General features: G+C 39.0%; 1 protein-coding gene across 1 annotated transcript; it reads right to left on the reverse strand.

Annotated features, from left to right (window-relative positions):
• Positions 1 to 15727: 15727 nt before the first annotated feature.
• Positions 15728 to 59732, reverse strand: cdc5l (CDC5 cell division cycle 5-like (S. pombe)). The gene is made up of 14 exons (XM_059981358.1): positions 59545 to 59732; positions 57799 to 57926; positions 54042 to 54141; positions 51236 to 51454; positions 49481 to 49625; positions 49046 to 49234; positions 43713 to 43861; positions 42944 to 43103; positions 40767 to 40931; positions 40434 to 40514; positions 37517 to 37759; positions 33933 to 34130; positions 19593 to 19805; positions 15728 to 16204 (listed from the first exon to the last, which is right to left on the reverse strand). The coding sequence occupies exons 1-14, from the start codon at positions 59730 to 59732 to the stop codon at positions 16097 to 16099; spliced, it is 2286 nt and encodes a 761-aa protein (XP_059837341.1). The 3' UTR covers positions 15728 to 16096.
• Between the last annotated feature and the right edge of the window lie 2166 nt (positions 59733 to 61898).

Consider the following 61898-nt stretch of genomic DNA (forward strand, 5'->3'; position numbering starts at 1 on the left):
TCCTAGGTAATTCAGGAGTCTTATAGTATCGTCTCGCACTACCTCCTCTGCTGGTCCCGATAGTAGTAGGTCATCGACATACTGTAATAGTTGGTTCTTTTCGGTACAATGGAATCCAGCCAATACTTGCTCCAGTACCTGTTCGAATAGGTTTGGGGACTCCGTGAACCCTTGGGGCAAGACGGTCCACCGGAGTTGCTTCTTCCGCCCAGTGAAGGGATTTTCCCATTCAAATGCGAACATATCTCGGCTACCTTCCTCCAACGGGCAACTCCAAAAGGCATCTTTTAGATCTATCACACTGAACCATTCATGTTCAGGAGGTATTTTGCTCATTAATGTATAGGGGTTAGGCACTACCGGGTATCGTGTTTGGACTACCGCATTTAAGCCTCTCAGATCTTGAACCATTCGATACGTGCCGTCGGGCTTTCGGACCGGTAGGATGGGGGTATTAAAGGGTGACATACATTCTTCCAAGAGTCCATCTGATACTAATGTCTCAATTACAGGTTGTAATCCCCTCCTCCCTTCCATGGCAATGGGATATTGCCGTCTTCTCTCTTCTGCTTGTTTGTCCCACTGTGGGTCGTTTACTGGAAATTTCCGGTCCCCCGGTAACTCATTCGGCTGTTCCCTTCCCCAAATTGATATTGCAGCTTGTCGTATCATTTGCCTCTCTTGTGCAGAAAATAGCGTTCCCATAATCGCATGCATTTCTTCCCAAGTGTAAACATTAGGTCCTAAGAATTGATCCAACTGTTCTGCCAGTCCCATTGGATCTTCTAATAAAGTTTTCATATCTTTCTTAAATCCTCGTACTTCGGTACTTGTCAGAGGGACGTTTACAAATCCTGTCCCTCCTCGTGCTCCTCCCATTGGAACCTCTCGAAGGGGACACAGCTGTACCTCTTCCTTTTTTAATTCGTCTTTCTTTTTCTTATCTGCTCCTGTCACACTCCTTGTTTCGATCCTTGCTTTTGCTTTTTCCCTAACATCCCTCTCTTCCCTCTCCGGGTCTATTTCTTCTGTTTTTTCACTTTCTTCACGTCCTCCCTCTGCTCCCGCAAGGGGCGCAGAAGGCTGGACATAGGGAGGGGGTAAATGATCGAGTGGGTCCCACTTCCGCTCCCCTTTAATGCCCAATTTAAAACTCTTTGTTGTTACTCCTGGCCAGGGAGCCCAACAAAAAGCATAAGCAATTTCTTCCGGTTTTACACTTGGTTTTGAATTAACGTAAATGTTTAAGGCTTGTCGTACCCAATCCTCCTCAGACCCAAGCCGCGGCCACCAGACCGCAGGTTTTTCTATCGGCTGTTTCGACCAAATTAAACAGTACTGTATCATTTTTTTCTTTTGTTTCCCTTTTAGTCTTCCACATCCCCAATTCTCAAACATTCTACCGAGGGGGCTATCAGGAGGAACCCCCGGGTATGGTCCCGGTCTCTCCGTTTCCTCTTTCTTTTTAGAGCCACCCCCTCCCATCTTATTCCGCTCTTACTTAATCAGGAGGACCCCCGGGTAGCGATCCCGGTCTTCTCCGTCCTTACTTATTCCCGCACCTTTCTACTATAATAGTAGGCACTTACCCGGTGCGTCCTGGGGACTTCCAGTACCAGGTACTGTCCCCTTCTCCCCGTTTACCGCTCTGCGCTGTCCGGATATCACTCGCTCAAGCCGCGCTGGAGCGACGAGCAAGGAGTCAGGGACCGCCAAACTCGGCGGGGTGCACCGTCTCCGATGTCCTTCCTCGTGTCCACCGCGGCCGGAGTGTGGATCCCGGACGAGCCCCCACGTTGTCAGAAACACACTGAGTCTCAGCAATTTGCAGAACGGTAAACTTTATTTTTCGAGTCTGCAGAGTCGGACCCAACCAGCTCCTGCTAGATTGAGTGCTGAATTACACTTTGCACAGTTTTTTATACTCTATTTGTTTACGATTTTGTGAGTTGCACCCATGTGAGGTGCAGACATTCTTCCTTAATCTCATTACAAAATTACAAATGTGACTACCCTTTGGCCCACTTATCAGCCTCAGCGCATTAACACCGTTATTGTTCAATCGTTAAGCATGTCTTCCCGTTACCTGTATCGCTTCTTTAATCAGCAAGCTATTGTTTCATCCTGATTTTGCAAATTGGTTTATACGTTGCCCTGCAAGTTGCTTTGCACGTTCTTTCTGTGTCAGCACATTCTAAATGGACTCCTTAAGAATCATTTCTCTCACCAGTCAAGAATTTTTCAAACTCTGCCTTAACTATACATAAACACTTGGCCTCTACAGCTACCTTTAGCTAAGAATTCCACAGATTCACCACTCTCTAGCTAAAGATATTCCTCCTCATGTCCATTCTGAAAAGGACGCCTCTCTATTCTGAAGCTGTGTCCTCTGGTCTTGGACTCTCCATCCATAGGAAACATCCTCTCAACATTCACTCTATCAAAGCCTTTCACCATTCAATGGGTTTAATGAGGTCACCTCTCATTCTTCTGAATTCTAGTGAATACAGGTCCAGAGCCATCAAGTGCTCTTCATATGACAAGCCATTCAAATCTGGAATCACTTTCATGAACCTCCTTGAACCCTCTCCAGTTTCCGCACAACCTTTGGAAGATGAGAGGCCCAAATTGCTCACAGTGCTCCAAGTGAGGCCTCGCCAGTGCTTTATAAAATGTCAACATTACATCCGTGTTTTTATATTCTAGTCCTCTTGAAATGAATGCTAACATTGCATTTGCCTTCCTCACCACAAACTCAACCTGCTAATGAACCTTTAGGGAATCTTGCACAAGGACTCCCAAGTCCCTTTGCATCTCAGTATTTTGTATTTTCTCTCCATTTAGAAAATAGTCAACCCTTTCATTTCTTCTACCGAAGTGCATGACCATACACTTCCCAATACAGTTGTGTCATCTTCTCTTTAAAATACTTCTTCCTCTTTGGCATGTATATATCCTATGCCTTCGGAATTGCTTTTGGAAATTCCAGCCATGCTGCTTTGCCATCATCCTTGCCAGTGTTCTTTTCCAATCAATTCTGGCCACTTCTCTCCCATGGCTCTGTAATTCTATTTACTCCACTGTAATCCTGATATATCTAACTTTATCTTCTGCATTTGAAACTTTAGGGTGAATATGATCATATTATGATCACTTCCCTAAGGGTTTCTTCACCTTAATCCCTCTAACCAATTCTGGTTCATTGCACTACACCCATTCCAGAATATCTGATCCTCTAGTGGGCTCAACCACAAGCTGCTCTAAAAAGATGTGTCAGAGGCACTCTAGATATTCCCCCTCCTGTAATCCAGCACCAACCTGATTTTCCCAATCTACCTGCATATTGATGCCCCCCATGACTTGTGTAACATTGCCTTTTTGGCATGCATTTTCTATTTTCCATTGTAATTGGGAGGTCACATCTTTACTACTGTTTGGGTGTCTGCATACAACTCCCATCAGGGTCCTTTTACCCTTGCAGTTCCTTAGCTCTATCCATAATGATTCAATGCCTGGCTGTCTATAACGATCTAAATTTCCAGCATTAGGATTTTAGCCTTGCGTACTATGACATTTTGAATGTCCATCTAAGTATTTCTTAAATAGTGAGAGTACCTCTCTCCACTGCCTCCTCAAACCTCCAGAATCCAGCAATACTTTTGGTGAAAAAAAATTTTCAAGTTCCTTCAGAATTTTCTTTCCCTCATCTTAAACTTTTGGATATTGACAACTTGCTAAGGGGAAAAGTTTCTCTTTTTGCATTTACCATTCTAGCTCCCCCTGTTACCCTTTTCTTCTCCCCATAAATCTATCACTTCTTTCTGGTATCTATCACCCTTTTTTTGGTGGAAAAGAAGAATATAGTGAGAAATGTCGGTGAATCTTCTCTCTACCACGACTGCACATAGTATTCTAGCTAGGACCTAACCAAAAATTAAGGAGAAATAAAAGTTAGAATTACTTAAAATTTGAATTGTTGATAGTAGAATAGGGTAGTTCAGACATACGGGTCCAGGAGGCCCCCTGGTTCAAATCGCAGTCTTCACCGAGTTGGCTGATTTCTGCCTAGTTGATTTTAGGATTACCACAAAAGGCTTCTGTGTCCCTGGACTGGAAAGGGAAACATCAGTCAGGGTCCTCTCTCCCACTGTTGAATAATCTGTCAACACTCACTGTCTAGGATTACGGGTGTAGAATGATCTAGAGGTGACGTGCCCATAGAACAGTATCTCAGCGTGAGTTGGAAACTGCTGGAAAGAAAAATATTAGTTAAAATGCTGTGTAACTGGTGATTTTGAAATGAAAATCTCAGAGTGCAGTTTGTGCTTGAGCAAATTAATATTTTTGCAAGTCTCTGCTCATTATAGTCTATGCAAGGATGCAGAAAAGAACCAAATTCATTGCGGTGATGGACGGACTGGAATATGAGTGCTAACTATCCAAATCGACTATGTTCTAACTTGAATAAGTTGCTGAGGGGTGACAAGATTTCAGTTCTTGGCATTCTTATAGGAAGTACGCTAAATTGTAAAATGTTAAGTTGAAGTTTGATTAGACAACACAAGAACTTAGAAGAAAGTCATTGCACTATCATACTCTTTTATAAAGATGCTCAAATCTTTATTCTGCTCAACACATAGTTGTTGTGCAGATTAATTAGTGAGCACGGCTAACCATATCCTGGCTTTTATTATAAAAGGATTTAAGTACAGAAGTAATCACACATAATTGCATTTATATACTTACTTTACAGTTTTTATTATGTATTGCAATGTACTGCTGCTGCACAGCAACAAACTTCACGGCATATGCAAGTGATTCTGATATGATCCCACACAAAATGCTGGAGGAAATCAGCAGATCAGGCAGCATCTACGGAGAGGAATGAACAGTCATTTTGGGCTGAGACCCTTCATTAGTACTGAAAAGAAGGAGGAAGAAGGTAGATTAAGAAGGTAGGGGGAGGGAATGGAATAGAAGCTGGAAGGTGATAGGTGGAGAAGGTAAAGGGCTGATGAAGGAATCTGATAGGAGACAACAGTGGACCATGGGAGAAAGGGAAGAAAGTAGAGAAGAGAAAGAGGAAAGTCAGAATGGGGAATGGCAAAAGAGAGAAATGGGAGGGTGGAGACATTTCTAGATGTTAAGAGTCATCAATGCTCATGCCATCAGTTTGGAGGCTACACAGATGGAATTTGAGGTGTTTCTTCTTCAACGTGAGAGTGGCCGCATTATGGAAGTAGAGGAGGCCATGGACCCACATGTTGGGATGGGAATGGGGAGTGGAATTAAAATAGTTGGCCATCAGGAAATCCTGCCTGCTGTGGATAGAGCGAAATTGTACAACAAAGCGGTCCCCCTGTCTATGTTGGATCTTGATGATATAGAGGAGGCTGCACCAGGAGTAGAGGATACATTAGATGAGTCAAACAGACTCACAGGTGAAATGAAAGGATTCTTTGGGCCCTGAATGATGGTGAGGGAGGAGGTGAGATCAATTTCTCTAAACACTTCTTATTCTGTCTAGGTAGCCTCAAATCTGACGGCATGAACATGGAGTTTTCTAACTTTTGGTAATCCCCTCCCCCTTCTCTCTTTTTCCATTCTCCATTCTGGCTTCCTTCTAACCTCTTCTCCTCACCTACCTATCATCTCTTCTGGTGTGCCTCCTCCTTCCCTTTCTACCATGGTCCATTCTCCTCTCCAATCAGATTTCTTCATCAGCCTTTTTCATTTTCCACTTCTCTGAGCCTCTCACTTTATTACCCTCCTCACCCAACTAAACCCTGTGTTCAGCGAATGATTAGCAAATAATTGATGGATATTGGCCTGGCACAGGAAAATGGTGCAGAGGCAAATTATCTGCCATGATCTTGCAGAACAGCAAAACTGTCATTGGGCAGGTGGCCAACTCCTGCTTCTGTTGCTTATGTACTTGAGTAGATGTTCAGAAACCCTCTGGTAGTAACGTGACGAGACTCCACCATCAATGTTGTGGTGGCAACATAGAAATGAGAAGGCACTATTATCCTGGAGCACCGATTGTCCATCTGCAAATGCTGCTGATAAGAACTTCTGCTGACTGTGAAGTCCTGAGAAATTCCCCTTTATATTTCCAAGCCAGATGGAACCCACTTCAGCACAGCTATCCATATTGCCACTCTGGGGTAGAATGATGCTTTAAAACAATGAAAGAGAAATATGAGAGTGAATAAAATCTCTGCTGATGGACTTGGTCTCTATTTTAGCACTGGATTAATCCTACTGACTGAATACAAATCAAACACAATCTACCATTGTAAGTCAACACTTCGTGATAATGTGCGTCTACAATCCGAAAACCACAGCTCTCCTGAGACAAATACCTCAAAAGCAGAGTGAATCATACATACACTGCATGGCTACTTTTTTTAAAATCTAAGATACCCTGTTAAGAGAAAACTTTTGAAAAACTTGAGTATTAAATCCAGATGCTTCATAGAGTTTAAGACTTTCAAATTATAAGTAATTGGAAAAAAGAAAGAGGAACTTTATTTTTGTCAAATTATCCTAACAGCACAGATTCAAACTAGGTCAAATTTTAATTTAGAAAGTATGGTTTGGAATAGAACCATGTTACGAATATTCATTTCACAGCATTCATCAAATACAATTGGGCATAATGTACTTAAATTTCTATTTTGACAATTGACTAGTTGTTATGATAGCATCTTGAAAAAGTACAGTTTCTTCTGTTTATTCAGCAAGTTTTACCATGTAGTTTATTCTTGTATACTTAGACCACCCTGAAGCATGGAGTACTGAGTTTTGTTAGGAAACAGAAATCCTTAATTGAACAGGAAATAATTCATTGTTATTTACTTGGGTTTAGTAAGTAACAAATAACTAGTTACAGTCACTTCTAAAACATAATTTTATTAGTTAGAACTACAGTGTTTTGAAAGTGAAATAGATTTTCATCATAACTATACATCAAAGAAATATTACGGTCAATTCACATGTAGCATTTTTTCTTGGAGGGTTCATTTGTCTAAGGTTTACTAATGTGCCAAATGAAGGATTATGTGCATTTTAACCTCATCATCATTGGATGCAGTCGCAAAGCAACCAGTGTTTTTTATTTGACATTGAAATCTCAGATAATTGATAATTTATGGGGAAAATTTACAATCCATTGATTTAATTGATAATGATTTATGAATAGCACTAAACTAAAATCTACAGGTGTCGCTGGTGAAGCAGGCTGTGTTTGACTACAGTTAGTAGGAGAAAGAGATCAGGTGAGAAAGGTTATTAAAGTGTATGACAGGAGACAGAAAAATAGTATTACCAAAATATTTTAGATGTTAGATTATAAACCAAGTATTTTATTCTATGAAGTTCCCCATCAAATAATAATTTCATAAATGCATCTACTTTCTCTTAACTAATTGCTCTCTCCGAGAGAAAACCTATTCACAATAAGCCAAGATGTTGTTACAGCACAAATTTGATAAACTTCGAGTGATAGAACCTAAAAGATTTTTACTTTTATTCAGTTTTCTAGCCTTAGCAATGGGGCTTTCTCAGATTTTGCACCTAAGTATCTGCATGGACTCATTAAAATTCTACGAAAAATATCAGATACAGAACCATGGATCAAAAATTCTGTTACTAAACTACACATCAAAGCTGTAATGTACAAGGGACCCCAAAGAGCTTGGTGTCAGGCTAAAATAATGTTCTACTGTGCCTGATGCACAATGTTGTGTGCAGAAAAATTGCCAATGCTCAGTAATGTCTATAATGCACACGAGTCAGCCTGAAAACTTGTAGGAATTACCATTACACATTAAGGCAGATGGCTTGAAAGCACTTCACTGATGGGGTCAGACAGCAAGCATCCCTGATATTCAATAGGATAGCACGCTCTCAAAGGTGAGCAGAACGACCAAGACTTATGTAAATTATGGGGATGGAGGGGAACCTCTTTACTGAAGTACTTGTTACAATCATCCATGGCACATTAATTGACATTACTAACCTGTGGATATGAGCATTGTAAAACTATCTTTGGTTGCTAATTCTAACTTCATGTGAGAGTACAGATTGCAATCACCTTCTACACTTTTGTGTTTCACTGAAGTGATGGCAACTAGATATAAGCAAATACAAGTTGCTCATAAGCTTCTCTGTTTAGTAGCGTTGACCAAAGGCAAAAATAGTCACTCTCTCTTCAGCGCCTTCAATTGGCTGGCTATCTAATCTTTAAAAACACAGTATTACTCTTAAAAGACAGTAGTGGTCTGAAACCAAAAATCTGAGCTATTAATAGTTAAAGGAGAGCTGTGGAAGATTGAAAACCTGTGCAGCCACAGAAAATTATTGTTTGTGATGAATCAAAAATAATCTGGAAGTACGAGTGTAAGGACATTGTACAGGAACTTGCTGGGCAATACCTCCGTATAAACGTTTGGTTGAACACAGAAGTCTTGAAGCTTGCTAGCTGAGCTTCGTTTGACATTGGGCTCCACACTACATCCATTCATGGAGGAATTCCCATGCAGTTTCTGGGAATATGTGTAAGGAAACAGAGGGACTTGGGAGTACAAGAGCATAGCTTGTTGAAAGTGGTGTCACAGGCTGACAGGGTGATGAAAAAGACATTTAGCACTCTGGCTTTCATCTGTCAGGTCACAGAGTATAGGAGTTGAGACACTATGTCACAGTTGTATACGTTGTTTTGTGAGGCTAAACAGTTATAAGAAAGACGTGGTTAAAGTGGAAGAAATGCAGAAAAGACTTAGAAGAATGTTGCCACGACTGGAGAACCTGAGTTATAAGGAGAGGTTAGCCAGGCTGGGTCATTCATTGGAACATACAAAAATGAGGGACAAGCTTATAGAAATGTTTAAAATTATGAGATAAAGTGGACAGATGCAGTCTTCTCCCTAGTGTAAGGGAAATACTTTGGATGAAAGTGGAAAGATTTCAAGGGACCTGGAGGGTAACATTATCATGCAGAGGGTAATGACTATCTGTAATGAGCTGCAAGAAGAAGTGGTTGAGACAGCTACGTTGGTAACATTAAGAAGCACTTTTACGGGTGGATGTAGGGCTGGGCTTAGAGGGATATATGAAATAATCACTAGCAGTGTGGACTCAAAAGAGCCTGTATTCATGCTGTAATTGCTCTGAGTCTTTGAGATATACTGTAATTGTACCTCTGAACGTGCTCCAAGCTAGAACTGGCTCAGAGAAAGTGAGCCCATTCAGTTAAAGAGGAGAGTGAATGATATGGATAGGTATAAGTTAATTTACATTTACTTTTACTGAGTTAATTCTGTCTAATATTATTTGAATATAATTAATATACATAATGTTTTAATCATTTAATTGAGCCTTAACAGTTTTAAATGCTTCTGAAAATTCTTCTGCAATTTTCAAAAAACTTTCCTGTACCTGACAAGTTAACAGACAGCACAGCTTGAGGACCGTGTGACTTTCACAGCTTTTAAAGTGATTTTAGCCATTGTAGGGATGGAGTTTGTTGGCATTACACCACCCCAGGCCTAACTGCTGAGATTAATAATCAGATGTACATGGATCAACCCTAGGGCATCTAGAAAAGCTAGATGGCAGATACATCAAAGGCAAGTGCTGGCAACTCACTGCTGTAAGTAAGCGGGAAACAAAACATCTTTTACCTTTACCTTTGAGTATTTTGCCCTAGAAATAAAAGATAGCCAAAATGGAGATGCACAGTACATAGGGAGAATTGTCATCAGGCAACCTCATCTGTAGCTCTAAAGAACTTCATATCGAGAATGTTGTGCCAACTTTTCATGCATTACAGAAGGAGAGAACTACATGAATGATTGATCTAGGAAACCATCCTGAGTTAGGCAGTGTTTAGACTTCATTGATGCTCAGGGGCAGGAGCTAAGGAAATCCGAGACACTAGAGAGAGAACCCCAGTCTTTATCAATGGCCAACAGATACAAATTAATTGTTACTGCTTTTGTGGGAGAAACAAACACTAAAAGGGAAGATGGGCATGTGGATCATATCACTTTGAAGGCCATGCAGAACAGAGGGACAAGAGTGACAAGAAGAAAAGTGAAAGCAGTAGTGCTGGAATAATGGAAGAATAACCCAAGGATGTAATAAAGAAGAAAAAGTCTTACCCTTGAAGTTCATTATGTAGAACACTAGACTAGTTAGTCAAGGATTAACAAAAGGAAGTTTATAGACTCAGCACAAGTATTGCACAGTTATGGCATCTCTAGTTCTTTCTATTTCTTCTTGTGAACAAAGCACAATCAAACTTCAATTTTCTCAGGGATGATACTGTTTAGAAACATTCAACATTCTGATGAATATGTTTATTTTAGCTTAGAACAGGTTATAACTTGAGACAAGGGAAATTAAGTCTGTGAATATACAAACACAGTTTTCTTTAATTATTTCATAAATGCTTATTCAGATCGAGCTGTTTCAGCTTTGCTTAATGCCATCTGATTTCTTCCCACAGATATAAATCACAATTTGTACTCTTGATAAATGCTTGGAATTAGCCCTCAATCTAGCATTCACATGTGAAACCTAGTACCATCCTATCATGTAGTCGTAAGTTTGCTCTGTCATGAAATACTGAGCTTCCCGTAATGAACTGGAAGATTCATCGGCAAGAGTAACTATACAGTGATTTAAGTGTTATGGTAGCAGAGCACTAAAATTGTACTAGACTATAGTCTAGTACAGGCGCAGAGATTCAGAGGCATGGGCTTTCACCCCATTATGACAGCCGGGGAATTTCCATATCTGTCATAAACTTGATAACCTGAGTCAAAGTACTAATGCAGACTAAAAATAAAAACTGCTTGAAGATTCTCAGCGCATCAGGCAGCTGCTATGGAGGCAAATGGTCTGTGTTTTGGGTCAAAATCTTTCATCCCGGCTGGACTGATAGACTTTGCAAATGGCTGCAGGGCCCTTAGCTTGGGGAGGGGAAACATGAATAAGAGTCTCTGGGTATTCAATCTGTGCTGCATGTCAGTAGAGCATGGTTAGGACTCTTTCTCTATATTTGGAATAGGCAGCTTGATTCATAATGGTCACTAACAACTGGGACTTGGAGAACTTTAAAGGAACAACTTCCTTAATATAATTATAACAGAGATACAAGCAAACTACTGAACCCCAGAAAAGTATGGATGCCTTTGGTCAACTAAAGAGCCCAGCATAAAATAATTCCACCGAGATGCAACACTGAGCGTCATAGGAAGTCATTCCTCCCTGTGGCCATCAAACTTTACAACTCCTCCCTCGGAGTGTCAGACACTCTGAGCCATCAGGCTTGTTATGGACTTATTTCCACTTGGCATAATTTACTTATTATTTAATTATTTATGGTTTTATATTGCTGTATTTCTACACTATTTTTGGTTGGTGCGACTGTAATGAAACCCAATTTCCCTCGGGATCAATAAAGTACGTCTGTCTGTCTGTCTCATGTAGCACTAAATGACTTCCTTCAGAGCGGAGTGTAACTCTCAGCTGATGTCTAGATAAACTGTCTGAGCTGTTGGTTCCTTCTAGCAAAGAGATCATTGATGTTTCAGGTGAGACACTGAATGAGTCGTGATGCAGAGACTCGACCTGAAAAGTCAATCATCCCTTTGCCTCCAGAGATACTGTCTGACCCACCCAGTGGTTTTTTCCAGCAGTTCATCTTCTTCCAGATTAGAGTATCTGCTGTTCCTTGTCTCCAGGTTTAATGTAACAATGCTAGACATAATTGTTTCTTCAAATGAAAAGCACTGGAGGCTAATATTTTATGAAAATATTTCGGTAGGACCAACCAGGGTAGGGCTTACACCGTGAATGGTAGAGCACTGAGGAGTGCGGTAGAACAAAGGGATCTGGGAATACAGGTCCGTAATTCGTTGTAAAGATAGGGTTGTAAAGAAAGTTTTTGGCACATTGGCCTTCATGGATTAATGTTTTCTCTACAGGAGTTGAGATGTTATGTTGAAGTTGTATAAGATGTTGATGAGGCTTAACTTAACAGGAGTATTGTGAGCAGTTTTGGTCACACACCTACAGGAAAGGTGTAAGGAGGGTTGAAAGAGACAATTTACAAGAATGTTGCCAGGACTGAAGTGCCTGAGTTATAAGGAAAGATTGAATAGGTTTGAACTGTATTCCGTAGAATGTAGAAGATTGAGAGATTTGGTATACAAAATTATGAGGGGTTGAGACAGGGTAAATGCAAGCAGGCTTTTTACACTGAGGTTGGGCGGGACTACAGCCAGAGGTCATGAAAGGTGAAAAGTTTAAGGGGAACATGGGATCAACTTATTCACCCAGAGGGTCATTAGTGTGTGTGTGTGCACAATGTGCTACTGGCACAAGTGGTGCACGTGAGCTTGATTCAAGATTCATTATCAAAGTATGTATAAATTATACAACCTTGAGATTTGCTTGCTCACATGTAGCCACAAAGCAAGAAACTTTAAGAGAGGTTTGAAGAAAAAAAAGTAAAAAATAAAGGACCAATACTCGACATGCAAGTGAAAGAAAAAAAATTAAAAATCATGCTAACAATTGAAGCGAACAATAGCATTTCGAATCAGAAGTGAGTCCTCAGAGCTGAACCCTGGAGCAGCCCACATTAGGCCCAAAATCTCACTTATCAGTTCATCATATTAGTGGGCACAGAGCACAGCAGTTGGGACAGTCTTCATAGCCTCAGTACCATGGAGATGACCATTGCAGAGAGAGAGTGAAATCCACTCTCATCCAACTGACAACCTACTTTTTCAGTCTATCTGGGCTGGCATTTAAATTGTCTAAACAGTGCATTGTATCTCACATTAAGACCCAGACATCACTGCTGTAAAAGCCTTAGGGCCTAGCCCACGCTGTCCAGTGACTCGATTCCATTGTCCAGCATGAAGCTGCTCTCAAGCTCTTCAAGTCAGCTTAGTGTCCAGAGTGATCTAACCTCGCACCTGGCCTTTTGAACGAGCATCAGAACTTCTCTGCCTGAGCCCCAACTACTCCTTGCTCCCAGGGCACTGGAACTCCGTGTGCAAAACACCATATTGGCTCATCCCCTGAACTTGCCTCACCATCGTTCGCCCCTTCACTGTTTGCGGCGATAATTTAACACAATTTACCTCAGAAAAGTATTTTTAATGGTTTTTAGTCGGATTTCTTAGCTTTTGACTACCAGAGAGAATGTTATATACGTTCGGTAGTGCTATTTTAATCGGAAGTTACAGAGAAGTCTGGATAGATACATGTGGAGGGTGATGGTCCTGGTGCAGGCCTGTTCCTGTGATGTGCTTCTCCAAGACTCTATGAAAGATTACACAACTTAGTTTTGACCATCTCTATCACAAAACTATTGTGTCCAGGTGGGTTTTAAATTTAGTCACTGCATTATTTTCACGATTAAAACTATGTATTAACCCATCTGAGAGTTGCACATTTCATTACGTCCTCAATTCCTTACATATTGCATTATATAAACTCAATCTTGGCTAATACACAGATGTGCAATTAATGATACAAACTACGAATCCTACCTTATTTCAATATACAATGAGCTACAGGAACCTATGAATCCAAAACCAGGGATGAAAATACAGAAAGATTAATGGATGAAACCCTACAGATGATAAAATACTAAGTATGAAGTTTGTCCTTTTAAGTACTCTTCTTGCATAACTTAGTAGGAGAAACAAAGTGTGACTCTGCACTAGCGCAACTTAGCTATTTGGTTAAGACCAATACTTAAGCACAGTTACAAGAAAAAGTTTGTGCACACTTTGCAATTACTTTGTTTTCTGCATTAATTACTCATCAAACATAGTCTGATGTTCATCCAAGTCATAATAATGGACAAACAAGCAATTGTACTTCCTCTCACCAATACTGAGTACACCATTTAAACAATCATAGTCTAGGCTCAAAAAACTATGTGAACCTCTGGGGTAAAGCCTTCTATAAAAGCAATTTGGAGCCAGGTGATCCAGTCAATAAATTGAGATTGAAGGTGTGGGTTGCAGAAGCGCCCTGCCCTATAAAAAAGACACATGATCCAGTTACTGACAGAGCCTGTTCTTCTCAGAAAGATCTGCTTATGTGCACCATGCCTCAATCAAAATGACTCTTGGAGGACCTTAGAAGAATTGTAGAGATGCATTAAGATGGAAGAGGCTACAAAAGTATTTCTAAAGACCAGAGTGTTCATCAGTCCACAGTAAGAGAAAATGGGAGGAAATGCCAGTGCTGTTGCTATCTTCCCTAGGAGTGGGCGTCCTGCAAAGATCACACCAAGAACTCAACGTACAATGCTGAAAGAGGTGATAAAGAATTCAAGAGTAATAGCAAAAGACCTGCAGATCTCTAGAACTTGCTAAAGTCTTTGTTCATGTGTCCACTATAGAAAAAACAGTGAACAAGATTGGCGTTCATGGAAGGAACCACACAGCTCTCCAAAAAAAAAATGCTTTTGGGACAATGTTCTGTGGACAGATTAGACAAAAGTTGAACTTCTTGGCAGAAATGTCAATTGTTATGTTAAAAGGAAAAAGGGCAATGCACACAAACACCTCTTCCCAACTGTGAAGCAAGATGGAAGGAGCACCGTGGTTTGGTACTGCTTTGCTGCCTCAAGGCCTGGACTGCTTGCAATTGTTGAGGAAACTATGAATTCAAAATTGTATCAAGACATTTTACAGGGTAGCGGTCCGTCACCTGAAGCTTAATAGAAATTGGATGCTGCAACAAGACAATTATCCAAAACACAAGATTAAATCAACAGAATGGTTTAAAAAGAAGAAAATGCATGTTTTGGAATGGCCAAGTCAGAGTCCAGACCTTAACCCAAATGAGAAGCTGTGGCATAACCTTAAGTGGGCTGTTCATGCAAGGTACCCCAGAAATATTGATGAACTGAAACGGGTTTTTTTAAATGGAGGAATGGTCTAAAATTCCACCTTGCCAGTGTGCAAATCTGAAATGTTTGGTGGAGGTTATTGCTGCTAAAAGAGGCTCTACCAGTTACTAAATACAAGGGCTCATATACTTTTTCCAACCAGGACTGTGAATGAGTAAACAATGTGTCCAATAAGGACATGAAAGTACAATTAGGACTTTATTCCTTGGAGCATATTAGAATGAGGGGAGATTTGATAAAGGTTACAAAATTATGAGGGGTATATACAGAGTAAATGCAAGTAGGCTCTTTCCGCTTAGATTAGGAGAGAGAAATATGAGATGACATGGCTTTAGGGTGAAAGGGGAAAGGTTTAGGGGGGAACTTCACTCAGAGAGTGGTAGGAGTGTGGAATGAGCTGCCATCTGGTGTGGTAAATGTGGATTCACTCTTAAGTTTTAAGAATAAATTAGATAGATACATGGATGGGAAAGGGTTATGGACCGGGTGCAGGTCAATGGGACTAGCGGAATAAAGTTTCAGCACAGACTAGAAGGGCCAAATGGCCTGTTTTCTGTGCTGTAGTGTTCTATGGCTCTATGGTAATTGTTTGTGTGTTTTAGCTTAAGCAGATTGTGTTTGTCTATTATTGTGACTTAGATGTAGATCAGACCAAATTTTATGAGTATTTAGTGCAGAAAACCAGGTAATTGCCAAGCATTCACAAACTTTTTCTTGCAACTGTACATTTTTCCAAAGTTCAAAAGGTTTAATTATTTCAGTCATTAAAATGAAATATACAGAGAATAAACAAATTTCACATTTTATTAGAATGATACTCAAATCACAGTACAAATCACTCCTTTCCATAAGTTTAACATACAATTAAGAAAATGTTCAGAAAAGCTTTGACAGTAGACCAGCTTAACATGTTTTCTTCTTTCAGTACTGACAAACAGAAGACTACTCCATATATTACTTAGAATCTCCATGTGGAATATACAAAGGATCCATATATACTACAGCAAAATTCTCAGTACAATTTGCACAGGGTGACATCTTGAAGTTTCTTTTATAACCATTATTGTCACAGAGAATACTTTATTAAATGGAGTTCACTGTACAAAGTAATGTGAAATGCATGCAGAGCAGACGTTTTCTCACTTATCAATACTTCGCTGCCACAAGTCCTTCTTTTTCCAGAAGCAGGTCTGCGTACCTTTGCTGAAGCTCCTTCTCTCTCTCCTGTTGTCGTGCAACATCTTCCCTCAAAGACTGAGTTTGGAGTTTGAAAAAGATACAGCAAATAAAATTCACAATGTTGTATATGAATAGGCAGCATCAGAAAGCTAAGCCCTGTCTTCACTCTGGGACAACTTAAATCAGACTTTGAAACCTGCTATTCCTAAAGTGCTGAAGATATCCTATGTTTCAAATCTCCCACCTTTCTCTACAAATTTATGTGTTAACTAACTAACTAACTAACTTTATGGATGAATGCTCCCTGTGGAAGCAGAATGCTACCTAACACTCCTAAGGATTAATTTTGTTCTTGTACCAGAAAATATCCTGTACCACTGGTAGTAACTGCACAGATAGCAGATGTCATCCTCAATGATTTTACAGTTAAGCAGTTTAATGTGCCTTGTTTGTGCAAGAATCATCTACAAATGACTACATTTACAAGGAATGACAGCTTTGCTTTATGGCAGCTAAATGTTATAAAATTGTGGCAGGTTAAGTAACTGATTCTTCTACAGGATAGATAACAGCGTTCCCTTGACATTTACCATCCAATTCCAGAATAGCCTATTTCATACAGCTCAAGTTTGCAGTAAAAAAGTATTTTCTTTCATTGTTACACACTTAAAATGCTGAAGGAACTCAGCAGGCCTGGCAGCATCTACGGAAAAGAGTAAACAGTCCAATGTTTTGGGCCAAGACCCCTCATCAGGAATGGAGAAAAAGATGAGGTCAGAGTAAGAAAGTGAGGGGAGGGGAGGAAGAAATGCAAGGTAGTAGGTGATAGGTGAAACTGGGAGGGGGAAGGGGTACAGTAAAGAGCTGGGAAGTTGATTGGTGAAAGAGATTAGGGCTGGAGAATCGGGAATCTGATAGGAGAGGACAGAAGGCCGTGGAAGGAAGAGGCAGGAGCACCAGAGGGAGAAGATGGGTAGGTAAGGAGACAAGGTAAGAGAGGGAAATGGGAATGGGGAATGGTGGGATCATTACTGGAAGTTTGAAAAAATAGTGTTCATGCCATCAGGTTGGAGACTACCCAGATGGAATATCAGCTGTTGCTCCTCCAAACTGAGCGTGGCCTCATCACGGCAGTAGAAGAGGCCATGGACTGACATGTCAGAATAGGCATGGGAAGTGGAATTAAAGTAGATGGAATATAGGTGCCCAGTGAAGCGGTCTCTCAATCTACGTGGCATCTCACCTATATATACCAGACCACACTGGGAGCACTGGATTCAGTAGATGATCCCAAAAGATTCACAGGTGAAGTGTCTCCTCACCTGGATGGATTGTTTGGGACCCTGAATGGCAGTGAAGGTGGTGGTTTAGGGGCAGGTGTAGCACTTATTCCGCTTACAAGGATAAGTGCTAGGAGGGAGATCAGTGGGGAGGGACGAATGGACAAGACAGTTGCATAGGGAGCGATTCCTGAGGAAAGCAGAAAGTGGAGTGGGGGGGTGGGGGGGGAGACGGTGGTGGGATCCCGTTAGAGATGGCGGAAGTTACGGAGAATAACGTGCTGGACGTGGAGGCTGGTGGTGTGGTAAGTGAGGACCAGAGGAACCCTATCCCTGGTGGGGTGAGGGCAGATGAATGTGAAATGGAGGAAATGTAGTTGAGGGCAGCATTGATGATGGAGGAAGGGAAGTCCACTTCTTTGAAGGAGGACATCTCTGTAGTTCTGGAAAGAAAAGCCTCATCCCGAGAGCAGACGTGGCAGAGATGGAGGAACTGAGAGAATGGGATGGCATTTTTACCAGCAACAGGGTAGAAACAGGTAGCTGTGAAAGTCAGTGCTTTTATAAAAGACATCAGTAGATAAAATTATCTCCAGAGATTGAGAGAGAGATCGAGAAAGGGGAGGGACATTTCGGAAATGGACCAGGTAAATTTGAGGGTGGGGTGGAAGGTGGAGGCAAAGCTGAGGAAGTCGATGAGCTCCGCATGAGTGCAGGAAGCAGCGCCAATGCAGTTGTTGATGTAGCGTAGGAAAAGTTGGGGAGTGATACCAGTGTAGGCTTGGAACACAGACTGTTCCGTGTAGCCGACAAAAAGGCAGGTATAGCTGGCAGCCATGCAAGTGCCCATGGTGGCGAGGAACTGGTTGAAGCTGGTGCCCAGAAAGAAACAGAGTTTTGAGGCCTTCCTGGTAGGGGATGAAGGTGCATAGGGACGAGACATCTATGGTGAAAATAAAAGATGGTCGGGGCCAGGGAACTTGAAATCCCTGAAAAGATCAAGAGGGTGCAAAGTGTCATTGATGTAGGTAGGAGGGGACTGGACGGTGGGCGAGGGGGGAGATGGAGGAGGAAATGGGGACTGAGTTGAGGTATGCAGATACAAATTCAGAGGGGCAGGAACAAGCAGAAACAATGAGCCTACCTGGTCAGGGGAGGTACGGGGTGAGGGAGCTATGAGGTTGGTGCCAGGGGGTGGGAGATTCCAGAGTTAATAAGGTTGGTGATGATGTAGCAGATGATGGCCTGGTGCTCCTGAGTGGGGTCTTGTTCAAGAGGCAAGTAAGAGAGGTTGTCGCTTGGCCTCAGCAAGGTGGAGCTCAGTCCGCTAGACTACTATAGCACCCACCTTATCTGCAGGCCTGATGGTGAGGTTAGGGTTAGTGTGGAGAGAGTGGAGAGCAGGGAGTTCGGAAGGAGTAAGTTTAGAGTTGGAGAGAGAGGTGGTGAAGTGGAGATGGTTGATGTCTCGTTGGCAGTTAGCAATGAAAAGATCTACAGCAGGCAGAAGATCAGAGCTGGGTGACCAAGAAGAGGACAAGGGTTGAAGACAGGAGAATCGGTCATCACTGCGGGCTGGAGAGTGATTGCCAAAGAAGTAGGCATGGAGACAGAGGCAACGGAAGAAGAGCTTTGCATCATGGTGGACACTGAGGTGTGGACACGGGGACAAAGGCAAGGCCCTTACTAAGGACAGAACGTTCTGCCACTGAGAGGGAAGGTCAGAGGGGATGGTGAAGACAAGGCACGGATGAGAGCTGAGATCAGAGGGGGAGGAAGGGGTATGTTGTGTCAGAAAGAGGAGAGAGCTGGGTTGCTCAGGGAAGGTAGGGTAAGAGAAGATGGAGTCTCCGAGGATCCAAGAGCTGGTGATGGGACCTGAAAGACATGGGACTGCAGAGTGGTGGTGGGAGAAGGGGAGATGGGGGTTCCAGCGGCAGTGTGCAAAGTCCTGGCCTGGGGGTGCTGTCGGTCAAGGCTGAAAAGGGAGTTGGAGGTTGCGTATTCAGCCCCTTGAAAGGGTCCGAGGACACTGGAACCCTCATTGATGGCTTTCAGTGTTACATTGTTTTACTATTGACTTTAACTTTCCAATTTTTTTCTGATGTTTAAATAAATTAGTAGTGTTTTAATAGTGTATTTTAAAACATTGCAGTTGATTATAAATCAACTGCTGTAATTACCTCTTGTCTTCTCGGAATAGCGATATCTTCATGTTTCTTCAGTTCCTCAAAGGTGCATAATTCAAGATGTGCCTGTTCAATTTGATCCCACAGATCACTTAACTGTTTCATAAGCCCTGTGGCACGTGACTGATAGCCACCAAGTAGGATCTTGAGCTTTTTCTCCATCTTTGCTGCCTGCTTTGCCTCTGTGGTCATATGATTTCTGTTGGTCTAAACAAGAAATTACATAAGCAGATATTTTTCCAAGAAATACTGTTGTCAGCATTTTCTAGAATTAAAGAGTTATTAGAAATCAGCTGCTGTATAATTCACAAACGAGGATGACTTTATCTGACATTTCAGCCTTGTGAAACTTCCCAAAATATCTATCAACATTCAAGTTTGGTTTAATCATCACAGAAGAACATGAACAACAGAACAGTAAGCCATTCAACCCCTGGCACCTACATCACTGTGCACCAGGATTAAGGGTAATCTTTTACCTCAGTGTCACAAGATCATGTCCTTAGATTTCGTTTATATGTAAAGCTCTATTAATGCTCAACTCAAATATATCTATGACTAAACCTCCACAACCACCTTGGCAGTGAATTTCAAAGTTGATTCTCATTTTGAAACCATAGCCCCTGGCTTTTGACAACCCAGTCGCCAGAAACATCAACTCTCCATTTACCTTGTCAAGCAGCTTAGGAGTTTCATATGTTTCAATATCACATGTCAGCCAAACACATTTAATCTCTGTGTATGACAAACCCATTATCTCAGGAATCAATCTGGTGGAACTTTACTGCATTCCAGCCATTGCAAGTATCTCCTTCGAGAGCCAAAGAAAGAGCACAATCCAAATACCACAGCTTTACGCAAGAGGAATAAAATGTTTCTACCCTTGTACTCAAATCCTCTTGCCATAAAGGCAAACATATTTCTCACCATTTAAATTTCAATTTTTTGTAAAATTCTATTGTATTTCTTTTTTCCTGTAAATACATGCAAGAAGATCTCAAGGTAGCATATGGCAATATACAAATACTTAGTTTGAAGTCTGCCTTTCTAGTTGCTTGTTGAACCTACATTTTTACTTCCAGTTTTAAGGGCAATGCAGGTCGTCCTGAAGACCAACATCTTTTAATCTGTTTCTACTTAAAATAATGTTCTGCCTTTCCTTTTTTCTCATCCAAGCTGGATATCTTTTTTTTATTCCATTTGCCATATTCTAGCCCATTCATTTAGTCTGTCTACATTACCCCCATACAGCTACCTTGTTTTGTATCACCTGCAATCCTAGTTGTATTATACTGGACACAAAGTACATTGCAGATGCTGTGGTCAAATCAACATGTACAAACACGCTGGAGGAACTTAGCAGGTCAGGCAGCATCCGTGGAAACGACCAGTCAACGTTTCGGGCCACAGTTTCCGGCTCCGTCCTGACAAAGGGTCTTGGCCCGAAATGTTGACTGCTTGTTTCAACGGATGCTGCCCAACCTGCTGAGTTCCTCCAACGTGTTTGTACATGTTGTATTATACTGGATTACCTCATCGAAAGACTTGTAAACTCCCGCTGGTTACCTTCTATTACCCAGTTTTTAATCCAGTATATCGCTCCCAACATTACAGGTGGATATATCAGTTCAGTTGCACTTCTTCCAATCAATGTTCAGTGATCTGCTCCTCAAGGAGAAAGCATGTGAGGCACTTGCCTTTAGTCCAGCTACAGTTGAAGTCACAAGTTTACATACACCTTAGCCAAATACATTTAAACTCAGTTTTTCACAATTCCTGACATTTAATTCTAGAAAACATTGTTTTAGGTCAGTTAGGATCACTATTTTAAGAAGGTGAAATGTCAGAATAATAGTAGAATGATTTATTTCAGCTTTTATTTCTTTCATCACATTCCCAGTGGATTAGAAATTTACATACACTTTGTTAGTATTTGGTAGCATTGCCTTTAAATTGTTTAACATGAGTCAAACGTTTTGGGTAGCCTTCCACAAGCTTCTCACAAGTTGCTGGAATATTGTTCCATTCCTCCAGACAGAACTGGTGTAACTGAGTCAGGTTTGTAGGCCTCCTTGCTTGCACATGCTTTTTCAGTTCTGCCCACAAATTTTCTATCGGATTGAGGTCGGAGCTTTGTGATGGCCACTCCAATACCTTGACTTTGCTGTGCTTAAGCAATTTTGACACAACTTTAAGATTATTAAGGGATTGGACACGCTAGAGGCAGGAAACATGTTCCCGATGTTGGGGGAGTCCAGAACCAGAGGTCACAGTTTAAGAATAAGGGGTAGGCCATTTAGAACGGAGTTGAGGAACAACTTTTTCACCCAGAGAGTTGTGGATCTATGGAATGCTCTGCCTCAGAAGGCAGAGGAGGCCAATTCTCTGGATGCTTTCTTGAAGGAGTTAGTTAGAGCTCTTAAAGACAGCGGAGACAAGGGATATGGGGAGAAGGCAGGAACGGGGTACTGATTGTGGATGATCAGCCATGATCGCAGTGAATGGTGGTGCTGGCTCGAAGGGCCGAATGGCCTACTCCTGCACCTTTTGTCTATTGTCTATGCTTGGGGTCATTGTCCATTTGGAAGATCCATTTGCACACTGAGCTTTAACTTCCTGGCTGATGTCTTGAGATGTTGCTTTAATATATCCACATAATTTTCCTTCCTCATGATGCCATCTATTTTGTGAAGTTGTCTACCCGTTTCCTCCAGCATCTTCACAAGGTCCTTTGCTGTTGTTCTGGGATTGATTTGCCAGTACATTCATCTCTAGGAGACAGAATGTGTCTCCTTCCTGAGCAGTATGACGGCTGCATGGTCCCATGGTGTTTATACTTGAGTACTATTGTTTGTACAGATGAACGTGGCACCATCAGGCATTTGGAAATTGCTCCCAAGGATGTACCAGACTTATGGAGGTCCACAATTTTTTTTCCCCTGAGGTCTTGGCTGATTTTGTTTGATTTTGTTTGTAAACAATTGTTGGAAAAATTACTTGTATCATGCACAAAGTAGATGTCCTCATCGTTTTGCCAAAACTATAGTTTGCTAATATGAAATCTGTGGAGTGGTTAAACAATGAGTTTTAATGACTTCAACCTAAGTGTATGTAAACTTCTGATTTCAACTGTAGGTGACTCATGAGAATCAGATAAGGTTAATCCTTTCAATTTGCATAATACTCGATCTAAAGTTGCCTATTCCTTATTGGCTCCTCACACTCCAACCTCTTATATACACTCCATGAGTTCACCCTCCTCACTGTTGATTTTATTTAGCCAGTTCATATTAAGATTAAAGTCTTTCATGATTACTATATTAGTTTTTTTACATGCACCTCCAATTTCTTGATTTATACTATACCCTGCATTACCATTAGTAGCTCATGCATAAACACAAAAGATTCTACAGATGCTGGAAATCCAGTGCAAGACACATTCAAAGTGCTGAAGGAACTCAGGTCATGCAGTATCTATGGAAATTATAAACAGTCGATGTTTTTGAGCTCAGATCCATCTTCAGGAGAGCTTTTATTAATATTTCTATCCCTTGTTATTTTTAGGCTCTTCCCCCCCCCCCCCACCCCCAAGTCGATTCTACTTAACTTTTGAGCTATGATCCATTCTTTTTACAGCTTTTATCCTTAATATCAAAGCTACCCCGGTACCTTTTCATTTTACATATCTCTTTCAAAAGTAAGTATTCTGGAGTCTTTAGTTCCTAATGCAATCATGTCTTTGTCATCCCTTTGGATTATATCTACTTACCTACCCTTGATCATGAGATTTGAGTGACCATTTGTCCAACTTGTTAAGAATGTTAAGAATTCATTTTGTACTCCGGAGATGCACTCATATCCTGATGTTCTCTGTCCCTTCCAGGCAAACTCTATTATTGTCACTTATTTTTCTACCCTGAACTATGGCTTTGCCATTCCTCTAACTCATTAAGGATGAGTCTAAAGGGTGGTGGGGTTCCCAAATTCCTATCCAAAAGAATGCAGGAAGGGCAGAAACCTTCTGCACATTTAAAAAAAAAACATCCACATGAGAAGTTGATGCAACTTAACCTTTAGGGCTACAGGATTAATCTGAATGGGATGAAGATGACTGCTGTGTGATTGGAAGCCTGTAAGCTTCCAATTCCATCTAAGCTTCTGAATAGCACATTCAGTTTTAAAAGTACCATAGATCAAGTTTGACTGTCTCAAGATAAAGTGACAGATTATCCAATCCTTCAAAATTATCAATGAGAGAAATAGTGCAAGCAAGGGGAAAAAAAGGCAAGTTTAGAAATTTGGAAAATATCAATGTTGTTATAAAAATGCGCCTCAGAAAATATCTTTGTTTTATTGATAGAGGGAGCAGCCAAGCAAGAATTAAACTGAAAATATTATTTTACCCTCAATTATACAAATTTTGAAGCTGTAGCTGAAATAATGAACTGCATGAGAATTTCTCAATGTTTTGAATTTCTCAATAAATTGGTACTGATTATATTAAAATAAACTAATGGAAGTACTCCATGCTACAGTATAAACATCTGCCCCAAAGTCCAAAATTCACTGACGCAAGAGCTCTGTGAATTTTTCAAAACACATTCCTAGAGAATAGATTTTTTTGTTATGATCATTTCACTAGTCTTTTTTTGTAATAAACAGGTATTTCTTTAGAATTCCTTTTAAAATATTTAGAATGTACAATTTTTTAAATGTTTGAGTCATTTTATGTGGTAAAACAAATAAATCCAATCCTTGAATTCCTCATTATGGTGGAATATCGAGACATAAAAAGCTATGCATTATACCTAAATACATGTACAGACTGTAAGGAAAACAGGAAAACAGAAGAAGGGAAGGCCACCCATCTCTGCAAGTAAATTTTCTGCAAGATTTTAACTAAAAGTAGCTCAGCTGCATTATAATAGCACTGAACAGTGGTTTAGGTCTCCTTACTACCATTTGTATTCTATTACAAGGTTCATAAACTAGATTTGCTGGAATTACCTGTGCAACACAGTGTAGTGTCAAATTCAGTGAAGCCTTACTTTACTGCCCCTTTACAAATTCTCACAGATGCTGACACTCAGCTCAGCATTTACAATATCAACAGTCAGCTTTGAAAATGACACTGTGCATTAGCAATAGGTAGCTATAAAGGAGTACAGTTACTGCGTGATTAGAGGGAAGTGGGAAGTGATGAGATGAGACAGGGAACACCAGATAGGTTGAAGAAGAGGAGCTTACACATGAGGAATCTACTTTGTGCAAGACGCACAAAGAAAATGTCAAAGGCTACAGCTGGGAGCTCCTGGCAAAAACTGGGGAGATATTTATGAGTGCCTACACTTTGAGGAGACCTATAACGCAGGCAAATCAACAAGCCCATTTTACAGACTCCTATGGAGTTGAAAATAGTAAATGAAACATCCTCCCCTTGATCATGAGATTTGAGTGACCATTTAAATGCAACAGTGAGCAACAACCATGAGAAGGGGCAGACTTACAGTAGACAACAGCAACTTTGAATGATGTCAATGTCGGGGAGCTGAGAATGAGTGTGACCTTGACCTCAAAGACACAAAAAAAAGTCACAAAATACACTGCAGATGCTGCGGTCAAAGCAACACGCACAACACACTGGAGGAAATCAGCAAGTTGATCCAAGGAAACAAACAGTCAAAATTCTCCAGCTTCCGGTAATTCCATCCCTCTCCCTCATGGTTTCGCCTCCTTCTACTACCCATAGTGCTTTCCCTTTACATTCCTTCTTCACCTTTCCTGCCTATCCCCTTCCTACTTCCCATCCCCCACCCCTTGATATTTCCCCTTACTGGTTTTTCACCTGGCACCTACCAGCCTTTTCCTTCCCATATAGGGCCACTGCCCCCTCCCTCTTCAGTCTTGATGAAAGGACTCAGCACAAAACGTTGACTCTTCATTTCCACAGATGTTGCCCAACCTGCTGAGTTCCTCCAGCGTGTTGTGCATGTCACAAAAAAAACCCACAGTCCAGATTAGTGAGCGGCAGCAAGGGACAACTTATTTAGGTTGTAGGAGGTCACAATTTTCTGTGAGGACAAGAAATACAGCTAGAGTACTGGTCCTTTCAAAAGCACACATGCTATTAAATCAAGAAGTTCTGTAATCAAATCAGAACTGTTATTGAGAAAAAAGTGACGTTAGAAAAATCACATTTGAGAATTTCAGACACTCTTCTACTGTTGATGTCATGAGTTGAGTTTTTAAAAAAAAATCGGAGAAAGATACAAAGTGCAAACAAAAATCCCATGAGGAAAAGGAGCTGAATTTCTCAATGGTACGTACTGCTTAAGTCCCATTTAAGTCTTGTCAATTATGATATTACAAGAAACTATTTTTGAAGTTATGAAGAATTTTTAAGTTTGATACTTCAAATAAAAAAATTCCCAATAAGATCTATAAATGAAAAGCTAGGATTTTTTTCAAAATAGTTTACACATTCGAAATAATGTTCCTTTGTGAAAAAGTGACGGAGGTAGCACTGCTCAATTATTTTGTTGCAAAATGGCAAATGAAGCTTTGAAATTTTTACTGAAATGTAGGTTTGGAGACTGGAATTAAGAATAGAAATAAAAACTGAATTAAACTATAGAGCAAGATTAGGCATTGAAATGACTGTAGCCACAAATGTAGCTGTGTTTGTTTATTGGTTTTCCTAAAAAGTATTTCGATATTGCACACCTTTAAGAGTTGCAGGGTACTGACAAACGTATTAATGTTTGTTGCAGCACGGTCTGCAGCTGTTTTCAATACCAAGAGGAGAAGTGCGAATTCTCTGAATGGAACTGCTACTGCCTAATTCTTAGAACTACTCAAGTGAATGATTTCCATCCTACTTTTCCCTGCCAAGATGTTTTAAACAAATCCACCTTTTGTGAATAACTTCCTTGATTAACTGAAACATATACTTATGGGTATAAATAAAACATACTATCCTTACTATTCCGTTGTGCTTATTTTTTCAATGAAAACTGGAATTTAAAAAAAGAAACATTACTTCTGTATACTTATTATGTATTACGATTCCTGTCATTCATTTGTCCAGAATTTATAAATGTACGTACTTGGAAACACTGAGATTTTCCTAAAATAATAAAAAGCAAGACTTTTAAAATTGTGGATCATAACACTACTTTGTCAGAAATAGGAAGTAAACTATCTTGACATACACTCAAGCAATGTTGTAATAGCTTGGTTTGAATTATCAGTTCACTGATTGGTTATATGAGTCATACATTTTAATGCTAAATGCACAACAATGACCAACTAATATTTAAACAATGAAGCTAAAATAAATATCATTTAGCGAACAAGGCAAATATTCCCGTGTCGACAGTAGTATCATACAGATTAGTAGGGTTAGATTTACCACTTGATTCATTTTGAGCTTTCCACTTAATTCTAGAAATAGGTCATCACAATCAATGTAAAACAAATCCCTAAACTTTCAAGTGCAATTAGATCATCACTTGGAATAAACCTATTTATGTTTTATGGCAAAAAGTTCTTGTTTAAAAACGTTTTCATTAGAAGTAGACCAACACTGCACTCTGCTGGATAAATGTCATTTCTGCAACTAACATTGCCTTGTATGGCTTAATATGCAAAATAAAATGCATTAATTCTACCTCACTGTTCAAGCCTTATATGTCACCATGTTATAGGTGTGTGCCTCAATAACGTAAAGCTAAACTCACACAAGTTACCCCTGGCTCCCATGGCTTCCTTTCCATTAGCTTTATGTTTTGGAGGAACAAAACAGTGGCAACGAGCAAGCGTAAAAAGAGCTCAAGATGACTATGTACCTACTGGAGCACAGCATGCTTCTTCTCAAGGGGAGAGTGAGACATTCGAGTTTTTAAAAAAGGCTGAAAATGGATGAAATATATGGGTACATAAGCAGTGAGTACTGGATGATAATAATACATTTTTTTAAAAAGCAGAAAGATACTCATTTGATTGCACATCAGAAAACTGGGTGATGTATACTGAACGAATTGAGCAACATTTTGAAGCAAATGAAATAGCCAATGAAAAGTGAGTGCCAGTGTTACTGAGTGCAATAGGTAGAAAGGCATACATTTTGCTCAAAGGTTTGACTGCTCCATCCAAACCAGTCAAAATGAGCTTTGCTGTTTGCAAAACGCTTTAGGTTTCATAAGTGGAATCAAAAGGAAGGGTGGTCCATTTCAGCTTGTGTAGCTGAACTGAAGAATTTGTCAGCTCAGTGATGATGCATTGAGAGATAATTTAGATTCAGAATCTTATAAAAAAGCATTTAAAAAAACAGATCCTAACTGAAGCACAACTCACATTAAAACAAGCAGTTAAAATTGTTGTATCCATGGAAAACAGCAGCCAGAGATGCAATTGAGTTACAGTCAGGAATGAAAGTGAGCGTGAATATAATTGCAATGACTAAACAGAAACTGATCTGGTCTGGCTGAACAAGTTGTGGTACCATTGTGCAGGGGCTCAAAAACATCAGACCAATGCAGGTTTAAAGGCAAAACATGCAGAAAGTAAGACCGTAAGATGCAGGAGCAGAATGAGATCAGTTGCCATCGAGTCTGCTCCACCATTTTATCAGAACTGATCCATTTTCCCTTTCAGCCCTCATCTCCTGCTCTCTCCCTGTAGCCCTTCATGCTCGGACTAATCAAGAGTCTATCAACCTCTGCCTTAATTCCACAGATTCACCACTCTCTGGTTAAAGAAGTTCCTCCTCATCTCTGTTCTAAAGGTACGCCCCTCTTTTCTGAGGGTGTGTCCTCTGATCTTAAGGTTCCCTTATCATAGGGAGCACCCTCTCTACCAGCATCAGATTTATTATCACCGGCATGTGTCGAGAAATTTGTTAACTTATCGCACTCTATTTAATAGTTTTCAAGGAGATCACCCCCACATTCTTCTTAATTCCAGTGTGTGAAGGCCTAGAGCCATCAAACACTCTTCATATTACAAACCTTGCAATCCCAAAATCATCTTTATAAACCTCCTTTGAACACTCTCCAATGTCAACACATCCTTTCTTAGATAAGGGGACCAAAACTGCTCAGAATACTCCAAATGAGGCCTCACCAGTGCTTTACAAAGCCTTAACATCACATCAATGCTTTTGTGTTCTTGTCCTCCGAAAAAAATTTCTATCATCGCATTTGCCTTCCTTACCACAGACTCCCAAGTCTTTTTGCACCTCGGAATTTTGAATTTTTTCTCCATTTATAAAAGAGTCTAGCCTTTTACTTTTCTACCCAAGCAAATAACACCATATTCCATCTGCTACTTCTTTGCCCATTCTCCAAATCTGTCAAAGTCCTTCTGTAGCCTAATTCCTCATTTCCCATTTATCTTCGTATCATCAAAGGAGTCAAACGCAACAAAGTAACATACAAAATGCAGACAAAAATAAATGCATTGCCCAGGGAAGAGAAAATGCTAAAAAGTCAAGTTACAGTTTCAAAAAAGAGCACAAGTTTGCATGCTGTCAATAAAACTCTGTTGATGATGAGAATGACACAGGACTGGGTAGCCTTGAAATTTATAATGTGAAAACAAGAGACAAGCAATATATCAGAAGTGAACTGCAAATTAATTTAAGTGGAATTGCAGACTGTTTTAGTCATTCCACAAAATGAGTTTAAACAACATTTCAAAGATACTGAACAGAAGCCTGCAGATATCCAGCTAAGAATTTATACTGGAGAAATGATAACTCCTGTGGGAATGACATCCATAATAGTGAAATACAACCACCAACAATCCACTTTGGGTTGGTATGTGATTAAAATAGGAGGGCCAACAGTGGTGGGGGGTGGGGTCATGATTGACTGAGACAACTACAACCTGATTGGACATCTATTCACCTTTTGCATGCCATATCCCCTGCAATAGAGACAACCGAAAGTAAATTAGGAAAAGTATTGGATGATACAACAAACATATCAAGGATAACATAGTGGTAAATGAAAATGCCACACCCAAGTTTTACAAAGCCAACTCAGTTCCTTATACCATCTGTGATATTTAGCTAGTGAGCTAGATCACAGGAATGCAGAATGAATTCTTCCCATGGGCAACACCAGTGCACCCAGTAGCGAAGAAGGATGTTTCTGTCAGAATCCGGTGATTTTAAGGTCACCAAATCCCAGTACTGTAAGTAGATCAATACCTTCTGCCTATGACAGAGGGCATCTTTGAAAGCCTTGTGCTTCAGCAAAGTGGACTTAGCTAAGGCCTACCTACAGAAGGACATGAAGAAGAGTTCTAAGTATTTCTCACTATGAACATCAGAAAGGGCTTTATCGGTATAATAGGCTTAATTTTGGAGTAGCACTCGCGTTTGCACTCCAGCAGAAAGCTAGGGTCCAGGTCCTGCAACCCCTCTCAGGCACTCAGTCTTACCTGGATGACATCATTGTTACCAGCGAGGATGACAAGGAACATCTCCAACATCTCAAGGCAATGTTAAAAAGGTTAGAAGATTATTGATGCAACAGGTGTGAATTCTTTAAACCAAGTATCATGTACTGTGGTCACACCATTATATTGATGCACAAGAATTACACAAGTGCACAGAGAATACCTAAGCAGTGGTCGATGCCCCAAGGCCAAAGGATGTGTCACAATTGCGATCCTTTTTAGGATTTGTCAATTACTACAACAGGTTCCTGCAAACCCCGGCTATTGTGATCCAACCCTTGAACTCATTACTGCAAATTAGGAAGAAATGGCAATGGACATAGCAGTGTAAGGTGGCTTTCCAAAAAACACAGGAACTGGTAACATCAAACACTGTACTCACACATTATGATACACATTGTCCAGTGAAGTTTGCCTGATTCTCTGAAATAACCCTGAGGAACTTAAAGTTGCTGTCCCTCTCCACTTCTGATCCCCGATGAGAACTGGGTCATGGACCTCAGTTTTCTTCCTCCTGAAGTCAACCAGATTTTTAGTGTCCCTCCTATATGCTGATTCGTCATCACCTTTGATTTGGCCAATGACAGTGATGTCATCAGCAAATTTATGATGACTGAGTTGTGCCTAGCCTCAGTCATAAATATAAAGCAAATAGAACAGAGGGCTAAGCACACAGCCTTGTAGTGCACCTGCGCTGATGAAGATTGTGGCGGAGATGTTGCCAGTTCGAACTGACTGGGGTCTGCAAGTGAGGAAATTGAGGAAACAATTACACAAAGAGGTATTGAGGCCTCGATCTTGAAGATTATTGAAAACTTTCTAGCTATGGATAAACTCCCTAGAATTCAGAAGGTTGCAAGATATGGCAACTGATAAAGCAGACATGGAGAAACTATTACTATTGTTAGGTGGTCTAGGAATCATACAAAAGTGATTTTAAAAAAATTAAATTATTCTAAAAGTGACAACTGACTGATGCACATGATCAAAGATTAATATTTTTGTTAACTGATAACGTTAAGGAATAAGGGACGAAAGCTGGTATGTGGATCATATCACCTTAAGGTAGAAAAAGATTCTAAGCAATCAATAGCCTAGTCACGCAGTCAAAAACACACAGGATAAACTGCCTGCCGTGTGTCTTTTGGAGTGGTCATCAGGAAAGGGAAACTGAAAATGTCTTGTATTCGGGACTCTCAACACAGTATGACCTAGTTTGAAATTTTATAGAGTAGGGTGTTCTTTACCTAATGAGGATGCTAAATCATGTTTTGTTCCCAATCATTTTAAATATAAACACAATCCCAAAATTATTATATTTGCTATTTGTTCTCAGTAGACTCCATTTTGTACCGCATAACATTGCATTCTCTGTCAATAAATGTTAAAAGGCCTGAACAGATTAGATATGGTAAAGTTATTTCCCATGGTAGGGGATTCTAGGACAAGAGGGCATGACTTCAGGATTGAAGGACATCTTTTAGAACTGAGATGCAAAGAAATTACTTTAGTCAGAGGGTGGTAAATCTGTGGAATTTGTTGCCATGAGCGGCTGTGGAGGCCAAGTCATTGGGTGGATTCAAGGCAGCGATAGATAGGTTCTTGATTAGCCAGGGCCTCAAAGGGTATGGGGTGAAGGCAGGGGAGTGGGAATGACTGGAAGAAATGGATCAGCCCATGATTGAATGGTGGAGCAGACTTGATGGGCCAAATGGCCTACTTCTGCTCCTATATCTTATGGTCTTAAAGATACACAGAGTCAAGATTTATCCATATCATCTCTTCCTCACTTGTTTAAAAAGGCTTCAAACTGCTGAACTCAAATTTACTAATACTAGTCGATTATATCTTATCCAAAATGCTTGAGGGTCAGAAATATTTTAGATTTTGGAATATATACTGAGATAGCTTGCGTTTGCCATCATTTCAGAGTCTGAATTTAAGTACTACCAGTAAGCAGTTTCTGTCTTACATTTATTCATCACACACATGTACTTAACAGTAAAAATTACACATCATTAATGAATATACCACATGTGGAGGGTAACAAAAGCAGCATTGGGAGAATACCTGAATCAGCCGTTGAACAACAAAAAATGGCAGACATCAGTCTTGACCACAACGCTGTGTTTTGATTAAAAGGCTGCAGTTCACTCTATTTGTATTTTTTTTAGGTTCTGTGTAAGGTATAAAAACAATCAGCATTTTGGACTTGCTCTGATGTTAGAATTTCACCAACGACCATCCTGACAAAGCTGATTGTATTTCTCTGCTGCACACTTTATCAGCGACACTTTATGACCACATATTTAAAAATTTAATGTCTGCGATCAGCCTGCTGAATATTCACTATTACCTTCAATTTTCAGTTTGTCGTGTCATGGTCAGCATACTGTTAAGTGGCATATGTTTACTCTGATATCCACGAATCCATTCTTTCAGTACATGATCGAAATCTTCATTTGTTGCTTATTTTCATTACCTTCTGTTCATTACATACATGAGGTCACTTCTCAGATCTCTGTAGTGTGCAGAGACCTGCACATTGCCTAGGAACCTTCCCAAAGCCTTGTCGAATTTTCCCATCTGTGACATCATTTTAGCGCTCAAAAAAACTTCAGATTTTGGAGCTTTTCAGATTTTGCAACCTGTAACTTTTTTTCCTCAGTTTATTTCCCACTGCTTCATAGCAGTCTCAACCATACCAAGCTACTTGTTAATATACACAGATGATTATAGTGAGTCGATTGTGCTCAATTTAAAAGGTCTAAATATCAGTCTTGAATTTTCCAAGAAACTAACTGGCTTTTAAAAAGCCTAACTTCTTACTGGTAGCACATACACTCAGAGTCGGACATGATGGCAAACCCCAGCTATCTCAGTATCTTTTGTAAAAATGACAGAAAAAAACAGTAGAGCATCCCTTATCTGAAGTTCCAAATTCCGAAAACCTCTGAAATCAGAATTTCTGTTTTAGCACTGACATGATATCACAAATGCAAAACTACACAACACACTGGAATGATTCCAGGCAATGCACAGGTCTCTGCACACCACAGACAGTTCTAAGAAGTGATCTCACATATGTAATGAACAGAAGTTAATAGAAAATAGAAAAACATCTCAGAAAGTGAAAAATGAAGATCTTGATCATGTACAGTATTGGAAGAGTGGATTCATGGACGTCAGAGTGAATATATGCCACTTAACAGCATGCTGAACATGAAACAAGGAAAGATCTATCATGACAAACTGAAAATTGAAGCTAATTGTGAAAACAGCAGGCAGAAATTTAAGAAGCTTTAAATTTTGAAAATGTCTGCTGATCATGAACATCTAGCAGAAGGATAAATCCACACTGTTGATTGCTGTTATACCTTACATAACGGCATTAAATTTTTAAAGCACTGCTGATGAAAACAGTGCTGATTTGTTTTATACCTTACTTAAAATCTAAAAAAGTAAAATACAGATACAGTGAACTGTAATCTTTTATTCAAAACACAGCATCGTAGATAAAGATTGAAAGCCTGCCGTTGTTTGTTTCTGTTCAATAGCTGATTTAGGTATTCTCCTGATGCTGCTTTTGTTACCCTGCATAAGTTATATTTTCATTAATGGTATGTAATAATTTTCATTGTTAAGTACATGTGTTGTGTACAAGTGTAAGACAAAGACGGTTTACCAATAGCACATAAATTCAGAGTCAGAAATAATGGCTATCCCAAGCTACATCGTAATTTATTCCAAAATCCAAAACACTTCTGGCTAGAGGATTTTGGATAAGGGGTACTCATCAGCTCCATCATCATTAGGAGCAAATACATTATTTTTCATCGGATGATCCAGTTTTCGAAGATGTACACTAACCTCCAGTTTTTTTTCCAGTGATTCTATGCGATCCTTCTTGCTGGCCAGATTGGCACGAGTATATCTATTCTGCCCTGGCAGGTACAGCACCTGACTGTAACATTCTTCCCACACTTGGTTATATGCTTCAAGTGGAAGGTCTCCATGCCCCATACCATGTTTAACAACTTCCATCTCCTGAGACAACAAATCACTCGCCTGAAAAAAAATGACACATTTACTGAGTTGGAAGTAGATATAACTGATGTTAAAAATTAAAAATCTTACCAACTCTAGGAAAATTAAAACAATTGCAAATTTTACTGTTTTTCCCATTTTATTCATCATATTTAAATTCATCAGAAGTACATTTTGATTAAAAATATCTGCCAATGATGAAAAGCTTAAATAAAAACAGAAAATATTGGAAGCTTAATGTCTGTGGAAAGTGGAACAGTTGCCATGTCAGGTCTGGGTCCCTTTATTAGAATAGGGAAGGTTAGAAAACAAGTTAGGTAGCAGAAAAAGTAGGGGAGAGATGCTGGAATTTAGAGAATAGCTCTGATAGGGCAAGACCAGATGATATAATGTGGCAGCTAAGAGAAGTGATAATCAAATGACTTCATTGTCTCTGTAATACGATGTCAATGATAAGGCTATGCAGCATACCCAGCTGGTCAGACTTTTAACATGGGGGGGGGGGGAGAGAAGAAAACAGAAATCTGAGCCAAAATAATGGCAGGTTCAAATTACCACTTCTAATACACACAGAAAGACTGAATTGTTAGTTATAAAATTTAGGTATAAAATCCTGCAGCTTGTAATGCAGGAGAGGCTGTTTCTAAAACTTGCATTTGGCCTTGCTGTAAAAATGCAGGAAACACAGACAGCATAGTCAGAATGGTAACACATTGAAATTAAGTGACCAAAAATTTGGGGTTAATCCTGTGTACTGATCTGAATTGCCACATTTGGTCACACATTCAACACATTCTGTTTCCCCCTCCTAAGTATATCTATTACATAAAACTAACTTATTCTTGTTCCCAATTTTGACAAAAGGTCTTCAGCTTGTTATGTTAATTCTGTTGATCTTTCAACATGTTGTCTGACCTGTTGAATGTTTCCAGTATTTTCTGTTTTATCTACGAAATTTATATTGCTGTCTGGAGTACTATTTTCGTAGGCTACTGGCCAAAACTGGCAAGTGGATTCAAATCTTATGGTTTATAAGGTAGATTGAGATCAAATTCTTTTAAGTCCACTCATTCTTTACACCAGTCATGTCTAAAAAGACATCACTGACATCTAGTGGTACAATCATGTATCATCATGCAATATCACATTCGAGCCTACATACTGATAGTGAAACAGGATCCTTAATTGCACAATTTCCATTAAGGTTAATAATAATGTAGATAAACCATTAATCCAAAAATGACACTGCATGCATTATACCCTATATCTCCTTTTACCAAGATCAAAACCCATAATATTCAGCTATTTAAGAAAATATGCACACTTATAAAATTCAGTGGTAACATTTTTTTAATTACAGGTGGCCCCCGTTTCTCGAACATTTGCTTTATGTCACCTCGCTGTTTCGAAAGACATACATTAGTACTTGCCTTTGCTGACTGAAAGAGGATTTTCACAGTTATGAAAAAAGCCATCCACTTTAAATGTGTGTTTACCCCGAGAAAGACTACCATGACCAGTGAAGCCTTGCACATGCGTGTATGTGCCAATTTTTTTTATTACACATCAGTTTTGGCTTGCTGTCGCCTCGATTCTGGTAAGTGAAACTACACTTACAATATACATACAATATTTATACTTTATATAGGCTGTGTATTTATCATATCATTCCCGCTTTTACTATATGTTAGTGCTATTTTAGGTTTTATGTGTTATTTGGTATGATTCGGTAGGTTACTTTTTTGGGTCTGGGAACACTCAAAAATTGTTCCCATATAAATTAATAGTAATTGCTTCTTTACTTTACGATATTTCGGCTTACGAACAATTTCATAGGAACGCTCTACCTTCGGATAGCAGGGGAAACCTGTGCCTTAAAATCACTTCAGAATTGTGACAATTAAATTACACCTTTTTTTTGTCTTTAGAATTTTTTCATTCAAATTACAACGCTCCATGCTTCCAAAATGATACATGTTAAACTAACATACTGTGGCGACCCATTTCCTAGCGTATCCGAACCGACTCACAATTAGATAGCCTACGGGGGTTTGCGAGCACAGAGCTTTGGAGCCTCCGCGCCATGGGGGGCCGGTTGACAGAGGCTTAAAAGTGAGGCTGAAGTTTTCGAATAAAGTTTTTTTCCTTCGACTGCAGTTACCGACTCTGTGTCGTAATTTTAGCGCTGCGTGTAGCACACCGCTACAATACTATTATCTGTTCAAATTATGAAGAAATTAATTACAGCTAAATGATTCGTTCACATGCAACTATAAGAATACCAAAGTGGATCACTTAGATTTTAAAACTGGTCATGCGCCAACACACCAGTTCAGTTCTTTGCATACCACTCAATACATTGTTACAATAAGCCATTACTAATTTGTTCAATTCAACGTAGTTCACATGTAATCACACTAATCAAACTTTTCTTAGAACTAATCTATACTATGCATGGCACACTTGAAAATGCAAATGCTCATTCAAAAAAGGATGAAGTATTTATCCAACTAGTTTCAAGGATTCTTCAGAGTGTACACAGAAAAACAGCCCACTGCTCTTTGCCCAGTGCCACGTAATTTTCTTTACATTTCCTTTCAAAAGGAAAGCTTCCACCACATTTCCAGAACTCAATTATTTTGTAAAAACACTGCCCCTCTCTTCTATGGCTCATTACCAGCTTTACTTTAAAGTTGCCTCCCCTAGTTCCTAACTCTTATCTCTGGAAACAAGTTCTCCCTATTTAACATGACCAAAACCCCTTTAGAGTATTTCTCAGATTCCTTTTAGAAATATTCTACTGAATACATGTTCTTTAACATTTCAAAGAATACATATCAGACCAAAATATATTAGCGTGTAAAATTAATTTCTCACCTCTGACTCTTCGGCCTATTCCCTCAAATCCAAGTACTTTCGTTACTGCTTTCATGGTCAGTACAAACAATTTGTCTTCTACACTCCATCAAAGCCATCAGGCTTTGAAAAGCTCTTTAATTTTGCCTCATAAAATTATCCACACTAGCTTCTCCCATTGCTCCACGGGATTGAAGCATTTCAGTAAATCTTCCCTTTGCCCCCTGCTTTCACCTTCTTTGAAGCACAAGTGCAAATATAGACACAATTATTTCAAATGAAGCCACACTACTGCTATAAATTTTTATTAGAATTGCAACTGTCCATAAGATATTGTTGCTTTCATACATATAATTTTAAAAATTTATAGAATGTATAGATATAATGTAATTGAATAGCTTTTCAATAAGCCCTTTCATTAAGAGATTAATTTTACTTTGGCGATCACTAATTTTTAACATCAGTTACTCTACAACTCCACCGTTCCATCATGGGATCAAGAGTATAATGCAAATAATTACATTCTACATTAATTAAAATAATCGACAAACCTTTTTCAGGTCTTCTTTATTGATTTTCTCATATTTGTTGTGTTCGAGGAAAGCAATATGCTCAGCGTTACTAGAACTCGATCCTGCACCTTTGCCTCTTTTATTAAACTGGTCTACGTATGGATGATGCAGTGTATCATAGTGAAGCATGATAATCATTTCTTTCTTCACCATCTCTTCAGCTTTCTGCATTTCAGTTAGAGGAGGCTCTACATTCAGCGGTCGCAAGATGGTTTCGTTAACCTAAAATTAGAAAGGAATTTGGTTGTTTTCACTAATTCTATATTTTAAAAGAACACTTTTCTTACCATTACAAAACTCTAAACATAACCATGATTTAACAGATTCTAAAAATGTAATTCCTTAATCTTCTACCATGCTAATTTAGCAGCTTTTAATAATGTTATTTTTCCATTGATAAGATTGTTGTACTTTTCTTTAGGGTACGAATAACTAGGTTCCGGCCCGAAACGTCGACAGCGCTTCTCCCTACAGATGCTGCCTAGCCTGCTGTGTTCTACCAGCATTTTGTGTGTGTTGTTGTTCCTCTACATATTAGTTAATTTTCTATATTTCAATATAAATTGCATATTTTATATTGCTGGTCGCCTGCTCCCTTCCCTGCTTTACGTGAAGCAAACTTCAAAAGCATGTTCCTGATCAGTGGGGACATGTACAGCATAAACTAAAGGCTTACTGAGAAGCACTTTTGACATTTGACTTAAGTTTTTGGAAAACTGAAATATATTCAAAGACTATTAAAAACTTTACTACTGAATAACACAGGACTGATGAAGGGTCTCGATCTGAAACGGCGACTGTTTACTTTTTTTCTACAGATGCCGCCCGGCCTGCTGAGTTCTTCCAACATTTTGTGTGATGCTTGGATTTCCAGCATCTCCAGATTTTCTCTTGTTTGTGACTGTACGACTGAATAATTGTTTTAAAAAATCAGAACACTTCTAATAGAGAGATACTAAGGCCCTAGTGAAGAAAAAGGAGGTGCACAGTAGATATTGGAAGGCATTCTAAGGGACCGTTTAAACAAATAAAGTATTTGGATAGACAGGCAACATGGCTTTGTGCATAGTAAGTCACGTCTAACCAATCTTGAAGTTTTTCGAAGAAGTTACCAGGAATATTGATGAAGGCAAGGCAGTGGATGTCACGTACAAAGACTTTAGTAAGGCCTTCAACAAGTTGCCATATGGGAGGTTGGTCAAGAGGTTCCATTGCTTGGCATTCAAGATGAGGTTGTAAATTGAATTAGGCATTGGTTTCATGGAAGAAGCAGAGAGTGGTTGTAGATGGAGGCCTGTGACTAGTGGTGTGCTGCAGGGATTGGTGCTGGGTCCGTTTCTGTTTGTCATCTATATCAACGATCTGGATGATAATCTGGTAAACTAGATTGGCAAATTTGTGGATGACTCCAAAATTGGGGATGTAGTGGACAACGAGGAAGATTTGCAGCGGGATCTGAACCAACTGGAAACATAGGCTGAAAAGTGGCAGATGGAATTTAATGAAGGCAAATGTGAAGTGTTGCACTTGAGAGGAGCAACTAGGGTAAGTAGCGATAGGGCACTGAGGAGTACGGAAAAACAAAGGGACGTGGGAATATAGATTCATAATTCCTTCAAAGTGCCATCACAGGTAAAGAGTGTCATAAAGAAAGCTTTTGGTACTTTGGTCTTCATAAATCAAAGTACTGATTACAGGAGTTGGGATGTTAGGTTGAAATTGCATAAAACATTGGTGTGATCCCATTTGGAGTATTGTGTATAGTATTGGTTACCTCCAGCAACGATGTAAATAACATTGATAAAAATTTACAAGGATGTTGCTGGGACTTGAAGATCTAAGCTATAGGGAAAGGTTAAATAGGTTGAAAAGGTTTATTCCCTAGAATGTAGATTAAGGGGAGATTTGAGAGAGGTAAGCAAAATGATGAAGGGAATTGATAGGGTAAGTGCAAGCAAGCTTTTTCCACTGAGGTTGGGTGAGACTACAACTAGAGATCATGGATTATGGGTAAAAGGAGGAATATTTAAGGGGAATATCAGGGGGAGCTTCTTCACTCAGAGGGTAGCGTGAGTGTGGAATGTGGTGACGACTTCAACATTAAGAGAAATTTGGACAGGTAAATAGATCAGACGGGTGTGGTCTGGTTGCAGGTCGATAGAACTAGGCAGATTAATGGCCAGATGGTCTGAAGAGCCTGCTGCTGTGCTGTAGTGTCCTATGCCCCTCAATGGAAAAAAGCTATATTACATAACTAAGCAACAGACTCTCTTGCAGCTATTTTCTCCAAATGAAATGAATCTTCCTGCAGCAGATCTAATCTGGGACAGCTTTAGCATTCAGATTTCCCAATGCCTCTCTGGAACACAGGAGCAAATGTTGTTAAGACCACAAGACCATAAGATATTAGAGCAGAGTTGGACCATCTGGCTCATCGAGTCTGCTCTGCCATTTATTTCATCATGGCTGATCCAATTTTCCTCTCAGCCCCAATCTCCTGCCTTCTCCCTGTATTCACTCATGCCCTGCTCAATCAAGAATCTATCAACCTCTGCATTAAATATACATAAAGACTTGGCCTCCATAGCTGCCTGCTGCAGAGAATTCCACAGATTCACCACTATCTGGCTAAAGAAATTCCTCATCTCTGTTGTAAAAGGATGCCCTCTATTCTGCAGCTGTGTCCTCTGGTCTCAAGACTCTCCCACCATAGGAAACATGCTCTCCACATCCACTCAATCAAGGCTTTTCACCATTTGATAGGTTGGGGTCTGATTGACAGCAGTGAAACCACCAGGAAGTTGGGACTTAGTTCAATTGAGTACCTTTAAAAGTGATCCAGTTTATTAATGTAACCTTGCTCAAAAAATGATATGGACTGCTGTTTTACACTCACCTCTGAAGGTCTTGGAAAATTTCTTTGTACTGATTGGTGTCTCTTCTTTAACTCCCTCTCACGTTCAGCATCTTTCATTGCCTTAAAAGGAAACAATAAAAATTCTGACAATTATAACCCAAACTTGGTTGCAAGATACAAAACACAAGTATGCCATTCTAATGCACTGAACTAGCAGAGACAGAATGTGAGTGATTACTCTGTAGGATTCAAATACCAGTCTCACTTGTCAATTCCATCCTCACTATACAATATTCAGTATAAATAGGAATCAATTCTATAGTTATTAAGTTTTGTGCAGAGTGCAAGGTTAGAATTCTTGAAGAAGGTTACCTGTCTACGAGACTCCACATCAGCAGCATCTTCTATGAAGTTATCTTCTGTCTCTTGTTCCTCAAGCTCTCGTTCTGCATTTTCTGGCAGTACAATTTCAAAGTCATTCTTTGGAGTAGGAAGATTCAACAGACCCATCCGTAGTTGTTCACGGTGCTCCCTTTCCTGCAAGAAAATTTAAGTATGACCTTTGAGGCAACATTAGTGATTTCCTGAGTGAACAAAGTTAGCTGCTGATTTGATAAAAATATCGATGGCATTTTGTAATTAAGTAAATTCAATATATAGCTAACATTACCCAGCTGTGATTCACTTTTTAAACTCCTGTTTTCCACAAATTGTGTGTGATTATGGTGGTGAACTATAGGACAGATGTCACTGGCTAAAGCTGCAAATTCAGGACCTCTTTGTAACCCAGACTCACTGATAGTTTTGCAATGCCAAATCTAATGTGCAATTTCAATTGTGTCCAACAGTAAGGAAAATCCTGCACTAGGTTAAACCTTTTCCCGAACCTATTGGTTTCTAATAAAGTGCATGGTTTTGAATTAGGAGGCAAGGTAGAAACTCAGGCTCTGTTAACAGTTGAGAGCTTTGCTGGCTCTCAAAGCTCTAGTGCAGGTTTGGGAATGGGTATATTCAGTCTGTTACCAGGCCAACTCAGACTCTCCACATGCAGACTAGAAAGAAGCATGGAGAAATTGCTGGTGGCAATTCAGAGCAGGGGACTGGGCCACAAAGAATTAGTAAATTAAATTTGGTAACATTTAAGGTCAACAGGTATATTATTACTCAGCTGGAGAAAATTAGTGGATCTTTTTAAATCGATCTACCCAAGCACACCTTCAAGCTTTGAAGGAAACTTTGTAACAGGATTCAGATGGCCAAGTAATTTTATATCACCTTTATAGTGAAGCATATCTACAACATTCCAATATGTTAGCAGATAGACAGAGTACCAAAGCACAGAAACAAGCCCTTTAGTCCATATTGGCCTGGTGTTCTCCTGATTTTCATCTGCCTTCACCCAGACTATTGCCCTCTATACTACTCTCATTCATGTAATTACCCAAATTTCTTTTAAATGTTACAATTGAACCTGTATTCACCACTTGCACTGGCAGATTGTTCCATACTTACATCACCCTCTAAGTGAGGAAGTTAGCCCTCAGATTCCTTTTAAATACTTCATCTTTCACCTTCGGTTCTAGTCTCAACCAAACTGTGGGGACAAAGCCTACATGTGCACACCCTATCATAGTTTTTGTATAATTCTGTAAGACCTCAGATGTTACAGAGTTGTATCATGCAGAAAAGGTCCCTCAGCCTACCATTTCATACCACCCATGTAGCCTTATGTGCATTAGGTTAGGAGACATTTATGTCCTGGTAATTCAAATACCACTTTAAGGTACTTCTTAAATGTCATGAGTGTATCTGCCTCCATCAGCTCTTCAGGCAGCACATTCCAGTCTCCAACCATTCTCTCCATGAAAATAATTGGCCCTAATATCTCCTCTAAAACACCTACTTTTCATAATAAACCTATGCCTCTCATCTTAAGCAGATCCACCATGAGAAAAATGTATTTACCATCTACCCTACCAATCCTTTATATACCTTTATTAGCTCACCCCTCAGCCCCCTCTGCTCCAGGGGGAAAATAATCAAATCCAGCCTATCTAGATACTCCTTATGACTAAATTGTTCCAAACCAGGCAACATCCTGAACTCACAATTGGGATCAATGCCTTTGGTTGTTAAAAAACAAGGGAAAAAGTCATTTATGGTCTTCAGATCCAATTTCTTATCAGGAACTTATACCATAAGTGTTGACTTGTGTAGAACAGGTTTTGTGGCAAAATACAGCTACTTATTTTCAAAGCTCATTCATGTGTAATCCTATTAATTGAAATCAGGTAAATATTAGCATGTGTAGAATCATGTGAATGTTAGCTTGTGATATCTATTCTCTCATGTAATCATTGCAAAGCCTTCAGAACAAAAACTGTAGCTAATCAAACTAACACCAGCTGGCACATGGCTCACAGCGGAACTTCAGTCTCTAGGCAAGTACTTAAACTTAAATAAGTCAGTGTGCTTGCCTTAATGTACCAGTATAAAACTATTCATTTTTCTTAATAAAACTGAACTCCAGAAATAACCCTAGTTCTTACCAGTTGCTTGGTGAATGAAGGGTCGTAATCCACCACTTCGTCTCCAGGATTGATATTCAATTTATCTCGTAAAGGAGTCCTTCCAGGAGTCACTGTCACACCAGGCTTAGGTGTCAATCCACTACGTGGAGTCAAACCATCACTCCCATGTGTTGGGGTTCTAAACATTTTAATATAAGATATTTTACAAGAAAACTGTCATTCATGCTGAAAGCAGATGAATTAATGCTGCAAAGATGAGATTAAATAAAATACAGAGATGAGTTATTTTATCTGCAGTCTTGTTGACAGGATCACTCCTCTTCCCCTTTTCATTCTCTCCCCATTTTACTTATTGTTTCTCTGTCTCCTCCATCCTGAAGTGGAGATTAATGACGTCCAATTTACTTCCCTTGAATGCAAATAATCTCACCCAGATCAAATTGACTTTATAATCTGGACTTCGTTTACATCTGGTTATCATTTGCAATCAGTGTTTAAGATTTGAATATAAATGACAGATGAGAAAAACAGAATATTCTCTTTATAAATGCCTTATAATCTGTGAAATGTTTTATCTAGATGTCAACAATTAATATGCAAAATGAAAATAAACAAAGTACATAACTTGAAGCATTGCAAAATGAACATTAAGCAAACATGTCAGTAAATATAATTTTATCAATTGTAAAATCAAGAGTTATAGTTTCACTGAAACAATTATACATTTTAATTCAAAACTGGGCAAAAAATTAAGTCACTACATTAAGAAAAACATGTTAAGGCTTACCTGAAAGGTGTCGTGAGGACTGTATTTGGTGTCTGAACTACTTGTCGCTGTGGGGTTACTCCAGAAAAATCACTTTCATGGAGTGGGGTATTCAGTCCACCTTTTAAAGGTGTATCAACATTTGTCAGTGCCATTAAGTTTTGAGCTTCCTGCATTAAATACAAAAATCCAGTTTAGTACCCAAATTCATTTACATATTTACCTTTTGTTTTTACTTTTCACCCGAGTTCATGCATAGCCTAAAAGCAGGAATTCATCTCCAACACTCCACAAAACCTACTCTAAAGAACATGAGCCGCTGCAGAACCAAAGCGCTGCATTGAAGTGACCAGGCATCTTCCTATCCTGTTCCAACAAAGGGAGAAAATAAAGGCAAATCAAAATTGTAGCCCTCCAAAAAAAACTATAACCCACTAAAATGCAGTTTTTTAAAAAATTGCCTCATTTGAGTTTAAGAGACAGGAACTAAAAATATGCTCCCATTCTCACTCTTCCCAATGAAGAACTCTAGTGTGGATAATAGAAAACTAATTTGAATGTCATTCGGCTCAGTCATATGTGTAAATAAAAGATGTATAATCAAGATGGTAAGGGCATTAGTGTTGTAGAGGATAGAAGACAAATAAATCATTGTACTGATAATTGGTTTATTACTGTCATACGTACTGAAATACAGTTAAAATGTTTCTCTCGTGCCATCCATACAGATCATTTCACAACATCAGTACACCAAGGTACAATGTAAAATCAATAACAGAAGCTGTGTCTAGTGTTACCATCTTAGAGAAGGCGCAGTGCAGGCAGACAATAAGGTGCAAGGGCCATACTGAGGAACGTTGTGAGTTTACCTTCATAAGAGGTGTTCAATAACTGCAGAATAGAAGCTGTCCTTGAGCCAAGTAGTTGGCGCTCTCTTCTCACTGTTACCATCAGGAAGGCACAAGAATCTCAGGACCCACACTGCCAGGTTCAGGTTCAGGAGTTCAACCATCAGGCTCTTGAACCAGTACAGATAACTTCACTTGCCTCATCACTGAACTGCTTCCACAACCTATGGATTCACTTTCAAAGACTCTTCATCTCGCATTCTCAAGATTTATTGTTTATTTACTTTTTCTTTGTGTTTGCAGCTTGTTGTCTTTTGCACATTGGTTGTTTGTCCACCCTGTTGGGTGCAGTCTTTTATTGATTCTACTATGGTTCTTGGATTTACTGAGTATGCTCACAAGAAAATGAATCTCAGGGTTGTATATTGTGACATACGTACTTTGATAATAAATTTACTTCCAACTTTGCTTATTTTCAGGCTTTTGTACATATTGCCTGCCTAAAGGGAGGAGGAGAGAGAATGTCTACTGTAGGAGGGGAGTCTTCGATTATGCTGACTGTTTTTTTCCCCCCAAGGCAGAGAGAAGTTTAGACAGAGGAGAGGGTGTTTTTTGTAATGGACTGATCTGGGTCTACAACTCTGTAATTTCTTGCTGTCTTTGGTAGAGCAGTTATTATATCAAGCCATGATGTACCTGGATAGAATGATTTCTGTGGTGCATCTTTAGCCTCCTAAATGAAAGAATGGTGCACTTTCTTAACAATAGCATCAATGTGGTTGTACTAGAACAAGCTAGCGATAATACTTAATACCAAGAACTTGAAACTTTTATCCATCTCCATCTTAGCACTCAGTTTCCAGAAGACAATGACCAACTCTTTTGTTTTGCTGACAATGAGGGAAAGGTTGTTGCCATGACACCATGCTCTCTACCTTCTCCATCTAATCCATCTCATTGTTATTTAAGATCTGGCCTGCTCATCTTCAAACTTCTCGATGGTCTTAGAGCACAATAAGGCCAGACATTTGTGAATGTAGGGAGAGTAAAGCACGGGGCTGGGACACAGCCTTGTGGGGAACGGGTGTTGACAATGATCATGGCAGAGGTGTTGCTGCCTATCTTTCCTGATTGCGGTCAGTTAATCAGGAAACCAAGGATCCAACTGGAGTTGCTGAGTTCCAGAGCTGCATTTGTTTGGAAATGAAGACAGAGCTACAGTCAGTAAATGAGACTCTGATGCAGGTGCCTTTGCTATGTACATGCTCCAGAGGTAAGTGTATGGCCAGGAAGATGGCAATGGCCATGAAACTATTTCAGGGGTAATTGTATTACAGACTATCAGTGTTCTGGGAGTTTGGAGCTGACATGTGTCAAGATCAATCTCTCAAAGTATTTCATATGCAATATTAGGTCCCTTAGTCTCAAATAAAAACTAAAAACCCTAACAGGGGTGATCTATAATTATGTATTGTAAAATAAACATATTTTAAACCTGAGTCTTAGCAGTCTAACTTCACAGAAAGTACAACATAATTTGACAGTTTTGGAAAAGTCAATGTGAGGAATAAAATCTCCACAACTTCATCTAAGATAGGGACCTCATTCAAAACATGAACATACTATTTACTCACCCATATAGTCACGTGTATTTCAGTAATTAGTGAAATGCAAGCAAAATATTTGCAAGATACTGCCACATAAGAGCAATGCACTATAGTCATAGAGTCTTAAAAATGTAGAAAAAGGCCCTTTGGCCCAACTTGTTCATGCTGATCAAGGTGACTTCCTGAGCTCATCCAGAATAAAAGGGTTAACATATGAGGAGCGTTTGACTGTTCTAGGTCTGTACTCACTGGAATTTAGAAGAATGCATGGGGATCTCACTGAAACCTACTGAATGTTGAAAGGGCTAGATAGGGTGGATGTGTCCTATGGTGGGGTATCCAGAGCAAGAGGGTACAGCCTCAAAATTGAGGTACAGCCTTTTAGAGGAGGGATTTAAGGAGGGATTTTTTTTAGCCAGAGAGTAGTGAATCTGTGGAATGCTCTACCACAGATTGTGGTAGAGGCAAAGTTCGTGGGTATATTCAAGGCAGAAGTTGATAGTTCCTGATCAGTCAGGGCATCAAAGGATATGACGGAAAGGCAGGTGTATGGGGTTGAGTGGGATCCGGGATCAGCCATGATGGAATGGCAGAGCAAATTCGATGGGCTGAATGGGATGATTCTGCTCCTATAGTCTAAATGTTGTTATTGTACCAACCTCTACAATGTCCTCTGGCAGCTTGGTCCATATACGGACCACCTTCCACATGAAATTGCAGCCCCTTACACATTGAACCAATAAGCACTTACTTTAGTCTCCACTACTTTGGGAAAATATTGTGGCCACCCACCTTATTGATGCCCCTCATGATTTTTTTGAACCTTTGAGTCAAGCGTCATCCTCCCCAACCCCAAGGAAACAAATTCTCCAGTCCAGCAACATCTATATGGTCTTTACTGCACCCTCTCTAGCTGTCCTGTAATATAGCTACCAGTACTACACACAATGCTCTAAGTGTGACTACACCAATGTCTTGTACAGTTACAACATAATGTTATAATTCATGTACTCAATCCCCCTCTTCACCATCCAGTCTAACTTTGTTGTTATTTTCAGGGAACTATGCACTTTCACCCCAAGGTCACTGTTCTCCAACACTCCTCAGGGCCTTACTATTCACTATGTATGCCCTAAGCTGGTTTAACTTCCAAAGACGTACCATCCTTCACCAGAGTTAAAACTCCATTCACCATTACTTGTCCTTTTTCCCCAGTTCATCTAAATCCTGTTGTAACCTTAGACCATCTTCTTCACTGCCCATTATAATTTACTAATCATGCCACCTACTTCCTCATCCACAAGACTTAGCAATGATCCCTGCAGCACACTACTGGTCACAGACCTCCAATCTGAAAGATAATCCTCTTCCACCAAGCCAATTTTGAATCCTGGATTGCGCATGATCTAAACTCCTACACCAGTCCTCCATGAGGAACAGTGTCTAAGGCTTTGTTACAGTCCCTGTAAACAACATCTATGCTCTGCCCTTATCAATTCTCTTGGTCACCTCCCAAAAAACATGACACATGATTTCCCATGCACAAAACCATGCTGACCGTATCTAATCAAGTCCTTGCCTTTCCAAAAGCAGATCAATCCTGTCTCTCAGCATCCCTTCTGCTAACTGTCTCACCCGTGATGTTAGGCTCACCAGCCTGTAATTACCTGGCTTGCCCTTGCAGTCTTTCTTAAATAAAGGCACAACATTAGCCTTCTCCAGTCTTCTGATACCTCACCAGTGATTAACAAAGATAAAAGTAAAACCTTTGCCAAAGCTTGAGTAATTTCTTCCCTCGCTTCTCACTGTGTCCAAGGATACAATGGTCATACCCAGAAAGATATATCCAACTTTTTGCATCTCAGATTGTCAACAACACATCCTGCACAATGTAGTTATGTATTAGGACATCAGTTTTTTTTTCTTGAACTCCACAGGTTCCATGGCCTTCTCCACAGTAAATATAGATGAGAAGTATTCAGTTAAGACCTCATCCATCTCCTTTGGTTCCACACACAGATAATCACACTGACCCCTAAGGAGACCTATTCTCTCCCTAGGTACCCTTTTGCTCTTAATATACTATTGGAACCTTTCAGGATTCTCCTTTACCTTATCTGCCAAGAATATTCCATGTCCTGTTTTTACCCTTCTGATTTCCCACAGCTGAAGTTTCGGTAGCAAACAAGTAAGCTACAATTGTAGTTACAAAAGCTACAATGAAACATCAATAATTCCTTTCCTCTCACAAACACTGCTTAATCCACTGAGTTCTTCCAACCTGTTGCTTCAGTTCTAAAATCTGCAATCTCTTGCATTTCTGCTGAGCTTTCAGTAGTCTTTTACTGCCTCATTTCAATTTTTATAGAATGTAACAGTTCAGCACAGGAATAAGCCCTTCGGCCCACAGCACTGTGGCAAATCAAATGGCCAACTAAATTAATCCCTCTGCCTACATATTGCCATATCTTTCCATTTTCCTCACATTCATGTGCTTATCTAAATGCATCTTAAAATTCTCTAATGTATCTGCCTCTACCAATAACCCAGCAGCACATTCCAGGCACTCACCACTCTGTGTGCAATGAAACTTGCCTCCTCACATCTCCTTTTAAATAACTTCCTCTCACCTTAAATGCATGCGTTCTTCAATTAGACATTTCAAATCTGGGAAGAAGATACCTTACCTTATAAATCTCTATCAAATTTCTACTCAGCCTCTGCCACTCCAGATGAAACAACCCATTATCTTAATTGTTCTTTACCATTCCGATTATAAATATGAGTTAAAAACTATTTGCTTCTTGTATTGCAGCCATCCCTAACTGCACAGTACTCTCCGGGTATAGCAGGCTACAACACAAAGCTAAATGACCTTGGGTTAATTCGGTTTGATTACCTGAAGAATGCGATCCTGTGCTGCAGGAGTACGTGCAGTTCGCAAACTCAAACCAGTATTGGCAATGTTATATTCAGAAAGAAGAGCGTTGGAAGCAGAATTCGGCATTCCCGATTCTTCTACAGTTTGGCAGGCTATTTCACTTGCCTGACCATTTTTGACCACTTCTTCCAGTTCAGCATCAGAGATCTTTTAAAAAAAAACAGTTTTTTCTTAAATTGGTGGCTAACAAAGTTTTATTCAGTTTTACACTTCTATTAATTACTATTATTAAATGGGCACATTAAACCTGTTGAATGATATTCATCTAACAAAGAATTTGACAAAGCACTAGGTGAGGTACAAGTATTCTCACATTTCTGGAAGAATGCCATGTCAGTAGGGAGAGCACAAAAAATACAACTATAATGTCTAGTGTTTGAGGTGGCCATTTACCTGTGGTGCAGGAAGAACTAGTTTACTTCTTTTTTTAGTAAACTCAGAGACACCACTGATCTGTAATATAGCAGAGGGTAAATCAGATTCCTTCTTCTTTTTCAGACGCTGCTTATCTTTCTTCTGCTCTGCTTCTTCTTTCTCTCTGAATAAAATAAACAAATTATATGAAAATGAACATATCTATAGAGAGCTCTGGAATTTGGAAACTCAAAATAACTATAGCCTATTTTTTACTTAACTACTTACATGTATTTTTAAGTAAGTGTCTTGGTATGATCAAGAAGCTCAAAACCGACATAATTCAACTTAAAAATATTTATTGAAATTACCCTCATGAAACAATTAAACACATAATCTGCAAAAAAAAACAGCACGAGAACTGTTGGAAAATTATATCTACTTTAAAACCCAAGTTGTCTCTTGTATTTTGGATGACAATTTTGTGAGAAATAAACAGTCCAGTGAAAACTGACGCTATAATTTTGGTGCAGGCTTTCATTGATTCTGATATGGTTATCATTCTATTATGGATTTATTCAGCATTCTTGCAAGAAATGAATCTCAGGGTTATATGGTAACATATATGTACTTTGATAAAAAAATTTACTTTGAACTTATTCTGCATTCATAAACTCTATTCCACTAAATCTGAAAGTGTCATTGTCACTGATAGACACAATTTCTCAATGTAATGAAAGTGTAATGGCTTCTTTGTAATGTTTCACTGCTAAGCCTAATGAAATGGCTTCTCTGTAATGTTCACTGCTGAGGTAACGGTTTCTCTGTAACAGCAATGTTTGGGTCATGGCTGGAGATAACAGGACTGTAGTACACATGTTAGCCAATCTGAGATTGCTGTTTTGTCTTGTATACCTGGAAGGATGTTGTTTTCGCTATCTTTTGACGAGGAGAGAAGAAGAGGGAGGGTGCATGTGGTGAGAGCTGGTAGACCGCTGGATGGAGTGGACTGGGATCTGAGGGTCCAAAGGTCGGCGATGCTTGGAGGAGACCGATGGTGGAAGAATGACTACTGAGTGAGCTCCATCGTGACTTTGACTTGGGCCCTTTTTAATTTTCATTACTAACCCTATGTTCAAATTAAGATTCATAAAGTTCAAACATTTAATTGCATATGGTGCACTGTCTGATATTTTGCGTTGGGGGTACATTACACAGCATCCACATAAACGCGATTACCCAGTTTGGCGGGGCCGAAGGCTATTTCCCTAGACGAACACGAGCTGGGCAAGCCCAAGGTTTACAAAAGTTTACATCTGATAAAACTTTTTTTTATTCAGAAATATAGCAGATATAGGCCCTTCCAAATGTGCCGCCAGCAAATCACAGGACATTTTACAACGACCAATTAACCTACTAACTGGATCTTCTTTGGACTGTGGGAGGAAACCGGAATACCTGGAGCATAAGGAATGACATCTTCTATTGCTTCGAAGATGACTGAGAATAGATGGATCAGGTTATAGTTAGCCAGATTAGATTAATGCTGTTTATAGTGTGAAAAACTATATCAGGTAGATGCCACCTTTTTAAATGTATTGGAATCCAGAGGTGCAGCTAGTTCTCAAGCACTAAGGCAAATGTTTTAAGTCTAGGGGGAAAACCTAAACTGTATGTCTTAACATGTATAAATCTCAACGAAAATCTCCGTGTAATGAAGCAGTAAATGTACATAATGTATTAAAAATGTAGTGAAGTACAGTAATGACAATTTAGTATTTTGCTGCAACTTACGATCTTAGCTCTCCATCCAGATGTTGTTGGCGAAGTCTTTTGAAGTCTGGTTCAAGTGTTTGATAGTTTTCCTCAGCGGTGTCATAAAAGCCTGGAGCAGGTTTCTTTTCGAAGGGGATTTCAGCATTATAATCCACTCCTCTTTTCTTTTTTCGTTTCTTCTGTATCTCTATGCCAGCCGCTCGCAATTCTCTGCGCTTCTGAAGTGCTGCCAGTCGTCTGACATTTAAACAGTACAAAGATTTTCATTTTACTAAGTTTTCACCACTTAGAATTTCATTTGATTATAAACTCTGTTTGATATTCAATAAGATGAATACCAAGAAGTTAGAATATAATTACAGCTTATTAGTGTACCAGTTAGGAAAGGGATTGACAGGATCAATTCCGAAACCTCTCATTATGTAAAGATCAGCAAATATTTATTCTATGATATGTGAATATTATGAATACTCAGAAAGTCAGGCTACTGCTCTGGGGAGAGAAAGTGTTAATTTTTCAGATTGATGGCCTTTCATTAGAACTGTCATATCTGCTGAATATTTCCAACTTCTAAAGTTTTTTGCTTTTTGATTATGGCTTAATGGCCCCCATGAAGAACCACTGCTCCTCTTTCTGGTCTAATTCTGATGAAAAAGTCAATAACCTGAAATGTTAACATTTTCTCTCTCTACCCCCCCCCCCCCCAACCCACAGATACTACCCAACCTGAGTTCCTACAGCACTTTCACATTTTATGTCAGATTATCAGCATTTACAGTTGTCACTTTTTAAGTTTGTGGAAGTGTATTACTAAACAGCAGAATATTGTTAATCTCAACAGGCTGTGGGATAAGTTTCTAATATTTTAAATATTTTAACAAATTGTGCACTATTATGTTAAAAAGGTTTCTGTTTTAAACTGCTTCATAGACCCAAGTTTAATATTGACTTTGAGTTGAATAAGATTCATTTTTTGAGATTTTTCTCCTGTTATAAATGGTCATCGTGTGAACATTAATCAGTCCCACTACTTGAAATATTTAGGTTTAAAATAAGCAATCACTTACGTCAGATCAAAATTAGATGCAAATATTAGCAATGACATACGGCATAAATTTTGTTATTCTGTGGTAGCAGTACAGTGCAAAAATATTACTGTTACAATAATAAACAAACAGATCAAAATACTTTATGGAATAAAGCTCAGGAATCTAGTGGCAGAGGGGAAGAAGCTGTTATTAAGATGTTGTCCATATTCAGTAGTGCCAATTTCTAAAACTGGTTATGTGAAATATGATGAAATGAATAGAAATATTACAGATATAGTTTGCTTTACTAGAGTTTAAGATGTTTATGCTGGAGAGAAAGATGCATATTTTATTAATGTTAAGGGATCATCTAGTCCTGAATAAGGATCCTCAATGTGGCAAGCCTTTAACAACAAAACTATATTCAGATTAAAGTACATTATTATGATCCATATCTAGAAATACTGTAAACGCTTAGGAGATTTAACACAATCCACCATTTCAAGAGGAGCTTATTAACAATAATGATCCTTACTAAGGCAATCACTTTATAAATTCATAGATAATCGCCATAGTGGATTGACACTGCCCATTTTAACATCTACTATTTCTACAATATATTCTCCAACAGATTAAAACCAAAGTGCAAATTGCTTTCAAAGACACCATTTAATAACCATTCTGTTAATGTTTTTGAACTGTTTAGCCTATTTGTTAGAGGGCACCTAAAAGTCAAACATATTACTGTGGATTCTGAATCATAGTTAAGTAATGTTGGGTTAAATAATGTTTAGATGATTATTTATTTTTCACTAAATGACATTACTGAATCAGTTGGATTCCCCACCAACTTTCTTGGGTAAAGGAAGTCACCAGTGATGAAATTCCATTGCAGGGACTACAGAGTTTGGCTGAAGAAAGAGAACGTGAACACAAGAAACAGGAGAGCAAGTACAGCTTCTCTTGCCTAGTGTCTGATTTATCATTCAATTACATCATGGTTGTTCTTTTATCCCTGCACAAACCTCACATTCCTTGACTCCCTCACTAACCAAAGATCTAGCAATCTCTGTATTTACTCAGTAACTTAGCCTCTATGGGCCTTTTGTAGAGTGAATCCAAATTCTCATTTCAATGTTTGACTTTAGAGATGGAATATCTACAATAGTCATTTCAAAGTCACCAGAAGGATAAAAGAATAAAAATTAGTGTCACTCCACGAATACTTGAGATCCACTTATTCACAATCAACATCAACAATTATTGTACAGAGATTCCCGAGGTTACAAATGGCTTGAGTTTTGGAAATCTGACCACACAAATCCTCCCATACATTTTTAAAGCAGGTAATAATAAAATCTTTCATGTAATTATCAATTATGCAATAATCAGATAGAGTACATATTCCACTAGTTTAATTATATAGTGTGGTAGGTAGATTTTCATTGGAATGAAAGTATATCACGTGTATGTGGAGCAAAATATGATTAGCTATGAAAAGTTGACTTTTCTGACTTAATGAAGAAATGAGTTCATAGAAAGTTCTCAGGAAGAGAACCCTCTTGTACCTTGGGTTCCCTGTATAAACTTACTCAATTAGTTTATTGATTTTGAAGTTGTCCATTATTGTTGATAACAAGCTAGCCATACTACCTTTTCAGTTTGTACAAAAATGTCCACTAAATACACATAAACAGGCAAGCACATATGCTTCTTGGTTAATATAAAGAATTCCTGTCTAATGGGAGACACAGATGTTAAAAATGTTGCAGATTTTGCTGTATACAAATACTAACCTGGCTTCTTCAAGCTGCTTTTCTCGTGCTTTTCTTTTGGCTTTCTTGCCTTGAGTATTGGCCAAACGAGCTCTTGCCTCAGAGAGCATTTCAAGTTCATCTAAGAACAAAAATATATATTTTTATGTAATCCCATGTAACCTAGAATCAATACTTCCTTGGTAAACAAGGTTGAGAAGAAGGGAATAAACAAAGTTGAAAATACTCAACAATTCCAAAATCTCTAATTAGTTGACTCTAAAAGTTTTTTTATTATAAACTTCCCACACTCATAAACTTCAGCATGCTTATAACTTCTTTGTTTATTTCTGTTATCTGACGTGAATAATCTCATCGGATACGAGTGGCATTTTTGTTGCAGGTTCGATCATCACTTTCATTAAATATTCTGTGGCTTCTTAACCTTTTCTTACTTACTAAAACACAGGAGGACATTTGGTCAGTGAAATCTAAGCTAGCTCCTGTATCCCTATGTAGCAATATGCTACATACTGCTAACAATTTTTCTTTTATTCTTTGCCACTTGCCCATATTACTGTATCTAATTGAATCTACTAGCATGTCTTTGCTATTCCATTTTTTAAAGAAAAGATTCTTTCATAATTTGAAGACACATTTTTCTCCAGAGTCAAAGACATTATATAAAAAAAGTTGGAAAATTTATTTTTGTACTTAGAGCCATAGTCATACAGCAGTAAAACAGGCCATTCAGCCCATCATGTCCACACTGACGAGAGAGAGCATCTATCTGCAGGAATCCTGCCTTCCAGCACTTGTTTCATAACCTTCAATGCCCAGAGAACTTAAGTACTCATCTGGACACCCCATAATTCTGTTCACAACTCTGCTTCCACTACTCTCGCAAACAGTATATTCCAGCTATTTGTCACCCTGAATGAAGAGAGTCTCCCTTAAATCCACTGTAAATCTCTTTTCCACTACTCTGAATCTGTGCCCTCTAGTTTTATTCATCTATGGCAAAATAAAAAGATTTCTGCAGTCGACTCTGCTTATACCTTCTTCATTTTAAATACCTCAATCATGTCCCTTCTCTACTGCAGGGACAATAAACCAACCTCTCTAGTCAATACTCATAACTAAAATGTTCCAACAGGGGTCTAACCAATGTTTTATAAAGATGTGACATAACCTTCCTGCTCTTGCATTCAAAGTCCCAACTAAAGTACAGCATACCACATCTTTTTGAACCACATTATTGAACTGGGCTGCCAGCTTGAAAGTTGTTTGGATTTGCACACCCACATCCCTTTATTCCTCAATATTCCCAAAGACCTTACCATACATACATATTCTAAGTCCCAGCCTCATGAACACTCCCTGTAAGAGCTTTGTATCTATTTTCTGTCTGCATTGTATTTTGTGTTGCACATTTATTATATTTATTACAGTAGGTAGTCATGTGGGTGGGGGCATGGTACAAGTAAAGAGCTTAGTGACAAAAGCATGAATATGTAACCAAACTCTTCTTGGGAGTGACACAGATGATTATTTTTTACTGATCGCATAATTACATTTAAAATCACTCAACTTCACGTAAGTCAGCTTAAATTTGATTAATTACGCTGATACGGTTTAATACGCTAAGACTGTTTATTTTGTTATATCGCTAGTTTTAGATTCATTTTTTATTGCTTCAAGATTGTTTGTTTTGCTAGTTTGCTAAAAAGGATTGAATACAGTCAGCCCTCCTTATCCGCAGGGGATTGGTTCCGGGACCCCCTGCAGATACCAAAAATCGCAGATGCTCAAGTCCCTTATTTAATCTGTCTCAGTGCGGTGGTCTTTAGGACCCAGCGGAACCCTGGACTTTATTTAACCTGTCTCAATGCGGTGGACATTAGGACCTGGCGCAGCTCTGAATCCGCAATGTTTCTGTTCACGAAAATAATCAGAATCACGATTGAAAATAAGGTGGAAATAATGAAGCGATCAGAAAGAGGTGAAACACCATCAGTCATTGGAAAAGTGTTAGGCTACAGTCGGTCAACGATCAGAACAATTTTAAAGGAGCATGTGAAAGGCCCTGCCCCGATGAAAGCTACAACTATTACTAAGCAACGAAGTGGTTTAATTATTGAAATACATATGTTTCTTAAGTTTTATATGCAGAGAAAGGTAAAATATATACTACATACTAAGAAAAATGTTTTACCAGCTGATGCTAAATAATACCAGATGTACCTGTTCTGACTTCAAATCCGACTTAAAGACGGGCTCAGGAACAGAACTCATTCATAACCCGGGGACTGCCTGTACTTTTAAATAATCTCTAAATTACCTAATACAATGTAACTTCTATGTAAATAGTTGTTATACTGTATTGTTTAGAAAATAATGACAAGAAAAAAGTCTGTACATGCTCAAACGAGTGCTGGAGAGGGAACTTCCAGGTTTTCCCTATCCGTGGTTGGTTGAATCTGCCCATGCAGAAACCGTGGATAAGGAAGGCTGACTGTATATTCTTTGACTTTGGAGCCTTGTTGTTATTGGATTGGAAAGCTCATCATACAGGAACAACCCCCACCCTGCTTACCCTGTAAGCAATGTTAGATTGCTCGCTACACTCCCAAAACTATCTCCTCACACTTAACAAGGTAAAATTCCTATTTCAAAATTCACAGTTCAAAATAAATTCATTATCAAAGTATGGGTATGTTACCATATACCTCCTTAAGATGTATTTTCTTGCAAGTGTTTACCGAAAAATACTACTGAATTTCATGAAAGACTATACATCAACAGACAATGAATGACAAACAACCAACATACAAAAGAAGACACTTACTTACTGCTTCTCAGCCCGTTTCATCAATACATCACTATCACATTGTAGCATAAGACCACCCTACACACTGTCAACAATTCCAGCAACCCAAGTGTAACCTGCAAAACTTACTGGTTATGCTCCCTATCTCCACATGCTGATTATTCAAGGATACCAGCTTTGAGGTCTGATATTTCCAGACATTTAAGTATGTACTTGAGCACTTGAATGATCAAGGCATAGAAGGCTGTGGACCAAGTGCTGAAAAATGAGATTATTATTGATATGCATTTTATTGTTAGCATGGACATGGCGTATATTTCTTGCTGCATGACACTATAACCACGTATTTAAATCCCTGTACTGATGTTTCCTTCTCACAGTATCGAAGTTAGTCTATTCACTAATGATATCCTATATAATTGTGATAATAGCAATCTATCCATTTTAGCTTTTCTCTGCCTGCTTACTGCTGTTCATGTGATTGACCATTGATACTTCTTTCTCACCTTTCAGCTGGGCGGCACCTTTATCTGATTTCATTGTTATCCAAAGCTACCACCAAACATGACTTCTCTTCTAAGCCCAGTACTGTAGATCATAATATCTCAAGGAGCTTAAGATATTGCATAAAATATGCTATATAAATGGAACTTTTTATTGCTGAGGAGGGGAGGACACTTCATGAGCCTCTCTCCTCCCCACAGGCTAGCCTTGAAGCAATACACAAGTTCTGTTGTACTTCTCACAGCATCTCTTCTCCATCCTTTCTTTCACTTGGTTCAAGCAGCACACCGCTCAATCCCATAATTTCCTTTTAACTAGGCATTGCAAATGTCCTCACAAGGTCACAGAACTGAATTATATGTAACAATATACTGTAATACGCTGCTGCAGTATTTTTTTCAGTACTGAGTGACACATCAATTGCTCAAAAGTATCCTATAACTATCAAGCTGAACTCAGAAATACCTTCATCCATATCAACCGGATCAGGCCTGGCTGGCTTAGTTTCTGGGTTTGGATCAATCTCACCAGGCTTCAGCTTTCGAGGATCATCAGCAGCTTCCTCTTCTTGATCTCTTTGGGCAGCCTTATCTCTGAAATATATCCCAACACCACTGTCAGCTGCATAACTGATTTTTCTATTATTTTCTTGAAACATCAATTTTCAACAAAAATTGTTCAAAAATCAAACTGAGCACCAAAGATGTTTTTTTAACCATAATTTGGTTACAAATATAAACAATAAAAATAAATTTGCTAAAGAAAATGATTGCTCCAGCCATATAGGATGGTGTCTTACATATTACACTGGCAAAATCATAGTATTCCTCTAGGAAAGGATAATATACAAATGTTTCCATGTCATTCATTATAGTTCAAATTGGCAGCAACAAGCTAATGAACAAAATAATGTCATTATTGCAAAATATAAAGGTTACAGTGGTAAACAAGAAACATCTACATCCATACAGAAACCCTTAAAATATCCACGGAAGACATGATTTGTGAACGAAAGCGCTCTCCGTATAATGGTTGACAGGCCAATGAGCATTGACAATTTGCTGGAAATCAAGTACAGCAAAAAAAATCAACTATATAAAGTTTGTAACACTCTTTAGTCAGATTTGAAAAGCACAGTTATGGCAGCATTACACTGAAATAAAAATTCCCAAGAAAAGGAAAATATGTTAATGAATACTATTAAAATGTTGTTGGAAAGTACGTTATTGAAATATGGAATATATTTCTTTCAAATTAAAACTGCTTTCCAAGATTCTTACTCTGTACAGATTCAATTACTATCCCAGGATTTCAGCAGTTCATTTTTGTCTTCCCTTTCCTTTTGTAGTTATTCGCTGAATACAAAAGGAATAACTAAATGGAATGCACTAAAACTGGAACTGAATTGACTTTATTTCTCACATCCTTCACATACACAAGGAATAAAAATCTGAAAGTGCAATTTATAATAATTTGCAATAATACGTACAGCAGAACAGTCAATATAGCTTAGAAATATCTTAAAAAATCAATATCATGGGAATCAAACACAAGAGATTCTGAAGATGCTGGCAATTTTGAGCAACACACAAAAAATGCTGGAGGAATTCAGCAAGTCAGGCAGCATACATGGAGGGAAATAAACAGTCATTGTTTCAGGCCAAGATTCGTCATTAGGACTGGGCTAGTCCTGATGAAGTGTCTTGGCCTTAAATGTCAACTGTTTATTGCTCTTTATGGATGCTGCCTGATTTGCCAAGTCCCTACAACATTCTGTGTACTTCCTTGATTACAAAAAACCTGCCTTTCAATTCCAAACTAAAGCCAAACTAAATAAAACAAGAATGTCCTAGGCTTTAAATGACTCACAGTTCCAGGGACACAGATTTGATGGTGGGGGTGGGTGCTATCTGCTTGGCAGCCATATGTTTGCAATGGTTCAGAGGATCTAATGGGTGCTTTGCTTCTTCCCACAACCCAGAAACATACAAGCAGGTTAGCTGGTTAATGTTTGTTACCCAAAAAGAATTGAAGAGGAATTCATGGGTGAGCAAAAGAGAATAAGTTGGCTATAGGGGGGAAAAAAGCCAGCAGGAATGGGATTGATGTGATTTGCTAATTTGGGAGCCAGAATGTACTTGACAAGCCAAATACCGTTTTTCGGTGTTATAATAAGTAAAAGCTAAAAATGGAGAAAACTTTTCAACTTACAGAAGATATTCATAATGTTCCAAGCACTGGGCTGCTGTTCGGCCAATTATTGGAGCAATGGTCCGCCACTGGGTTGGCATGAGCTTTGCCAAGTGAAGCAACTTCTCCTCCTCCTCTCTTGACCATTCTGTCTTCTTGATACTTGGATCCAACCACTCATACCTTGTTTGCAAAAAATACGATTTCATTAGGACAGATATGGAACTCTAATGCTGTGATTTAGAGATATTCTTTAAAAAAAACTTGCAACAAATCATTCAAATGTTTTGCTTTACTTATTTGCTTAAAAGTGGAGGAGATCAGTGGCAATGCTGACATTTATTATCCATTCCTTATCACTCATAAACTCAGGAGATAGTTAGTGGTAATCGCACCAGTGAATCTGGAGTCAGAGGTGTAAGATTTTTCTTCCCTGAAGGACATTTATGAACCAGTTAATTAAAGTATATAATTGATGTCTACTTTACAACAAGTTAAAATATGATCAAATATATCAGTGATTCCCAACAGGGGCGGTTACATGTCCTAAGCGGGTGTTAGGGGAAACAGAAGTCATTGGGGGGTGCGGTCAGTAGCACCCTAACTATGGCACTATAATTATGAGACCTCCCATGATTGGTCAATCGCGCTAACTAATACAGTATAAATGTAGCTTGCAGAACATCAGCTCTATCGCAACTAAAATCTGAATCCTTGTCAATGTAATTTTTGCTGTTATAATTGCCTTCATCTTTGCTACCATAATTCCATTTGCGTCAACCCACTGATGTCGGATAAGCATCAGTTAACATCGGATAGGCATTCCCAGTTGTGTTAATTTTTCATTTTAATTTGGCCCCCATTAATGATGGGTGGATACAGTGTGATCTCTATGAGGCTGAAGGTAGTAAAGCCTTGAATTTTAATCCTGCTAAGAAACAGAAACTACAGAAAGTGCATCAGTACAACGTTACGTACCTGGAGTATGGTTTTATTCCATTCCCATCTCATCAGTGACAACACGTGTCTTATTTTAATACTGTACTATCTAATGAAGTCATAAAGCCATCAAGATTGCAGGAACACTTCTGTAAGACACCCTGGAAAGGCTCCTTATGGAATTACTCAGTTCCAGAAGATGGAAGGAGCATTTGGAAAGCATTGCATACTTGAATCATTTGCCAAGTAAGCTAAAAATGACCTTGATAGTGGTCTCATTGCTTCTTATAATATTTCCAAAATGATAGCAAAGTGTGGAGAATCTCATAAAATTGGTGAAACATTAATAATGCCTGCTGTATCAGAAGCTGTTCTCAAAATGGATACCAGAATTCTAAAATCAAATCTTCTGATTAATAACTCCGTAGCTTGTAGTATTGACATAATGAGTGAAGACATTATCAACTATGCATAAAGTTACAAAAAAACAGAATTTGGGATACAAGTGGATGAGTCAACTGTGCGAGACAATGAGGCATTGCTTATGAAGAAATTCTCTTTTGTAAAATGTTAAAAGAAAATCAATGGAGAATCAATCTATGACAAGCTCAAAGGGTACTTTGAGGATAAAAGTATTTCAATTAGGAATACTTTTATTTCTTGTGCAAAAGATGGGGCACTATATATGATAGTTTGCCATGCTGGCTTGTTGCATTTATGGGAAAAAAAATTCCAAGTCTGTTTGCAATCCATTGCGCAATTCATCATCAACACCTCGCAGGCAAAAACCTCAGCGAGCGACTTCTTTCAAGCATGACTCTTATAACACTTGCTATCAACAAAATTAAACCTAATCCATTTCTTCAGTTATGCCAAAATAATGATGAAGAGTTTGAATTCTTGTATCTTCTTACTGAAGTATGTTGGCTGTCAAAAGGCTGAAGGCTAATGCTTAAAATGTTTCTTTGATCTTTTTGTCACTCTGGTTGAATTTTTGTTCAAAGTCGACGAGGTTGGGAAACAAGATTGAACTTCTACGTGGCATCCTAGTCTATCTGTTTGACAAAATGAACATTCTAAATATGAAAATGCAGGGTCAGAATTTCAATTTAATCCAAGCAAAAAGACCAGTGTCCACTTCTATTGGAAATTTTGAATTACATAAGCAAAACATTGGGAGAAGAATGGTTTCACAGTTTCCCTGCATGGAAAGTAAAGCACTCTCTTTCACAGATGATAATTTGCAAGAGTACTGCTTACACCTGCAGTCACTGAAGAAGGATTTTCAGAATCAATTCAAGGATTTGAACAATCTGGAAACTCTGGACTGGATAATTAACTCATTTCTTTGCAAGATCAAAGATCAGGAAGAGCCTGCAAGTAGTATCAGCATTCAGAATGATGAAGCAGCAAAAATGCTTTGCAAAAATGTCGGC

This window comes from Hypanus sabinus, chromosome 10, assembly GCF_030144855.1.
Source record: "Hypanus sabinus isolate sHypSab1 chromosome 10, sHypSab1.hap1, whole genome shotgun sequence".
NCBI lineage: Eukaryota > Metazoa > Chordata > Chondrichthyes > Myliobatiformes > Dasyatidae > Hypanus > Hypanus sabinus.

What these genes read in the sequence shown, in the direction of transcription:
- cdc5l (XM_059981358.1), bottom strand. Translation starts at nt 59,732, where the DNA reads ATGAAATCGTATTTTTTGCAAACAAGGTATGAGTGGTTGGATCCAAGT. An exon ending in GAACATTATGAATATCTTCT is followed by an intron (nt 57,927 to 59,544) that starts GTAAGTTGAAAA and finishes GATATATTTCAG; the next exon opens with AGATAAGGCTGCCCAAAGAG. An exon ending in CTATTCCGAGAAGACAAGAG is followed by an intron (nt 16,205 to 19,592) that starts GTAATTACAGCA and finishes CTCCAAACTCAG; the next exon opens with TCTTTGAGGGAAGATGTTGC.